Source organism: Malus domestica, chromosome 09 (assembly GCF_042453785.1).
Source record: "Malus domestica chromosome 09, GDT2T_hap1".
Lineage (NCBI taxonomy): Eukaryota > Viridiplantae > Streptophyta > Magnoliopsida > Rosales > Rosaceae > Malus > Malus domestica.
This window is the reverse complement of record NC_091669.1, coordinates 35,049,010-35,119,331: the sequence shown is the minus strand read 5'-3', so window position 1 is coordinate 35,119,331 and position 70,322 is coordinate 35,049,010. Positions and strand designations below refer to the sequence as shown.

General features: G+C 38.0%; 6 protein-coding genes and 1 long non-coding RNA gene across 11 annotated transcripts; 4 read left to right on the top strand and 3 right to left on the bottom strand.

Annotated features, from left to right (window-relative positions):
- Positions 1–18,071: 18,071 nt before the first annotated feature.
- LOC103444293 (glycogen synthase kinase-3 homolog MsK-3) lies at positions 18,072–21,826 on the bottom strand. Its single transcript, XM_008383230.4, has 13 exons — positions 21,452–21,826; positions 20,882–21,073; positions 20,685–20,777; positions 20,523–20,582; positions 20,111–20,383; positions 19,842–19,916; positions 19,701–19,757; positions 19,468–19,608; positions 19,333–19,383; positions 19,143–19,238; positions 18,977–19,060; positions 18,533–18,635; positions 18,072–18,422 (listed from the first exon to the last, which is right to left on the bottom strand). Exons 2-13 carry the CDS (start codon positions 20,993–20,995, stop codon positions 18,340–18,342), a joined length of 1,230 nt encoding a protein of 409 aa, XP_008381452.3. The 5' UTR covers positions 20,996–21,073; positions 21,452–21,826; the 3' UTR covers positions 18,072–18,339.
- Positions 21,827–28,141: 6,315 nt separating this feature from the next.
- LOC139187994 (uncharacterized) lies at positions 28,142–33,533 on the top strand. 3 transcript variants are annotated; one of them, XR_011571055.1, is made up of 5 exons: positions 28,424–28,570; positions 30,188–30,236; positions 30,742–31,253; positions 31,349–31,574; positions 31,669–32,303. It is a non-coding gene; the product is annotated as an uncharacterized lncRNA (long non-coding RNA). The 3 variants fall into 3 exon arrangements; XR_011571053.1 differs by having other exon boundaries at positions 28,142–28,570; positions 30,188–31,253; positions 31,669–32,305; XR_011571054.1 differs by lacking the exons at positions 30,742–31,253; positions 31,349–31,574; positions 31,669–32,303 and adding exons at positions 32,325–32,683; positions 32,781–33,533.
- Positions 33,534–35,940: 2,407 nt separating this feature from the next.
- LOC103421922 (probable protein phosphatase 2C 49) lies at positions 35,941–39,118 on the top strand. Its single transcript, XM_008359966.4, has 4 exons — positions 35,941–36,360; positions 37,373–37,570; positions 37,662–37,897; positions 38,225–39,118. The coding sequence occupies exons 1-4, from the start codon at positions 36,169–36,171 to the stop codon at positions 38,793–38,795; spliced, it is 1,197 nt and encodes a 398-aa protein (XP_008358188.3). The 5' UTR covers positions 35,941–36,168; the 3' UTR covers positions 38,796–39,118.
- Positions 39,119–39,415: 297 nt separating this feature from the next.
- Positions 39,416–42,520, bottom strand: LOC139187993 (uncharacterized). 3 transcript variants are annotated; one of them, XM_070804752.1, is made up of 8 exons: positions 42,426–42,520; positions 42,112–42,313; positions 41,519–41,618; positions 41,098–41,193; positions 40,920–40,972; positions 40,256–40,304; positions 39,873–39,920; positions 39,416–39,700 (listed from the first exon to the last, which is right to left on the bottom strand). In XM_070804752.1, the coding sequence occupies exons 2-8, from the start codon at positions 42,129–42,131 to the stop codon at positions 39,608–39,610; spliced, it is 459 nt and encodes a 152-aa protein (XP_070660853.1). In that variant the 5' UTR covers positions 42,132–42,313; positions 42,426–42,520; the 3' UTR covers positions 39,416–39,607. The 3 variants fall into 3 exon arrangements, with proteins under 3 accessions (XP_070660853.1, XP_070660854.1, XP_070660851.1); XM_070804753.1 differs by having other exon boundaries at positions 42,433–42,489; XM_070804750.1 differs by lacking the exon at positions 42,426–42,520 and having other exon boundaries at positions 42,112–42,419.
- A 3,866-nt stretch (positions 42,521–46,386) lies between these two features.
- LOC139187926 (secreted RxLR effector protein 161-like) lies at positions 46,387–47,220 on the top strand. Its single transcript, XM_070804551.1, has 2 exons — positions 46,387–46,465; positions 46,715–47,220. The coding sequence occupies exons 1-2, from the start codon at positions 46,387–46,389 to the stop codon at positions 47,218–47,220; spliced, it is 585 nt and encodes a 194-aa protein (XP_070660652.1).
- Positions 47,221–49,882: 2,662 nt separating this feature from the next.
- On the top strand, positions 49,883–51,529 carry LOC103411849 (transcription factor MYB108-like). Its single transcript, XM_008350464.4, has 3 exons — positions 49,883–50,185; positions 50,487–50,616; positions 50,714–51,529. Exons 1-3 carry the CDS (start codon positions 49,987–49,989, stop codon positions 51,252–51,254), a joined length of 870 nt encoding a protein of 289 aa, XP_008348686.4. The 5' UTR covers positions 49,883–49,986; the 3' UTR covers positions 51,255–51,529.
- Positions 51,530–61,531: 10,002 nt separating this feature from the next.
- On the bottom strand, positions 61,532–67,865 carry LOC108174088 (gibberellin 2-beta-dioxygenase 2-like). Its single transcript, XM_070804550.1, has 3 exons — positions 67,376–67,865; positions 62,914–63,292; positions 61,532–61,837 (listed from the first exon to the last, which is right to left on the bottom strand). The coding sequence occupies exons 1-3, from the start codon at positions 67,756–67,758 to the stop codon at positions 61,532–61,534; spliced, it is 1,068 nt and encodes a 355-aa protein (XP_070660651.1). The 5' UTR covers positions 67,759–67,865.
- Positions 67,866–70,322: the final 2,457 nt, after the last annotated feature.

Here is a 70,322-nt window from a genome sequence, read left to right as displayed (position 1 = left end):
TTTTTTTACTATTGAAAATTAATTGACCAAAAACCAAGTATGGGAAAAATTCGATTTGATTGACTAACAACAGAATTATTACAGAGATGGATTACTAAAACGAATAAAATGACTGTCTCATCCCTTGTTGTTAGGCTTTTATCTTTCATATTATTCCATCATAATTTTTGAGGTTTTGTCATGCTTTAAAGTTGTTGCTTGATTTCCCGTCCTTATAGTCGCATTGCATCAGAAAAAACCTAGATATTACGAGGTCGATGTTTTACAGATTCTTTACTGGAAATGGTTAAGATAAGTGAAATATTACATTAAGAGTGAGTACCTTTCCCTAATGGTTTGTTTCTTCATTTTTGTGGCAATCTAGGGTTACAAGTTTGGTTCGCAATATATATGCTCCATGGTTGCAGTCCATTTAACTCCGCCTATGTAAGTTTATCTTACATTGCCGGTCCCAAGCCCGGATAAAGGAGGAGGGGGAGGGTGTCAGGTAGTCGACAGCCGGCACTCCATGATCACGTCGAATCCTTATGAAAATGAATCCAGAACAAAATCGCGCTAAAGCTAGGGCGTCACCCGTAAGTGGCGCGCTGTGTGGCCCGAGCACAGTGATAAGTGAGTAAGGGTCGCTGTATCTCCATCGGCACCCGGATGCAGTGTTAAATGAGCAAGGGGGCCATAGAAACTTCTTTTTGAACGACTCCACTCAAAGTTGTTTGGGAGCATATGCTCCTATCAACTTTACACGGGACACACAAAAGAAATACTTTGATCCTATTAGACGGGGGAGGGTGAAGAAGCTAGGACAGAAGGGTAGAGTTCAAGAGAGCAAAATGCGTTTAGGAACGTGGAATATAGGAACCTTAACGGGAAAATCTATGGAAGTAGTGGAAGTTATGGTGAGGAGAAGGATAAATATTATGTGCCTACAAGAAACTAAGTGGGTTGGTAGTAAGGCAAAGGATCTAGAAAACTCAGGGTTTAAACTTTGGTATTTGGGCACAAATAGAACGAGAAACGGTGTTGGCATCATCGTGGATAAGACCTTGACACAAGATGTTGTAGATGTCAAGAGGATAGGAGATAGAATCATGGCAATCAAGATTGTAATAGGACAAGAACTTATCAATGTGATTAGTGCGTACGCACCTCAAGTAGGGTTGGATACGAGTTTTGGTGCAAGGAATTGCTCAGACGGAGAAGTTATTTATAGGAGGAGATTTAAATGGACACGTGGGCAGGGAGACAGGCAACTATGGAGGTTTTCATAGTGGCCATGGTTTTGGGGAGAGAAACGAGGATGGGGAAGCTATCTTGGATTTTGCAATGGCATATGATCCCTTCTTAGCCAACACCTTCTTTAAGAAGAGAGAAGAACATGTGATCACCTACAAGAGTGGGTCGTCAAAAACACAAATAGATTTTCTTCTAATGAGGAAAGGGGATCGTATAACTTGTAAGGATTGCAAAGTTATACCAGGAGAGAGCGTGGCTAATCAACATCGCTTGTTGGTGATGGATGTACATATCAAAAGAGTGAGACAAAAGAACAAGACTTGGAAGTGCCCAAGGACTAGATGGTGGAATCTAAAAGAAGAAAAACAAGTCATTTTCAAAGAGAAAGTAATCACCCAGTGTGTGTGGGATAGAGAGGGGGAAGCTAGCCAAATGTGGGATTCCATGGCTAGTTGTATTTGAAAAGTAGCAAAAGAGGTATTAGGAGAGTCCAAGGGCTTTGCCCCACACCAAAAGGAATCTTGGTGGTGGAATGAGGAGGTACAAACAAAGGTGAAGGCTAAGAAGGAATGTTGTAAAGCCTTATACAAGGATAGGACTGATGAAAATGGTGAAAGGTATAGAAAAGCGAAGCAAGAGGCGAAGAAAGCTGTGAGAGAAGCTAAGTTAGCGGCTTATGACGATATGTATAAACGACTAGATACCAAAGAAGGAGAGTTGGATATCTATAAACTAGCTAGAGCAAGGGAAAAGAAGACAAGGGACCTAAACCAAGTGAGGTGCATCAAGGATGAGGATGGAAAGGTTCTTGCTACAGAGAACGCGATTAAAGACAGATGGAGAGGTTATTTTCATAATCTTTTCAATGAAGGACATGAAAGAAGTGCTTTTTTAGGGGAGTTGAGTAACTCAGAAGAGTGTAGAAACTACTCTTTTTATTGTCGAATACGGAAGGAAGAAGTGGTTGTAGCTTTGAAGAAGATGAAGCATAGAAAAGCAATAGGCCCAGACGATATACCAATCGAAATGTGGAAAGTTTTGAGAGAGACAGGTATAACATGGCTCACTGACCTTTTCAATAGGATTTTGAAAACGAAGAAGATGCCAAATGAGTGGCGAACGAGCACTTTGGTGCCTATCTACAAGAATAAGGGCGACGTACAAAATTGCATGAACTATAGGGGTATTAAGCTAATGAGTCATACAATGAAGCTCTGGGAGAGAGTCATTGAGTATAGATTGAGGCAAGAGACACGGGTTTCGGACAACCAATTCGGGTTCATGCCAGGGCGCTCAACCATGGAGGCAATCTATCTCTTACGAAGATTGATGGAAAGATATAGAGATGGGAAAAAGGATTTACACATGGTCTTTATAGATTTGGAGAAAGCGTATGATAGGGTCCCAAGAGACATTCTTTAGAGGATTTTAGAGAAGAAAGGAGTACGAGTAGCATATATCCAAGCTATAAAGGATATGTATGAAGGAGCAAAGACTGCCGTAAGAACTCATGAAGGACAAACTGAAAGCTTTCCCATAACTGTAGGATTACATCAAGGCTCATCCTTAAGTCCTTACCTTTTTGCGTTGGTAATGGATGAGTTAACAGAACATATTCAAGATGATATTCCTTGGTGTATGCTTTTCGCAGACGATATAGTGTTGATAGATGAAACTCAGGAATGGGTAAATGCAAAGCTTAACCTTTGGAGAGAAGTGTTGGAATCTAAAGGTCTTCGCCTAAGCCGATCAAAAACAGAATATATGGAGTGCAAGTTCAGTGCAAATGGAGGCCAAAACGAGTTAGGGGTGAGGATCGGAGATCAAGAAATACCAAAGAGCGACCATTTTCGTTACCTATGATCTATCTTGCAAAAGAACGGAGAATTAGATGGAGATCTCAACCATAGAATACAAGCTGGATGGATGAAGTGGAAGAGTGCATCCGGCGTGTTGTGTGACCTCCGTATGCCACTGAAGCTCAAGGAAAAATTTTATAGGACGGCAATAAGGCCGGCGATGCTGTATGGCACAGAATGTTGGGCGGTGAAGCATCAACACGTACACAAAATGGGTGTAGCGGAGATGAGGATGCTTCGTTGGATGTGTGGGCACACGAGAAAGGATAAGATTAGGAATGAGGATATCCGGGGTAAAGTAGGAGTAGCCGCAATTGAAGGAAAGATGAGAGAAAATCGGTTACGGTGGTTTGGCCATGTGCAAAGAAGGCCTACTGACGCTCCGATTAGAAGATGCGACTATGGGACAGAGGTTCAGGGCCGAAGGGGTAGAGGAAGACCTAGGAAAACTTTGGAAGAGACTCTAAGAAAAGACTTAGAGTACTTGGATCTAACGAAGGACATGACACAGGACCGAGTACAATGGCGTTCTAAGATTCATATAGCCGATCCCACTCAGTGACTTGGATTTTCCAAGTCTCCAACCGAGAAGTTTTCCTCACTCAGGAAATTAAGGGAACACTACCTCAACCTACATGCTCCACTCACAAAGCTTCAACAAAAGAAAATTCAAAGAACTTAGCGAAGAAGGCTTTGGTGTAATTAACACAATACGTTGAAATGAAGGAAAGCTTATTTATTGATATCCCCGATAAGCTACAAATATGTACATATACATAAATCAAAATAAACAAACAAGAGAGAGCCTTCACAAAGGTTGCTTAGGAGAAGTCTCAGCAGTCGGTAGAGCCCCAGAAAGAGAAGACACCGGAGGGGGATCATTTGGAGCCTCAGTACTGGACAGAACCCTAGAAGGAGGAGGCATCAGAGGTTGATCATTTGGAGCTTCATTACGCGGTACAACCCCAGAAGACGAAGGCAATAAATGCCTTTGGAATAAACCCACAAATCTCTGATGATCAAGTAAAACCTGACCATCAGATTTCTTCATCTGGTCAAGCTTCCTCTTCATGTTTGTAGCATAGTCATGTGCGAGCCGGTGCAACTGTTTATTCTCATGCTTGAGCCCTCTAATCTCCTGTTTGAGATTCATCACTTCAGCCGCCAATGATTCAACTTGGCGGGTTCGAGCAAATAGGCGTTGGGCCATATTAGACACAGAACATGCACACTGAACACTGAGAGCCAGAGAATCCTTAACAGCTAACTCATCAGACCGTTTGGAAAGTAGTATGTTATCTTTGGGAGTAAGAAGGTTCCTGGCCACCACCGCAGCGGTCATATCATTCTTCATCACGGAATCCCCAACGGTAAGAGGACCAGTAGGGGAGACGAAGGATGGGCGCCATATGTTGTCTGGAAAAGGCGGAGCTGCCTCTTCAACAAGGTTCAAGTCAAAACGACGGTCGGAGGGGCCAGACATTTTCAAAGGTGTTGAAGAGAGAAGAGGTCGGACAAATCAAGATCTTAGAAATGTAAGAATGGAGCTTCTACTGGTGGAGATTCAAGTGTGCTTTGGAACTTAATGCCAGCCCCTATAAAAATCTCCACTCGACAGAGCTTCAAAAATCGAAGAGGCGCCTGCTCAGAAATCGAAGAGGCGTTTGCTTTCTCAAAAGCTGGGCTGCTCAGAGACCACGAGGGTCGATCTCAGAAATCGAAGAGGCGTTTGCTTTCTCAAAAGCTGGGTTGCTCAAAGACCACGAAGGCCGATCTCAGAAATCGAAGAGGCACTTGCTTTCTCAAAAGCTGGGCTGCTCAGAGACCACGAGGGCCGATCTCAGAAATCGAAGAGGCACCTACTTTTCCAGCCTTGTCAGCACCTGTCACACGCACACTCAGCTTTGCGGAAATTATGGGCATTCTGTTGAAGACTTCTGGTGAAGTAGAAAGCACATGAGTCTTACTGTTCAATCACCTACTTCCCATACGCAACAGTAGCTCATGGGTACCACAGATAACTTTGCCAAAGTTGAGCACGTGAAGCTTGCAGCTCCCACTACATCGCTCTGACCAAGAAGGGTAAAAGAATAGCAAAGAAACAGCACTAACAAAGTTTAGACACATAAATTTTGAAGGTCTAGCTACCATATTATTACCCACAAGGGTAAAGGAACAGTACCACTGCTGGATAATTGGAAAGTCCCTGTGTGTCAACCTCTGTGCTTCGTGGCAAGGTAGACTAGCAAACATGCCCAACCTTTACTCACATTCGAGAAAACACTCCCAACAAGATTGCTTGCTCCAAAATCGAAGAGGCACCATCCTCCGAATCTCGAGAGCCAGACTCCCAACATGACTACTTTCTCAAAAATCGAAGAGAGGGTAAAGGAACAGTACCATTGCTGGATAATTGGAAAGTCCCTATGTGTCAACCTCTGTGCTTCGTGGCAAGGTAGACTAGCAAACATGCCCAACCTTTACTCATATTCAAGAAAACACTCCCAACAAGTTTGCTTGCTCCAAAATCGAAGAGGCACCGCCCTCCGAATCTCGAGAGCCAGACTCCCAACATGATTACTTTCTCAAAAATCGAAGAGACACAGCTCTCCGAATCTCGAGAGCCAGACCCCCAGCATGATTGCTTTCTCAAAAATCGAAGAGGCATCGTTCTCCGAATCTCGAGAGCTAGATCCCCGATAGGATTGCTTGTTCGAAAACCGAAGAGGCAACACCCCAACTTCAAGAGCCGGATCTCCTTGGATAAAGCTGTCTGTAATCTTCACACGCAACATCACCTTTCCAGATACCACAGACCACTTTTTCAAAATGCTCTGACAGAGTTAAAACATGTGAAGCTGGCAGCTCCCACTACCGTGCTATGACCAAGTAGGGTAAAGGAATAGCATTACTACTTGTTGCTAAGGAGACTCCTATATATGTCGACCTCCATCCCCAACGGACAGGCAGACCTGCAAAAATGCTCAACCCTTCCTCATATCTGAGAGGGCACTCCCAACGAAGCCTTTCGAAATATTCAGCTTTCTTTCCCCCCCCCCCCCCCCCGATAATATCTCTGCAAACAAGCTATACTAGAGCAAGAATATCTCATATCATCAGGGTTAAAAGCAAGAGTATCCCATATCATGCTTTTTCCCTGTCTTTTCCTTTGGCCTTGTTCTTATCTGCAAGACAAGGAGAAAGAGAGCAATTAGTCAGCACTTGGAATCAAGCTTCCAGCCAGGAACTGACTGCCTGGAACCCCTTACCTGATTACTTACCTACCATTGCTCTCGAGTACTCATCTTCAACATCTTATGCTTCCAGGGAAGATACCGCATCTGCCTGAGGAACAGATAGGGCAAGGGAGAAGGATACAAGGAAGCATGTGGAGACAAGCGAAATAGCACACGTGCCGATACATCCATTACTCTGTCAAAGCAAAAGTATCCCATATCAGCAGGGTCGAACGTACTCTAGATTTGATGGACTTGTTTTGACCCTCAAATTCTTCAGTCGGCCTTATACTCTGGAGGAAACCAGAAAACCCTCCAGCTCAGTTCAAGAATAAGCCTGTGGAAAGTTACTTCTTCAAAAGCAAAACTATCCCATATGATCTCTTCTCATTTTCTTCTCTTTATCCTTCATGCTGTCTGCAAGATAGGGAGAATGTGAACAATCAGCCGGAGCTCTGATTGCTTACCTTGTCTGTCACCTCTTTCAGCAGATCCTCTAGCTCGGCGACTTGGGGGACTCCTACTACATGGTTTGTATCGCGCTTGACCAAGCCTGAAACTACAAGTAAGCTTCAAGTGAAATTGATACATTACCTTGTGCATCTCCACCAGTTAAAGATACCACCCCTGGATGGAGGAAGAGTACTTCCAGAGAAGATGCCACATCTAACTATGAGACAGATAAGGCAAGTCAAGACGATACCGCACTCCGATACTTAGAAGTTTCGTGATTACGAGATCATTCTCCCACAATATTTCCTAATGTCATTTGTATTAAATCATTCACTTGTACTCACTAAAGGAGAGCTTGAACCTATGTACTTGTGTAAACCCTTCACAATTAATGAGAACTCCTCTATTTCGTGGACGTAGCCAATCTGGGTGAACCACGTACATCTTGTGTTTGCTTTCATGTCTCTATCCATTTATATACTTATCCACACTAATGACCGGAGCAATCTAGCGAAGATCACAAAAAGCGACCGTTTTCGCTACCTAGGATCTATCGTGCAAGAGAACGGGGAATTAGATGGAGATCTCAACCATAGAATACAAGCTGGATGGATGAAGTGTAAGAGTGCATCCGGCGTGTTGTGTGACCGTCGTAGGCCACTGAAGCTCAAGGGAAAATTTTATAGGACGGCAATAAGGCCAGCAATGTTGTATGGCACAGAATGTTGGGCGGTGAAGCATCAACACGTACACAAAATGGGTGTGGCGGAGATAAGGATGCTTCGTGGGATGTGTGGGCACACGAGAAAGGATAAGATTGGGAATGAGGATATCCGAGGTAAAGTAGGAGTAGACTACGGGACAGAAGTTCAGGGCCGAAGGGGTAGAGGAAGACCTAGGAAAACTTTGGAATAGACTCTAAGAAAAGACTTAGAGTACTTGGATCTAACGGAGGACATGACACAAAACCGAGCGCAATGGCGTTCTAGGATTCATATAGCCGACCCCACTTAGTGGGAAAAGGCTTTTTTGTTGTTGTTGTTGTTGTTGGTTGCAGTCCATTTGTTGGAGAATCGTGAAAATCATTAGGGAATTTTGGCTATTTTTTTTCCAACATAATATAGTTTGGTATTGTAGTATATATATTAAACTAAACAACAAACTACAAATACATATGCATTTGATGCAGTCCGTTTCGGTTTTCCAAGTGCAATTGGAAATGAAGTGTGACTCTGGCCGAAAAGGATTTCAGAGTTATCTTTCTGTTGGGTTGGGCAGTCCACCATTAGATATATATCTCTAATATATATATATACGTGTGTGGTATATCTGATCTGGCCAACTAGACTGATGTCACTCTAGATATATACAGGTCAGGTCAGCCAGGGATCTCAGTTGCTTGCTGCTTCCTCAAACTGGTCCAACCCACCTTCATCTTCTCAATTTCTGCCTGAATCGTGAAATTCGTGGGCTGAACTGCGTGTAGCTTATTTTTTAACTCTATGTGGGGCCGTGGATTTAACACTAGGCTATCCAAAAAAAGAAAAAACATGAACTAGCTAGTGAGACATAAATGGTAGGATTCGCTTTATACCTTATATGACTGTGCAAAGGTTGTAAATGTTGTAATCGGCACTTGTATATATGTACTTTATATCAACCACTATGATCAATAGTAGGTTTAGCTTTAGGCTGTGGCATTTCAAGTGGAATATTTCACCCAAGTGCCCCATTGGGAGAAATATCATGCTGCCGATGATGGTCTCTTGTGGATTGCTTGGAAATTTTATTAGGGTTAGGAATGTTAACTAAACGTCTCGTAAAAGTTCATAGAGCTAGGCATTTGGATTTGGGTTTGAAGTACAGCTTGGTGCGTGAGAAGGTCAAAGAATTGTTTCACTAATAAGAATAACTGCTTGGGTGACGAAGGGGCAAGTGTTGCGCAAAGGCCAAAACCGTCGTCGGAAACATTGGGCGGCGAAGAGAGCGTCACTCAAAGCTCGTGATGTCAAGCATTGTGTGACGGAGGAATGCTCTTCGTCATGCGAAATAAAGGTTGTGCGACGGAGTTAATGGTCGTTGCGCATGACTAAGCGACGAAACTGGGGTCAAACTCCTGCGCGACGGACATAGATGTTCGACCCACAAACTCTTGCACCATGGATATAGAGTTCATCACAGTAAGATTTTAAAATTTGTTTTTTTTAAATAATTTATTATTTATTTAATTTTTTTTTCCTTTTAAATGTTGCTAATATTGGTTTATGTAAAAATTAATTTAATGAAATTAAAAATAGAAAATGTAAAGAAGAATATTGAAATAAAAAGTTATTGAAAATGTACATAAAATGGAAAATTGCATTTTTAAATTTGAAAACAATGTAAAACAAAACTAAAATAAGAAGTCCTCGACATCACAATCGCCGGCTAGTGGTGTTGTTTCTACATCGGGGGGCTGGGAGGTCATAGCTGCTATGGCAGGGGGCTAGGAGGTCGTTTCTGGATGTGGTTCAATGTTGGGGCAATGAATGCTAGAGATTTGAAGTGCGCGACGAATTTGGTTCATCAAATTGTTTTAGGTTGCAATCTGAGATTGCTGGGTTGCAATTTGCTCCTTCAGGTCCGCCATTTCAGATGTCAACGTTTCGACCTCCTTTGTTTTATACCTGGACGGGTCTTGAAGGCAGGTTTTTCCAAGCCCCTAGTGAACATTCCCATGCCTACAACCGAGGGTCTAATCGAGTGTATCTGTCATGATCTGAAAGCCAACATCCGCAGGCGGAAACACCTCCTCGATTGGGGTCTCTACAGGAAGCTGGGAAGCCACCTCATCCAAAACGGTCAGGCCCTTCTCCACCATGGTGGACTAGAAAAATGACATAAACAAATTAATTTGAATATACATGTAATTAATATTAATACTAATTGAATATTAAAAAATTGAAATAACTAACATGAAGCTGCTCCATCAGCTCATCCCCGGGCCAAATATACACCTCCTTGAACATGTCAATTTCAGGAAACTTTGACTCCCCTAAAAAAATTTAAAAAGTGTTAACATAGATTACCAATTATGTAATAAAGAGTAAAAAGATTGAAAACTTAAAATAAATATACGGTTACCTTACGTCGCTCCTCCAACCTATAAGAGAAGCATTGTGAGCCGGATCGGTGAAGAAGTTTCTTCTTCAATCGATTGATTGAGTTTGCCCTCACTTTTTTCTATTGAATTAAAAAAAAAACGCATTGGTTTAGATATTTATAACAAATTAATGAAAAAATGGAAATTTTATTTAAAATTGTAAAATTTCTGATTAATATATTATTGAAATATATATTATACGTACAAGGTATTTCTTGTCTTGAAAATGGTCGTAGAGCCACTCCCATTCATCCCAGCGGTCCACCAACTCTATAGGGCACCAAACTGCTAGAGCGACCTCCGGACCGTCATATAGCTCATAATGCTTGTGGAGGTCACTCTTCCATTGAGTGAACCTACAGAAGCAAAGGTTGTTAATGTACTGCATTTTATTGGCATCGAGGTTGGAGAGCTCATAATGAGACTGCAAAATTCAACAAATAAATAGTAGTTAAAATTTAAAATATTTGTATACTTTAATAAAAATTTAGTATTTGAGGTTGAAAATACTTACCGAAAATTCATGAAGAACGGCTTGACTTCATGTGGGACAGCTTTCCATGACTCCCACATGAAGGGGCAATGGTTCCTGATAACCAAGCCAATGTCGGTGGCCAACGCACTATGCTGCTCCTTTGTGACAGCCGCACGATGTTGAGGATCCCACATAATGGTGATCTTCTCAGTCGTGGTGCGAGTGGTCTGTGACGTCTTAAGTAGTCTGCAAGGGCCCCTGTTTTTTTTTTTTTTTTTTTTTTGAAAAACCAAATAAACAAAGTAAATATTAGACGAATTATATTTTCTACCAAACATTCTGCAAAACCTCCCCAAAAACAACACAATCACCCAACAATTCAAACAGTTTATACCAATTGGGGACGGTAAAACAAAATTTACAACTTGTTGATATGACTTCACGCTACAAGTCTGCAACAAGTTTTGCTTTCCAAGGCTAGGTGTGCCAACTTAAATCGTTTACAATAGTGGATCTACTAATATAGAGAGACGATTTAGATTAAGGAGTAATTATGCAAATAATTAGACAAAACCCGTGAATTAAGTAAGGTAAGACTGCTTATAGCCTTATTGCTAAGATGAATTAGGTTGAATGTTCATTATCTTAGAGAAGGAAAACATAATTAAAGCTGGTCAAGTTTCATTGTGCTTTAGTGCCAACTAAAGTGCATGCATGCATCAGCGAGCTATCTAGTCACCTCACTGAGTTTAGAGAAAGCGACTCTTTATGAATTTTATGCTATTTCACAGTATAATTATAATTTCTATGTTAATATTATAAAATATTGTGCAAAAGACATAGGATGGTAGAGTTCTTAGTAAGCTCATTCTAATTAATGGGAATATGACAGTTTTGAAGGTTCAAGCATGCCTACAAACTAATGTCAATATTGCTTTGACTATCATAAAACCAGAAGCAAGCTTATCAATGGACATCCTTTGTCGTGCAAACTGTTTAGCAACGAACGTGATCGATTGTAATTATGAAGTTTACGTAAACATAGATATCTATGTTTACGTAAACTTCATAATTACAAACAAATTTTCAGTTATAATATTTATTCTAAAAATAATTAAAACCTTAAATAAAATGATATTATTTCCATTCAATTATTTAAAAAACCAAACAGAAATTAAAGCCTAATTAAGTCCAAATACATAACTTATAAAAAATAAAAATAAAACCTTAAATTTAAATATTGTCCTAAAAAACATAAATTTAAAACTACTATTTCGATGGTCCTCCATTCTGCTAGACGTCATAACGCCACCGCTTGTAACCTCCCTTCAATGCCGCCTCCATCAACTTCATCAACTCTTCGTTCATATCATCATCAAAAGTATTCTTACACTGTTACACATATATGCAAATAATTAATTCCAACATATAACAAAAAATTTCACAAAATTAATTATTGATCCATCAACAATATACTTACTAATTATTCATCCATCACCGCCTTCTTCGCATTCTAGGGCACATATTTCCAAGAAGGGTAAATTATAGCAATGGTCCCTCAACTAAAAATTCATTACCATTAGTCCCCCAACTCATCAAAATGTGTAGCTATGGTACTTTTCGTCAACTTCGTCAGAATTTTGTCAAAATGAGTTATGTTGGAATGACCATTGCTACAATTGAGATCCCTCGACTCATCAAAACGTGTAGCTGTAGTCATTTTCGTCGACTTCGTCAAAATGAGTTATGTTGAAAAGGTCATTACTACAATTGAGTTAAAGTTGAGGGATCATTGCTCCAATTGGGTTAAAGTTGAGGGACCAATGGTAATGGATTTTTAGTTAAGGGACCATAGTTCCACGTTTTGATGAGTTGAGGGACCAGTGGTAATGGATTTTTAGTTGAGGGACAATTACTCCAATTAAGTTAAAGTTAAGGGATCATTGCTATAATTTATTTTTCCAAGAATGCCACTCATCAGTAGGACAATTATTCCGCATGGCTACACCAATCGCATGCACGAACTCCACATGTCGCCTCAGATCATACGGGTTGGTGGCAGGCATGCTCTGATCCTTGTTTTTATCCTCCATCCCAGCACAAACCGAATTGTGAAGAATAAGGACAGCATAAGCGCATATTTGTAAGAAGGTTGGGGCCTTTGCGCGACGAAGGATTGGTCGCGCAAAGACGTGCACTAACTACAGTGTAGATTCCTCTAATTCACATGCACCGAACGCTCTGACGTGCACCAACCTTGTGCGACAAAGATATTTTTTCGTTGCGCAAAACGTCCTTGCACGATAGACTTTGCTTTGTCTTGCAAAATTCTGTCACGCAAATAGTTTTTCCTACTAGTGTTTATATTGACACTAACTCTTGATGAAGTACAGCTTGGTGGATGAAAAGATGAAGGCCTAATCAAAGTTGATTATATTGAGTATCCTAACTTATTTTTATAAGATCATCATGCAAGGTCCCTACCCCAATCAATGTGAGGTTTATTCTCGACATGCAAGGACGCTCGTGTAGACGTTTGTCAGGCAATTTGGCTTTAACGCATGCTCTGATACTATGAAGAAAGTTAAGGTTCTACCATAAACCAATTGACAATATAAGGATTAACCCAACTTACTTATAAACCCATGCAAGGTTCTTCCTCCCATCAACGTGAGATTCATTTTCAACAAATCCATGCTGACCGACTCTCTAAATAAGGTTTCGCCAAATGCTCCATTCCCTAAAGCATGTTGCTAATATATATGAGAGTTGTTCTTAGTTGTTCCTAGTTTTGATGCATAGGATTAGTGAGAGCCATAACTATGCAATCTAATTATAATTCCTAAGTTTGCTATTGTTTTCCGGATTTTGTAAGTTACAATTGGATTATAAAGTTTGAAGCATTTTACCTAGAATTATATTTTGTAACGCCAACGGCCATGAAATTTATTAACCTAATGTTGTGATCAGGAGCAAAGCCACATAATGCCCCCAGCCGGGGGGCTGGATGTGCCCCTTTTCAAATTTTCTTGCCCATTTTTAAATGATCTTGCTATATTTGTACAAACTTCTGGTATAAAATTTCTACAACCTTGATGAGGGTGCCCCTGTGAATTAAAATTCTGGTTTCACCCCTCGTTGTGATCATAACGAAAAGCTTCAATTAAGCCTAATGAATGTTCGTATTCTCACCCAGGACAAGACCATAAGTTTAAGGCTTATTAATTGATTTTATCCCTTGAAACTGTTATTTAGTCTCACTTTACGCCCGTCAACTGGTTTTATCTCTCTTTACCCCATAAACTGCTATATTCGTCTCATTTGATCTCATTTCACCCCATTTTCGTCGATTCCGTAAAATATACATTAAATTAAAGGGTAATATGGATATTTTATTTTTGAGGCAGTTCTTTACTTCCAATTTGCCTACTAAACAATCCCAATTCCATTTTCGATAACTCTAATTCAAACTCCCATTTGTCTCTCTTGCGTATTGGTGTAGAGCTGAAGTTGCCGTTATTGGCAAAAGCAAATACTGGGTTATGTTTTAAAAGACAATACTGGGTTGTGTTTTAAAATCTAATTCAAGCCAGTCATTGAATCCACAAGCTGAACTACAGCTAAGCATCAATCTGCAAGAGAGAGAGAGAGAGAGAGAGAGAGAGGGGGGTTTGAATTAGAGTTATAAATATAGAATTATGATTGTTATAGTAGGCAAATTGGAGGCAAAGAATTGTGTAAAAAATAAAATGTCCATAGTACCCTTTAATTTAATATTTATTTGATAGAATTGACGAAAATGAGATGAATTGAGACTAAATGAAACAAAAATGGTAGTTTAATAAGGCAAAGTGAGACAAAACCAATTTCATGAGGTAAAATGAGACTAAATGGCAGTTTCAAGTGACAAATCAATTATTAAGCCTAAGTTTAAACATTTATCTTAATAATTAGGTAGGTTACCATATGATGCAGTTCATGAACGACAAGTTAATACAATCATCTAAATTTATGATGGTCATGTGACTTTTCATTTTAAAAGGAACATGATTATGCTCTCTAAATTAGTGGAGAGACATGAAAAATATATTATTTACTCTATTTGTATTATGGCATGTGGATTATCCCTTGAATACTCGATACTTAAAAAATCTATCTAATTGAGAATATATTAATGTTTTCATTTGTTTTAATTATTTCTCCAGTGAATGTAAGTTATCACCATATTAAAAGAGCTCCATAAGTAAATTTAAGTCGGTCAATTAGTGAATTTTAGATTAATTTAAGAAGAGAATGTTTCCTCCTTCTAAAATAAGCATTTGGCTTGTCAGCAACGTCGAGCAAGATGCGTTACCTCTAGTTGAGCATGTTTGCTGTCTCCCGTCTCATTCAAACCCTGGCTCATCATGCATCAAGTGGTATCATAGTGGGCTTTCCACTGCCGGTATAAAAGATAAAATCATATTACTAATTTTACATTATTAGCTCGCTTCTTTAAATTATTGGTTTCCACTTCCGGTCTGTGAATCATTTTCCAACAAAAAAAAGTGTCCCATTCAAAGTTTTTTAAATTTATGGTTTATTTAATTTAGAATGGTGCTATTTATAAATTCATTTTTACTTCGCATACATCACTTGTTAACTTTTAGTCTTTCATCTTCTACAATTTAAGAGTGGTGTGTGGAAAGTAAAAATGGGTGTGTAGATAGCACATCCTTGGTTTAACTTGGCTTTTGAAATTGATTTTTTTTAATTGCTTTTAAAAAGTTTTAAAATAATAAATACTTTTTAATATTAATATTGTTATGGCAAAAACAACAACAATAAGTGGCGAAATTTGAATTTATAAGAAAGAAGTGAGATTAAGTTAAGTTTCAGGGGCATTGCAAAAGATAAGCCAAAATTTATTAGCAAAATACTGAAGGGTGTACGAGTTGTGCAAATATCTGCAAAGCGCAATTCCTTTTCAAAGGACGGGATGTAGCACCATCTTGCTTCTATGGATAACAATAAGGTAAGTGAGCACCTCTAGTTAGATATTTTTGGAAAGAAGATTTGATTTATTCATAAAAAAATTGATTGGAATTTACCTCCAATATATAAACAGTGTTAAGAGGGTGGTGTTTTCTTGATTGCTACCAAAACAACTGGTAACGTTGAAGTGCACGTCATAGAAGTCAATGATTTGGTAGCTATTGGATTTAGCTGCTTGGAAGGATTCATAATATTTCAGGATGATAAGAATCATTCAATGTGGACTTCAACATTGGAGCACTATGGATTTGCAAAGATATGGCTACGACCAAGTCATCAAGATGCCACTCAAATTTGCTTTGTAATTCCCTTGGGCATAGGGTAAATATCAAGTTTTGAGAAAGCCACAAGCAATGGAATGTCATGGTTCTGGTCGAAAACTTAAATTCAAGCAAAGATTAAAAAGGATTCAAACTCGAGCACGAGTTCTTTATAAGAAGAGGAGTTTGTTGCCGTGCATGAACGATAAGTTAATACAGCTAGCTTAATTCATGATGGTCAAAGAACGTGATTAAGGTTCTCTTAGTTAGATTGCATACTATAATATGTTATCTTTAGTTTTAAATATCCCTCCTATAAATGTAAGTTATTTCACCATTTAAAGGGCGCCATAGGCAAGTTTTATTTGGCCAATTAGGGAATTGTCAGATGAATCTAAGAAGAGTGTTTCCTCCCTTAAAACAAGTGCTTGGCTATGTCGAGGGAGTTCTATTGTTCCTGTTTAGGTGAATCATAAGTCTCTTATCCCCCCGTTGCTTTCAAACATTTGGCTCGTCCTACTTTAGTAAAATACAGTACGAGCATATTATTAAAGAACACGAACATTCCTATTTACTTTGCTAAAAAATACTTCTTCAATTTTTGGACATTTTCACTTTATTTAATATTTATTTACATCAAAAATTGTATAAAATACATGAACTTATATGTATTATTGAAAATGTATGAAAATAACATGTATTAAACATGAAAACTGGGTACGTAGGTGTATAATATTGTTGACCCTAAAAACTAATAAGCTTACGTGGCACGCAGGCCGAGTAATTAGTAAGCTAACTACGTCGTTCGGTTGTGTGCGGGGCGTGCCAACTCGTCTGCTGAGCACTGCCGGGAGTAAAATATGTTGATGTGGTGTTGGGCGCACTGTTGACTTCTTGATCTGCGACTGCGGTCGAGGAAGGAATACGTCTTGGCCTTCGAGTTCTAGAGCCTGAAGACAAGGCTGCTAGTTCTGCGAAGTTCAAAAATCAAAATCGGCTTTCAATGTGCCGAATGTAGTAACACCTCACTTTGCCGAGAAGGCTGATGAGATGACATCTACCAACAAGGACTCGAAAATCCTTGTCGTCCGAGACTTAGATCGGTAATCAATCGGCCGAAAAGCAATGTTATTTATCCAAACTGAAGGTGCTCATTGATCTGCTGATTCTACGAGTCCAGTGTTATTTATCCAAACTGAAGATGTCGTTGATTGGCTTCACAGTGCTGTTTATCCAAACTGAAGATGTGTCGTTGAAAAAAAGAAAATAAAAATCTCAAGGTTGTTGAGAGGTTTCGCGTAGAGCAAGAGTTTGTGCAGGATAATTTGTGTGTTGAATTGGAGGGGGCCTTTACGTTGCCACTACCTCTGTACTTATAGTTCATCAGTAGCCTTGCCGTCGTAAATTCCAAGATTATATGAACATTATCTTTCAAGTACGCATATTCCTACTTGGCACGACTTGATGATTTTGTAGAGTCCAATTGGGATTCTATTACTTCCCGAGTCTGATAAAGATATGATAGAATTATAGTTGCACTAGAAGTTGTCAACTATCCCATTGACTCACACTTTGTACGTTGCCTGCATGGAATCTCATCCTCATTCATCCAAATACCAAGACCTCATCAGCTTGAATCATTAGGCTAAAGATAAAGCCCAGGTAAAAAAAAAATTCCCAAATACCAATATCTGATCTGCCACGCTCTAAAAATGGGATTGCATGGAATTATCCAAATACCAAGACCTCATCAGCTTGAATCATTTCGCTAAAGATAAAGCCCAGGTAAAAAAAAATTCCCAATGTTGCTGGTAGGCGAATTGCTGCTTGCAACCTCCTTTTTTTAGCGTATGAAAGTGGCAAGGTAATTTAGAAGTTGTTAAAGAGATAATTATCATGACTAAAAATCACAATATTATCACTCAATTTAAAATTATCTTAACATCTCGCATACCCAACGGTCTAGAACTCTACTTACTCAACGGCCTCAACTACTCGGACCGATCATGTAAAATTTGGTCCAAACAAATATACATATTGATGTTTTAGAAAACGTATGATTTAATAAAATCATTGAGACGTGTACGAAAAACCTGAAAGTATTTTGAAAAATTAGCAGCAAAAAGAGAAATAACGATCGACTTATTTTCTGTTACAAAACCTGCTTGCCGATGTTTTCACTTGAACATCCCTTCCCCGCCACCCACAAACCTTTTTCGACCGCCATCTATGAAACCTTCCGTAACAAAGATATAAACAAAACCTATCGCAACTGCTACTCTGTCGATACCCACCTCATTTCTACCGCCATCTATGGATGTGGTCGCTGATAGGCCTGTGCGACCTAACAGATACAAACGAGTAATTTAGTACCGCCTCTTTTCAAACAACATCCATCAGAAACCATTCAGGTGTGCCAAGATCTGGTTACAATCTATAAATAGAATGAAGAAAATCAAGGGTGTGCAAACCCATTAAGATTTGAGGAACACAATAAGCAGAATAACCTTCTTAATCTACCGTTGTTTTACATACAAGGCTTAATCGGATAGACAAATAAATGAACAAAAGAACAAGGGACTGAAGCTACGGTTCTACATTATCCCACGTTTTTCTGTGCAGATCAGACAGCAGGAACAAAGACGAGTCACGACACAAGGAAGGCGCACTGTTTTCTTGCATGCTCTGGGATCAGCTTAACAAGCATTTCTGCGGGTACTCCCTTCAGTTCTAATCAATGCGAGATCATTAAAAAGAATTGCTAGTTAGGGTTTAGACTGCTCAAAGACTAAAACCAAACTGAACAATGTACAGTACAAAAAATAAACAACGCTTATTACCATGAGCCTTAAAGTTGAACAAAGGGGGAAGGAAGCGTCCATTTGGCAAGCGGGTGTTAGGGTCACGCAACTCGTCAAAGAAGGGATGAGCTAAGGCCTCCAACTGCATTGAAAACACATCGCTTTACATTAAAACTTGAGACTCCAGCAAGGCATAGGTAGGATGCATGATGATTAAGGACAGACTCCAGCAACATACATTCCACATATGGGACAGAAGAAAGAAGTATCAAATGGACTCCACATGGGCTTGCCACATGCAACAAACAATGAATGAGCATCTCTTAGGATGGGGACAATAACACCTAAACAGCTTGGCATACGTACAACTATAGCGAGTTTTGTTTTTTTTTGGGATAAACTGAGGCCTCTAGTGACTATAGATGAATGCAAAAACAGCCAGAAAGAGGAACACTGATAATGGACCCCATCAGAAATACTCACAGCTGTACTTCGAAGGTTTGGAGAGTACTGAAGCAGCCTTGATACGAGATCCACAGCTTCCGGGGGCATCCGCTTGTGGAATATCTGATCATCAATGATGTACAAAAGGATATTAACATTTAATTTTCTTGGAAAGAAAATAAACCACGAGTAATATCCCAAGTACCTTGTGCCACGGATGAGCTTTAATTTGGGGAAACTTAAACTCTGTGTAGTTAGGGTTCATGCACTTTATTTCCTCCCTCGTTGGGGTACCTAAAACCTGCATGAGAATTAAAAAAGTTATTATGAGAAAAATTACCATTATCCGAACAGCTTAAAGCCTTAAACTTGAAAATATCAAAGCTCACAATCACCTTGATTATTTCAACAAGCTGGTCTACTCCACTTTCTCCAGGAAACAGGGGCTGCCAGAAATAGGTATTACTTAATTAGCACATATATCAAAGCCTAAAGATGGAGGAAATTAAATCACTGAGGAATAATCTTACCTGTCCAAGCAGTAGTTCAGCTAGAACACAGCCAGCGGACCAGATGTCAATGGCTGTTGTATACTCGGTTGCACCAAATATAAGTTCAGGTGCTCGATAGTACCTAGAACAGATGTAAGATATGTTGGGTTCCCCTTTAACCTGTCATATGTACAACCCAGTCAGTTTTGCAAAATCACTCGCCACAGATAAAAGGAAAGTGTCTAGAAAATGTCAGGATGCAGAAAACAAACCAAGACTTTTGCACTCCCAAAGTCACAGATTTTAAGCTGGTGCGTATGTGGATTGACCTGTGAGAATGTGGATAGACAATCAATTAACCTATGCATGCACAGTAAGAACCAAAGTACAGAACAGAGCAAATATCAACATACCAACAAATTTTGCGGCTTTATGTCCCTGTGGCACACTCCAATAGTATTATGAATGTAAGCAAGAGCTCTACAAATCTGTAAAAATGCATACAGTATTAGATGAAAGAGCAAAAAATGACTGGGTCATATATATTAATCTCTGATAAATCATAAGAATTATGAAATATTTAGAGCATGATGCAGAGTTTCCTCAAAACATGTAGTGTGTTTCATGCAAACAGTTTAGGAAAAAAGAATATGTTGTAAAGAATTAAAATGACAAAAAATACCTGGTAAAAATAAAGTTTAACGTATATATGGGGCATCCTCTGGTTCATCTTACTATAGTGCTTGATCACCCTATGGGCAGTCTCGGGGACATACTCAAGTACGAGATTAAGATATAGCTCATCTTTTTCAGTAGTTGAAAAGAAACAATGTCTAAGAGATACAATGTTTGGGTGGTCTAGTAGACGCATAGTTTGCAACTCCCGATTCTTGTACCTCTTGTCTTGAAGAACCTTTTTAATAGCAACAGTTTCACCAGTTTCTAAGCACTTGGCCTGGAGAAATAAAATATCAAAATATCAATTCATTGACATAAAAAGAAACAAAACAATTCGGACAAAATTTGAAGTAACACAGCTGCAAACAGTTTATTGAGAATAAACACATACGAAAAAAAGTAAAATAAGAAATTACCTGGAAAACCAATCCGAAAGATCCATGTCCAACAACACGCTCAGCCATATAGCTGATTGTCTACAGTCATTGAAAGCAAAAGCATATCACCATCTATCTGAAACGCCTGAAACTACAAAATGCAGCTGCAGGAAAGGAAGAGAAAGCATTTCAAAAGCTTACCTGTTTTGGCTGGCCATTCTTTCCACCAATAGTTGTCACAATAATATGACCTGCCTCCGTTCCATTACCATTAACAACAGTTGCCTCCATTTCCTGTAAATAGGAAACGAAAATATATTCCAGATTTCAGAACCAAAAGGAGCTTGCGTAAAATGAAAGTTTGAGTACAAGCCATAAGAAGACGTCACATGGTTCACCTTGTCATCCCTAATTTTCATGTCATTCATCTCATTAGGCAAATTATCAACACCAGCTGCATTTCCAGTGGGCTCTCTTAGACCAGAAGCAGGAACCACGCTTACGGAAGCCATGAGCTCAAACAAAAGGAACTGAGCAAACCGCCTTCTAGATTCCTCTTCTCAGCTCAATCAAACAAATCAATAACTTCCCTGCCGAAAATACAACCGCGTATCATGCATTTACCCAAAATGCAGTTTATGTTAAGTATTACGCGGAATAATACATTTTCATAGGCAAAATGAACATGTTAGGAAATATCATAATTCAATATACAGCCCGGTGTGTAGTTCTGCTCGCCTACATTCCTTACTTGGTGAATCTATCAACTGTAGTTTGAAGGATATTAAATAATTAAACAAGAGTCGGAACTCAGAAGCCAAAGAATCCCATCCCTCCACACTTCAAAATAGTTAATAATTCAACGTTGGATTAAGCAATTCAATGAAATCAAATTATAATTCATAAACATTCAGCACAAGATCGAAAATTCAAAAAAAAAAAAAATTGAAAAAAAAGGAGAGATTTACCGATCGGCTGGGAAGCTGGCGGAGGTGAGGGAATCGCCGCGACGGAGACATGAGCCGGCGATTTGATGGCGAGGTGAAATTCTGAAACTTTGATGTCAATCAATCACTCAATCTAATTATTGATAGTTTTGTACAAGCGGAGAAAATAAATTAAGAGAAAAAGTGAGATTTTGAGATTTGGAATTTGGAGAAAATACAAGATTAATGAAATGGATTTGGTCTGGTTTGGTTTGGTTTGGTGAAGAAGGAGAGGAGATGGGGGAGAGAGATAGTAGGAGAGAGAGCGGGGCAGTCAAAACTCAAGGCACAAGAGAAGAGGAGAGCTCAAACATTTATGTCTGCTTTCTTAATAACTCTAATATTAATCACCAATTAATTATAAGTAATCAACTAATAATCTCTCTCTCTTTCTTTTCAACTTTCAACAGTCTCTCTCTGCCCTTTTTTGACCGTTCAAACCCCTCCGGGCCCCATTGGCCCCTTCCCCTTTGAAAAGTTTCTGTTTATTCACAATTATGATGGCAGTTGGAGAGTCGGAGACTTGGCTGCTCTTCCTCCCCCATCCCCATGTGACTTTCTTTGACTCTTTCTTAGGCCCAATTCTTATTCTGGCTTGTCAGCCCAGTCCTATTGGCCCACATTTGATTCCTCAAACCTGACTCCTCAACACATTAAAACATATTCAAGCAATATATTAACCTAAGTTTAGGGGTGGGCATCAAACCCACCAAAAGAAGTACAAATAACATAATTTCATACCCAATTCAAACCATATTGACTCGTTTGATTGGTTTCGACTAAGAAAAAAAGTCAAACAATTTGAAAACCAAACTGCATCGATTTACTCTTGGTTCAATGTGAATGGCTCTTGGATTAATGCTACTAGAAATATAGGTGCATTAGGAGTTCTTAGAGATAACATCGATGAATGGCTTGGCAAGTTCCCTGTCAACTTGAGCAAAGGGCAGGTGGTTGATGCTGAAATTTGGGGCTATATTTCGGATTGAAATTTGTAATTCACAAGTAAGATTATGTGTGGAGATGGATACTGGTCTAATGGTTATTTTAATAGATAATATGACTGATATCAACTTACATCCTCTTATCAACATCATTGATTAATGTAGACTACTTCTGACACACATAACCGAATGTGAGTTAGTGCATAACTTCTGAGAGAATAATATGGTGGCAGATGGCATTGCCAAGTGAAGTTATAATATGGATCTTGAGTACTATTATTTTAAGAATCCTTCTTATTGAATTGGATTGGAACTCAATTATTTGATGATATGTTGGGAGTCCCTAAACTCGAACTATATGTAATAACTTTGAGCTGGTTTTTGGGATGATCCATCTTCATATGTATAAAAAATTAAAAATTAAAAAACAAAAAAAAAGCCTGATTTAAAGTTGAAATTTTCCGAATGTGAAGTGTCCTTCATTTAAAGGAGCACAACAATAAACCTGGTTTAATATTGTAGGAAATAAGTTGAAAAACTATGAGAAAGCATGCTCACAAGTCACAACAACAGACTTAATCAAAGTAACACGACCAATCATTAAGAGAGAATGACCTTGCCATTGAGACATTCGAGAACATATTTTATTTGCTAAAGCTTGAAAATATTCCCTCTTAGGTTTGACTTTAAATATAGGAACCCTCAAATAAATAAAAGAAAGCTCATCGGCAGATACACGAAGCCAGGATAAAATAAGAGCACGACGCATGGATGCAGATTCCCAATATAAAAACGGAACTTAGCTTTACGAATAAGTTGGCCATAATTTATACCATATTCTTCAGTAAAATGCATAAGAGGTTTGCGCTTGTCACCTCTGCAGAAAAACCATAACGTCATCTACTTCGAGAATATGAGAAAGAGCAGTTACTCCATGAGGGGAAGAAATCAGTTTGAGCTTCCAAAAATTTACAGATCCACAAGGCCACGACTAAGAACCTCTTCAGGAAGGCAAAAAAGAATAGGGGAGAGAGGGTCCCCTTGACAAGCACCCATACTACATTTACAAAAATAACAGGAGAACAATTGAATAAAATAGACAATAGAGCAGGAGTAAGGATTGCACGAATCCATTGAACAAAAGTGACATGAAAACCAAAAGTTGTAAGCACTAGATCAAGAAAGTTCCAGTTGAGAGTATCAAAATCATTAGCAACATCAAACTTAATAATGACATTACCCCCAAACACTTATTGTCTAATAAATTAACACTCTCAAGGGGCAACAAAATACAATCTGAAATATGCCTGCCATTGGGAAAAGTATATCGATTCAGCAAAATGTTGGAAAATAGTTATTTGTTTAGTGTTTGGATTTGGGCTTAGCCTATTTGAATTAGGTTTTTGTTTCCTTACTTATTAGGGATTATGGTTAGTTTATTATAAATGAAGAGCTGTGTTATTCAGATATGATTAAGTCATTTACAATGTAGCATCTTGGAGTTTTATAACCGTTTCGGCATTCATATTTATTTAATAATATTCTATTTTGTAATCTTGTTACGTCGCGCACTATAATATTCAACTTGGTATCAGAGCAGGTTCAATCCTTCCCATTTAATCTGCTTGGTCGGGTTGGTATTCTGTTTGTCAATATGTATTCTTGTTTTTTGTTGTTAGTTTAGTTTGCAGAAGAAAACAAAAATCTGAGTTGAAGTTGTAGTCACCGCGTGCAGCCACACCGGTCAAGTCCATGCACTAGATCATGCCCGCAACCTAGCCTTGAACCTTCCCCTCCTCCAGATCCTGCCTCACTGTCTGCCTATCTTGCGTCGTCCCACCGCCTGTAATCCAACCCAGAATCCGACCTGTTGCTACAAGCTTGCACAGACCCCATCACTCGCTGTTGCACCACTCTGCAAGCCTGGAAATCAGAATCTCCCATTGCGTCCAGTTCTATGTGACATGAACCCAGCACCAGCAGGTCGTCGCAGCCACCTCACATCTTTGTCTAAACCACCGCAACCAGACCCCTACATCCACGAGTCCGATCTGCTTGCCTCGACCTGTAACTAGAAGCCCAGAAATTCCCGCCGGTCCTACCCACTACCATTAACTGAACCACGATTGCTGCATTCCATGGTTTGCATGATCGGGGAGAAGACATCCACCATGAAACAAAAAAAAAAGGAAGAAAGGGGGAAAAGAAAAAAAAGAAAAATGGAGAGAAAAACAGAGAGAAGTAGTTAGGTTTTGAGCCCCACACGGGCCAGGAAGAAAATTTGCTGTTTGTGTGTTTGGGCTTTTTGAGGCCCACACGGATAACATGAGAATAACCTGCTGTTGGAGCTTGTTGTTGTTCACCGCAACAATCGCTCGAGTGCTTGGATTGGTGGTCATTCGAGTGACGTTGTGAATGTGGTAAACTGATTTTTTTGCTTGTTTGTTCCAAAGTTGGTTCGGAAGTTCGCACTGGCTTTGGAATCTTGCACTTGCATCGATTGTCTTGTCGTGTCTGTCTAACGGAGCTTGCCTTGTCGTGTCCGCTAAACGGAGCTTGCATCCACATCTTGTTTGCAAACTCTTATCATGTGCCGCCATGAGTTTGACCGTGTTGGGAAATAGTTATTTATTTAGTGTTTGGATTTGGGCTTAGCCCATTTGAATTATGTTTTCGTTTCCTTGTTTATTAGGGACTAAGGTTAGTTTGTTATAAATAGAGAGCTTTGTTATTCAGAGATGATTAAGTCATTCACAATATAGCCTATTGGAGTTTTATAGCCGTTTCAGCATTCTCATTTATTTAATAATATTATATTTTGTAGTCTTATTCCGTCATGCATTCTGATATTCAACTCAAAATAGTTCAAGCTGTCACATGAGCAAGTCTAAAAATAAAATTAGCCATAGCTATTGGGCAAAATTGCAAAATTGCAAAATAGAATCTGCCTTTTGAACCTTGGAAATTAGAGCAACAAAACTTGAATTCATTTTAGAGAGAATATAACATGCCCAAAGAAACGTTGGACAGCCAAAGAAACGTTGGATAGAATCTTGTTTTCGGTTGTGCTTAAATGACTTTCTCTTTGTCCGAGTACAATGCATATTAACATTCTGCCTTATCGAAATACTAGGAAGTTCAACGTGATGTCTCTAAATATGTTTATCTATTGGGCCTCTTTTTTTTTTTTTTTTTTTTGACCATTTAAAACTATGGTCTGCTGGTATTATTCTATATTTGTAAGTGAAATGTCTTAGGTTCGATTCTTGCCAAAAGAGAATTTGAACCACATTATTTTTAACACATTGTGAGGCTTAGCTAACTCTTTCACACCTGCAAGGTCCATTTCTCTCATCAATATGAGTTTCATACTTAACAAGTGTGTATAATATCATTTGTTAAAAAAAAAAAATAGTTATTCTTTAGTGGCGTTTAGAGTAACTTTGCATTAATTTTTTTGCGTACCATTCTATTGTTCATGGACAATGCTTGGTTAGTGGTATATTTACTTCAAGATTAAATTGTAGCAATGATCTCTTAACTAAAAATTCATTACCGTTGGTCCCTCAACTCATCAAAATGTGTAGCTATGATATTTTTTCGTTAATTTTGTCAAAATGATTTATGTTGGAAGAACTATTGCTACCATTGAGGTCCCTTAACTCATCAAAACGTGTAGCTATGATTTTTTTCGTCAATTTCGTCAGAATTTTGTCAAAATGAGTTATGTTGGAAGGACCATTGCTACAACTGGGTTAAAGTCAAGGAACCATTTTTCCAGTTGGATTAAAGTTGAGGGATCAATGGTAATAGATTTTTAGTTGAGAGACCATAGTTGCACGTTTTGATGAGTTGAGGGACCAATGATAATGTATTTTTAGTTGAGGAATCATTACTCCAATTGAGTTAAAGTTAAGAAATCATTACTATAATTTACTCTTACTTCAATTAATGGTTAAATTAACAGGGTTGGTGTAGTCGTAAGGACCTAAACAAGTGGGCTTTTTTTATCTCTCCCCACATTCTCGTTCATTTCTTCCTACTCTCCGCTCTTTATCCACGATCCACCTTCATCTTTCCCATTCCTTCATATTCCTCCCTTCTCTCTATGAAGAAAAAAAAAAAAACTAGAACTAAAAAGTAAATTCATAGTTACCAAATGATCCCATAAAATTTCAATAATATACATAAAATATGTTTGGAAAAACGTAATGAGTTTAAGACGTTTTTCTTTAACTGCACATTGAACTAATGAATGGTCAATAGCCGGTTTGATTTTTTCGTAATTAATTTTTGGTTTTTACTTATTGTGCGGATGATAGAAGAGAAATACATGGAAGAGAACAAATGTTTCGTTAGATAACCATTTCGTTTTTAGTTTTTATTTTTTTGAAAATTGAAATCTTGTTTGGTAACTAGTTTCAGTTTTCTTTGATTTTTCACTTTTTAGTTTTTCAGTTTTTAAAAGAGTGAAAGCTAAAAGCTAAAAACTAAAAACGAAATGGTTATCAAATAGCTCATAATTTAAGTTGTTTTTCACTTTTAAGATATTATTTTCATTAATTCATGCTTATTTATTCTCCTCTCTCCAATTCTCCTAATTCATCCCTCATTTCTCTTGTATACTTCTCTCAAAGCCAAAAATAAATAAAATTATCAACTAAAATTGAAATAGTTATGAAACGTATCTTAAATTGTGTTCAACACAAATTAGGGAAACTAACAAACTATGAAAGTGTTGCTTAATGCTTACACTAATCAAGTGATTGTTTGTAATCGAGGCAAACCAGCCCTAAACCATATAAATAAAGACATATAATTGTAGGTTTTTGGTGGTCCACGCACCATGAAGTTACCGGTTGTATCTAGAACCGATAACCCTAACATAGGAGGAGCATTAATTTGCGGTTGAGACATCAATAAGTCAATTCCATATGTGATTAGTGTGGCTTGACCGGTCGGATTACCGAACCCACTTCCACTTTAGCATTTTAGCCAAGATTTAATAATTAATTTTAGAGAACTTTAACGAAAAGTTTATAGTACTGTTCATTTTAACGAAAAATCATATTTTTACACTAAATAATCAATAATGGTACTATTTATTTTACTCTTATTTTTTCCTTATCGTTAGAACTTAAAATTTTCAAACATTTTTCATTAATTTTCCTTTAATTTTATGGCATAAGTGAAGATAAATGGTGTGTCACCTAATCACACACATCTAGTGCTAACAAAGGAAGATAATTGGCATTTGGGCGGAGCCACTTGTAAAACGTCAGCTGATGTTCTCCGCAAACCCAAATAATTGGGCACCTAGTACTAGGCCTGATAGGCTCATCCTAACCAGGATAAGAATAACGAGGTACAATAATTACAGCTACTGAATGCCAGAATCCAGAAACAATAATTCTGGTGATTGCTATGCCACCTGGCAATCATGCATGCAAAGAAAGGAATTTTTTTTAATTGTGACGGAAATATAAGTAGTACATCACGTATTTTAATAAGAATGATGATGAAGTTATTAACTTTTTAGTACACATATTCTATCTTTTGCTTAGTGATATATAATATATCATCCCGTATATTAGTTACACTGAAAAATCTCTATGTATAAAGGATTTTACTTTGCCGGTCAATAATTGTGTAGAAGGATCGACTGAAACAACAACAAAAAACACGTTGGTGTTGGAGGTTGTAAGGAAGAAGAGAATACTAAGGGCGTGTTTGTTTGACCTTCTTAGGGGGGACTGGACTGGACTACACTAATTGGTATTGTAGTCTGATGTTTGGTAGGGGCAAGGATTAGGTTTAATGGGATTAGATCCGACTCGCACGGATTAAACCCCTCGATAGGAGTTCTTAGCGAACCACCCCAAAAACGTCCGGATTCGTAAGACCTCATCCCTCACGTCGTCCTCCTCATCCGATTGCGCTCTTGCGAGAAAGAACCTCGGTCATCCTAGGAGAGAGTGTCGTCGACGTCCTCCTCCCTCACGTCGTCCTCCTCATCCTCATCTCTGCGTCCTGCTCACCGTCAGCTGCATCCTGGTCGCCCTCATCTGCATCCTGCTCCTCATCTGTTCCTCTCGTCGTCCGCTCCCTCGTCTTCACGTAACAGATCTGCTCGCCCTCATCTGCCTCCAGTTGTCTGGTAAGCTTCGATTGTTAGATTTTTTTCGTCGATTTGGGTGGATTTTTTTCGTCGATTTGGGCAGATTTGTTTTGGGTTTGAGCTTTATTTGATTCTGCAGTTGAACAAATTTTAGGGTTTTGATATTTAGGTTGAGATTAGAAATTGGGGTTTTCATAAAGCTTGGAATTTGGGGTTTGAAATTGAGATTAGAAATTTGGAATTTGGGGTTTGAAATTTGGAATTTGGGGTTTGAAATTTGGAATTTGTGTGTGTATGTAAGTATGCAGTAGAAATTTGGAACTTGGGGTTTGGAATTTGGGGTTTTCATAAAGCTTGGAATTTGGGGTTTGAAATTGAGATTAGAAATTTGGAATTTGGGGTTTCAAATTTAGAATTTGGGGTTTCAAATTTGGAATTTGGGGTTTTCATAAAGCAGTGTGTGTGTGTGTGTGTATGCAGTGTGTGTGCGTGTGTATGTATGTATGCAGTGTGTGTGTGTGTGTGTGTGTGTGTGTGTGTGTGTGTATGCAGGGTGTGTGTGTGTGTGTGTGTGTGTGTGTATGTATGCAGGGTGTGTGTGTATGTATGCAGGGTGTGTGTGAGTGTATGTCAGTGTGTGAGAGTGTGTATGTCCGTGTGAGTGCAGTGTGTGCATCTGACCAGTGTGTGTGTGTGTGTGTGTATGTATGTCGTGTGTGTGTGTATGTATGCAGTGTGTGTGTGTGTGTGTGTGTGTGTGTGTGTGTGTGTGTGTATGCAGTGTGTGTGTGTGTGTATGTATGCAGTGTGTGTGTGTGTATGTATGTATGTATGCAGGGTGTGTGTGAGTGTATGTCCGTGTGTGAGAGTGTGTATGTCCGTGTGAGTATGTGTGTGAGTGTGTATGCAGTGTGTGAGTGTGTATGCAGTGTGTGTGTGTGTATGCAGTGTGTGCATCTGACCAGTATGTGTGCAGTGTGTGCATCTGACCAGTGTGTGTGTGTGTGTATGTATGCCGTGTGTGTGTGTGTGTATGTATGCAGTGTGTGTGTGTGTGTGTGTGTGTGTACGTATGCAGTGTATGTGTGTGTGTGTGTGTGTGTATGTATGTATGCAGTGTGTGTGTGTGTGTATGTATGTATGCAGTGTGTGTGTGTGTATGTATGTATGCATGGTGTGTGTGAGTGTATGTCCGTGTGTGAGAGTGTGTATGTCCGTGTGAGTATGTATGTGAGTGTGTATGCAGTGTGTAAGTGTGTATGCAGTGTGTGTGTGTATGCAGTGTGTGTGTGTGTATGTATGCAGTGTGTGTGTGTGTGTGTGTGTATGTATGTATGCAGGGTGTGTGTGAGTGTATGTCCGTGTGTGAGAGTGTGTATGTCTGTGTGAGTATGTGTGTGAGTGTGTATGCAGTGTGTGTGTGTGTGTGTATGCAGTGTGTGTGTGTGAGTGTATGTCCGTGTGTGAGTGTGAGTATGTCCGTGTGTGTGTGTTAGTGTGAGTGTGAGTGTGAGTATGTATGTGTATTTTGCACATTTGTCCATGAGTGTGTGTGTGTGTGTGTACTTGGTTTATAACCATGATATTACAATGTGAATGTTTTGTATTGTGTGGGGTTGATGCTGAATTGCAATTTTTTGTGGTTGTTGGTTGCAGAGAAGAGGAGCATAAACGGAAGGCTAAGGCTAAGGCTACTGCATTACAGGTGTCCTTTAATTTCCCTCTTCACATGCAATGCCTAGCAATGATAGCAATCCTCATACTAGTGTTCTTAGACACATGTTTATAGATGTATAAGAGTAGAACATTTTGAATATGATGCATCGGGTTAATGATAACTTTTTTTTTTTCAACGCCACCTGTATATTTGTTGCCTCGGGTTAATGATAACTTTTTTTTTTTCAACGCCACCTGTATATTTGTTGCCTCGGGTTAATGATAACTTTTTTTTTCAACGCCACCTGTATATTTGTTGCCTCGGGTTAATGATAACTTCTTTTTTTTTCAACGCCACCTGTATATTTGTTGCCTCGGGTTAATGATACCTTTTTTTTTTCCAACACCACCCGTATATTTGATGCCTCGGATTGTGACTTCGCTAGTTACTTTGATCTAGTTCATTTCGTATCATAATCACTTCATTTCCATCACCCTTAATAACAGTAAATATTACATATATAATGTCCTTAATTTGTTTTTTGTTTGGATAGATATGGATCGAAGGAAGCTTTTATTGATCTTATTGTTAGAGATGTCTTATTTGGAGACAATTTGCATTTGTACGATTCTTGTATTGATGATGCTACGTGGCAAACAGAGACATGTTGAACGACCCACATTGACTAACCGTTCACTTATTAGACGAGAGATTAGTTTGTGTTATCTGAATGGTATAATAGGGAATACTGATACTGAATGTGTCAACGAATTGAGAATGGATAGAAGGACTTTTGGCATATTATGTGACTTACTTCGTCAAGATGGGAGGGTAAAAACTGATGGTTTGGTGTCTGTATAGGAGCAGGTGTGTATGACTTTACAAATATTAGCACATCATACTAAGAATCGTAGTGTTGGCGGTAGATTTTATAGGTCGGGAGAGACTATAAGTAGGTATTTCAATATCGTATTGCAAGGAATTTTGCGATTACAAGGTATCTTACTAAAAGTCCCTCAACCTATGCCTATTGATTCTACAGATCCTAGGTGGCGATGTTTTAAGGTATGATGAGAATTTTTTTTCATTTTCCCTAAGCTTTAACTCTTCATTCCCTTTGTATAAATTAACAAAAACTTTGTTTTTTTTTTTTTTTTAAGAATTGCTTGGGAGCATTGGATGGAACACACATTGATGTGCATGTACCTGAAATTGACAAACCAAGATACCGAACAAGAAAGGGTCAAGTCGCAACTAATGTGTTAGGTGTGTGTTCAGGAGATATGCAGTTCATATATGTGTTTCCGGGGTGGGAGGGTTCCGCATCAGACTCTAGAGTGCTACATGATGCAATTACTAGGCCTAATGGTTTTAAGGTACCAGCGGGTAAGACTATTACTTAGTCTCAACTTTGTAAGTTAGGTCTAGTTCTATTTGTCAACTACAAAACACTAATAAGGTCTGTTTTTTTTTTCATTAGGTTATTATTACCTTGTAGATGATGGTTATACAAATGGTGAAGGATTCCTTGCACCTTATAGAGGAATACCTTATCATTTATCTGAATGAGAGGGACGAACACCTTCTAATAAGGAAGAATATTTTAACATGAAGCATTCTAAGGCAAGGAATGTAATTGAATGCTGTTTTGGCTTGCTAAAAGGAAGGTGGTCGATACTAAGGAGTCCATCTTTCTATCCGATAAGGACACAAGGTCGAATAATTACCGCTTGTTGCCTACTACACAATCTTATTAGGCAAGAGATGTCTGTAGATCCAATGGAGAATTTGCCAATAATAGAAGATGGACAAAATACAGAAGAAGGTGAATATGTTGGTAGTGTTCAAACATCTGACCAGTGGACTGCAAAGAGAAATGACATGGCTCATGAAATGTATAACGAGTGGAGAGCAATTAGGAACCAGCAACCGAACTAGCTATATGTGTTAATGATAACATTTTATTTTAGTATTCCTTTTTATCATGCATTTGTTAGATATTAGCACAATGATTGGATGATATGCAAATTAATTGGATATTATGCAAGTTGATTGGATATTATGCAAGTTGATTGGATATTATGCAAATTGATTATTTGTATGGTATTTTCCTTCATTAAAATATTTTTTGTTTAGGTATGGATAACGAAAATATTTTGAATGCTACTCAAGAGCCAAAAGGAAGAAGGCGTAAATGGGAAGCATTTGAGGAAGAAGTATTACTATGAGTTCTTGAAGATTTTGTTGCTCGGAAGCAACGATGTGACACCGGTGCTTTCAAACAAGGTACTTTGGTTGAAATAGCAAAAGCTGTTAATGTTTTATGTCCTCGTTCAAATATAACGGCAAATCCACATATTGAGTCCAAGTTGAAGAAATGGAAAAAAACATATAGTATGGTCGTTGACATGATAAACACAAGTGGATTTGCATGGAATGATGTCAAAAAGTGCGTTGAAGTTGACAGTGATGACTCATGACAAACTTATGTGCAGGTTCATATCCTATTTTATTTATACATTAGTTATATTATTGCTGCTATATTTGTTACGCATGCTAAATTTTAGTTTTGCTATGTTGATATAATCTTAGAGAAATAAAGAAGCCGATGGATGGAGAATCAAACCTTTTCCACTGTTTGATAGATTTGCATATATATTTGGAAAAGATCGGGCTACGGGTAATGTAGCCGAAACCCCTGCTCAAATGGTGGAGGAACAAAGTCATGATCATGTTGGTGAAAATGATATTGGAGGTGAAAATTTTGTTTCTTCAATGAACCAACAAAGCCAACAAAGCACCCCATCTGAAAATAGCCAAAGAAAGAGGAAAAGAGCTGTGGGAAGTTCAAGTGATGGAACCGAGGCAATTATCAGTGGACTGAAAGATTTTTATGTTGAAAGTGGGAAGAGGATGCAAATGGTAACTGAAGCTTTAGTTCAAGGTACTGCAGATCATACTGACATAGCTAATGAACTTGAAGCAATGGGTCTCTCTCCTATGGATCAAATTGATGCATTGTCTCTTATTTTGGATAAACAAAAAAATGTGGGAGTGTTCAGGGCAATCAAACCGGAACTCAAGAAAGTGTTCGTCCAAAGGCTTTTAAGCGACAACGCAAGCGGATGAGGATTTTGGCTAATGTTAACATGGATGTATTTTATTAATGTTAACATGGATGTATTTTATTAATCATACAATCTTATGTTATGGCTTATAACTTAGCTTTGCACTAGTATTTTGGCTTATGTTAACTAGCCATTTTGTAAATTATGGAGATCTATTTTGGCTAATGTTAACTAATGTTAACTAGGATTTTCTAAATTATGGAGATCTTCTTATGTACTTGTATTTGTTGAAGTTGCATGTATTGGGCACTATTATTTTTCTTCTGTTGGGTGATAGAGTTTAAACCAAGCTACATTTGCAAATTAAACCCAATTCTATTAGCAGGTAATAGAAACAAAACAATTGTCAATTTTTTTTAAGATTCATAATATACATGGCAAAAATATGCTCCAATTAACCCATATCATGAGATTTGTAGCATTACTCTATTACACAATGGCAAAAATTTGTAGTCCTAGTCTAAGCAAACACAAATCTGGTGAACAGTACTGTTTTTCTTATCCTGCTTCTTAGTCCGACATTACACCAAACACTTCACTAAGTTAGTCCAGCTTAGTCCAGTCTAAGCCAGTCCAGCTTAGTCCCGGCAGCTAGTCCAGTTCGAGACAGTCCGAAGCAACAAACGCACCCTAAAGAGATTCTTATAAAAACTAATATTTTATAATATTAATACGAAAATTAATATTAAATAGTGAAAATAACAAATAATTTATTAAAAAAAATCACATTTTAAAAGAATCGTTTTAGTATTTTTTAGGATAAATTATACATAATTACCTCAACTATTGAGTTATTAACAGTTTCATACCTCGTATTTAAAAAGTTTCAATGTCATACTTCATCTACGAATTTGTTACAATTTCATACTTTCCGTTAGTTGTCTGTTAATTCCTTCGTTAAATGTTGACGTGGCTTGAGGCATGACCAATTTTTTATCATAAAATTAATTGAATATTAAAAAATAATAATTAGAATAATAAAAAAAGCCTCAGCCTTCTTCTTCCCCGCTCCCACCCCAACCCAAAAACCCAGCTCACCCAAAACCAGACCCCCCCCACACCAAAACAAAAAACAAATCCCAAATTCCCCCAATTTTCAAAATTCAGAAACCCACAAATTCCTCCAATTTTCAAATTCAAATACCTCTTATCCTGGAAGAAGAAATCCAGTCCCTCCTCCGCCTCCACCGCCGCCGCCGCACCCCACCCAGCCTTCACCCCACGCATTCGCGATCCCCCTCCTTCCACTCGCACGCCCAGATCGCCGAGCTCGACCAGGCCATTATGAGCAACCTGCGGCATCCATCCTCAGCCTTCGGATCCGGTTCCTCTGGACCGTGCCGTCGGGGTTCGACCCTCGCCGTCTTTGGCTCGCTTTCACGGCGCTCTCCCTTTGTCCCTTTGCCGCACGATTTGGGATTTGTTTTTGGGGAAGAAAATGTGTGAGAAAATGTGTGAGGCGAGGGAAAGAGGGGGGGGGGTTGCGGGGGAGGTGGGGGTGGGATTATGGGTTTGGAATTTGGGGGGCCCTGGGGGGGGGGACGGGTCGAAGGGGAAGATGGGAAGGGGATGGGGATTTTCCCCCGGGGGGGTGAGGGCGGCGTGGGGAAGGGGATCTGGTGTGGGTTTGGATTTGTTTGGTTTTTTAAAAATATTTAACTAATTTTTTAAAATAAAAAATGGTCCTGCCTCATGACATGTTAGCATTTAACATAGGAGTTGACAGACAATTGACGGAATGTATGAAATTGTAACAAATTTTTAAATGAGATATGACATTAAAACTTTTAAAAAATGATGTATAAAACTGTTAATAATTCAATAATTGAGATAATTTTGTGTAAGTGGAAAAAGTTTTGTTGAGAAGAGACAGTGGGCGTGTTTTGCATCACACCGTCCCGGTATCTCGACGTGGAACCTACCTCTCGTTCGAGCGCGTTTGACGAGTTAGATGAAAACATTCAACGACAGCCTGCTGAATGTATGCCGTTTACTCTAAAAGAACAGGGGTTAGAGGGGCATTTCCGTCCCATCAAGCACCCTGCAACGTCAGCACACAATTTTGTAATGCGTGAACGCTGACATTTCTTGTTCAAAGTTCCTACACGGCAATAGCGACTTATTTCCTAAAATACCCTTTGCTCAAGTATAAATTGCTTGGAAATTATCGTCACTCACTATTTTAATTTAAAGATGTATTGTCTCCCCATGTAACAAGTATTAGTGGATCAAAACGTTACACTAAAAAATTGAGTGTAATTTTACGGCTGATGAGTTAGTCAAATTAATTTTAAATAGTGAAATGGATCTTCAAAAGCTTGCAATAATTGTATTTTTTTCTTAATTTAAACTCTTTTCAATGACTAATTTGAGTCGTTAGAGCTAAATTAGTTTTTCAGTGTTTTATTTTTCTCTTTTTTCATGTTAAAAAAAAAAAACTTATTATCTGGATGGCATTAGGAAAACTGAAAAGTCAACTCGGCAAGCAACAGCTTATTCGTGCTGGAGTCTAGAGAGGGAATGAAGGGCATTTGAGTAATATCGACGAAACATCCCAAAGGTCACGCGGTAACCGGTCTCGCCAAATCACCCGACCCTATATATACCGGTTCCACCACGACTATCCCGATTTTTGCTGATTCAGCGAAAGAAAAGGAAAAACGAACCGAAAGTGCGAGAAAATTTTCCAGAAACCGCGAGAAAAAAAACAAAAAAAAAATCATCGGATTCTCTTCCTCCTCGTCTCCCTCGTCGACGTCGTTGGTTGTCGAAGTTTTGTTCGAGTTTAACAACGTTGTGGGATCGTGATATTGTCTGGGGGTGTTTGTTTGCGTGGCATGATTTGATAGAAAATGGTGGCAGAAGCTAAGGTTGTGTGTCAGCAGAGCGTGCCGGTGCTGGATGTTCAGTACTTTACCAAAAATGTTCAGGAAGTTGAAGATGTAGTTGCAGTTACCCAATCGATTTCGTCGCCCAAGAGTTTTGACCGGAGTCGTTCTTCGGAACCGGACTCCGCCGCCGCTCTCTTGAGCTCGCAAGCCGTCGTGAGTTTTCTGAACCTCAAGTTCCCTGCTTTTGGACTATTTAATCTTTTGGTTGTTAAACTCCATGTGGGTTTGTTTGTTTTTACTTTTTAGGTGATCATGCATCTGGGTTTTGAAATTTGATGATTTGGGTTCTGACTTTTCGAAATTGGGTTTTTGCTTACCGAGAAATTCTGCTATCACATATGAGAAATTAGGATTGTATTGTGTTCAACTGTTCTAAAAATCCCGACGCTAGACGGATGACTCCCACCCCGATATATGCGGGTTTGAAAATTAAGAAATGACTTTTTGGCCTACCCCTAGACCGCTGGGCACTAGTCCAGACACGCTAGGCACTTGTGATTGATTAGAAAAAAAATAGATAATTTTTATTTTTTATTTTATTTTTCTTAATAAATTGTAGGAAACTTGTTGAATACTTAAATGAACACACATTATATGTTTATTTCTTATGTTTTTATTGTGTTCCAATACATCAAAGTATATATATCATTTTATGTGGTAGTTTATGATGAAATTATATATATTGTAAGTATAAACATATAGTTATTTACAAATCTACCTAACCGCCTAGGCGCTAGACTCTAGCCCACCACCTGAGTAGCGCCTAACCTGTTTTAAAATCTTTCATCAAAACATTAGTTGAGTTTTGATGTAGATGAAATTGTAGTAAATTTCTAGTCTAATAAGGCGGGACTTTTGGTAACCTTGATGTGATGATATTATCACTGCTTAAGTATATTTGTGAGCATAGAACTATCCGATCATTGTCAAACTTATCCGTTATGAATTGCCTAGTAAATTGAAAATATGACCTGTATAAAATTAAGTTTGCAAAAGCTCGGACTGTTGCGGTTTCGTACATTCTCTTCATATATGTCGTGTGCCTTGGAACTTCAGCAGGGTAAATTGTTGCTCATTAACAACTATTCTTGCAAGCAGGATTAGTAGTTTTTGTGTTTCAATTGAAATCTTGGCGTTTAATTTCTCTGTCATTACTCCTTTTCAGGATGCTAAACCTGCAGACAAAATTCCAGATTTGGTTCCTGCCTCGGCTGACCAGCAATTCTTCCCCAGGCTGCGTTCTGGTAGCTTTGCTGACATTGGACCCCGTAGATACATGGAAGATGAACATATTCTAATAGATGATCTATCTTCACACTTGGGACCACTCTTTAGTTTTCCCAAGCCAAATGCATTTTATGGGGTAATATATCGCTTTGGACTTGTAATTGCGATGGCCTTGAATTTGGTTGATTCTTTGTTTGGAGCTAACTGTGGTTGAAAATGTCATATAGGTATTTGATGGACATGGAGGACCTGAAGCAGCTGCTTATGTCCGGAAAAATGTGCTCAGACTCTTTTTTGAAGATGCCAATTTTCCCCGAACTTCTGATGTTGATGAAATTTTCTCAGAGAAGCTTGAGAACTCCCTCCGCAAGGCATTTCATGTGGTTGACCTTGCTTTGGCTGATGACTGCAGTGTAAGCAGTTCTTCGGGGACAACAGCATTAACTGCTATGATATTTGGAAGGTATACTTCTGCTTAAAATCTTTTTCCGCTCTTTCCACTGAAAAAGAGGATCTGTTTCCTTGTTGTAACTAGACTTCACTTCCAAAATTTACTATTGACTAGTATTTTCTTCTATCCACAAAATTATGTGGCTATGTTTTACCCTTTCGAACTGGTAGGTCTTGTATGATTGGTCAACCTGTTGCATTGATTTAAGCTATCCCGAGTGAGAGGTTTATCTTAGTTGTTACAGACCTTGTTAGTGTTGCCATTTGTGTCTCTCTGTCTCTGTCCATGCTATATTTTTTATTCTCTCATTGTAATTGACCTTGTCATCGTCTTCTCCAGGCTTTTAATGGTGGCCAATGCTGGGGACTGCCGAGCAGTACTCTGTCGGAAAGGAGAAGCAATTGATATGTCTCAAGACCACAGGCCAATATATCCCACAGAAAGGAGGCGGATAGAAGAATTAGGTGGATATGTTGATGATGGGTATCTGAACGGTGTCTTATCAGTTACCCGAGCATTAGGCGACTGGGACATGAAGTTTCCTCGTGGATCTTCGTCGCCCCTTATCGCCGAGCCAGAGTTCAGGCAGGTGGTTTTAACAGAGGATGACGAGTTTCTAATTATAGGGTGTGATGGGATTTGGGATGTGATGTCTAGTCAGCATGCTGTTAGCCTTGTTCGCTGCGGGCTGAGGCGTCATGACGACCCCGAGCAGTGTGCCAGGGACCTTGTCATGGAGGCTCTTCGCCTCAACACGTTTGATAACCTCACGGTGATCGTTGTATGCTTCTCCCCCCTTGATCACCGGGATCTATCACCACAGCGAGAACGGAGATTAAGGTGCTGCAGCCTTTCTGCTGAGGCCCTTTGTAGCTTGAGGGCCTTGTTGGACAGTAGTGCCGGTAGCTGATTGTACATGCAATTTTTCAGTAAGGGTCTTCCTCGTAAGCGACCGTGCATTGTTTCGGCTGCTTCAGTCGCGAGATAAAAGAGCAGCTAGCAGTTTTGTAGGTGTTTGGATTACTCGTGTATACCTCGGTGAATTCAGGATTGATGTACATACATAAGAAAGGGGGTGTGGATCGGATGGCGTGGTGTTGTAAAAAGATGCATGTTGTTGATACATTCTTTCTTTTAGTTAGTCCAGTGTGATTGTATAGTCCATCCGATGTAGCCCTTTTCTAATCCGGTCATGTGTATTTATGTATATTAGTGGGATCTTCATTTTCTTTTGGCTTTCTTTCTTTCTCGAGTATGCTTTTTCCTTTTGGCACTTGGCTATCAACAAATAACGCATAAGTTATTCGCAGCATTTGACAAACGCTTGTCTGGACCAGTCAGTAGAATTGGAAATTGACAGTCATGATTGAATTGCGAAAATGCGACGAATCCCTGATTGAATTTAGAAAAACTTCCTGATTGAATTGAGAAAATGCAACAAATTCCTGACGACGCTGTGTAATTTGATTGACATCACAAAATATTCTTAATATTAGGAGTGGCGCAAGAACAGTGAGAGAGAGAGAGAGAGAGAGAGAGAGAGAGTATTTCATTGACTTATATGAATAATTTCTTCATTCCTTGCCTTTGGGAAGAAGTAACTTACAAGAGGGAAAAGCCAGCCTCAGAGAAGCTGGTCATTGGACCCAAATGGTATAATATCAAACAACGCTTCAGTGGGAAAATCACTCGGTAAGATGAAGTGGTTACTCATTTAAAATATCAAACTGGTGAGTCTGTTTTGTAGGTTCTTGCAAATGTCGCAAACCTTTCCAAGCCACGTCCAAGTAAATTTTCAAGAAATGGTTGAAGCGCCTGGAGGATTCACATCAGAAATCAAAGTAATGATGGATTACTACATCCCCACCGTAAAGTAAACAACATTGCAATTGAAAAACATCTCTACATTTTTTAACTGACTTGAATCTGGATTAGGGTCTCCGGACTGGAGAATGCATAATAACTTAAGCAGAGTTAGAATACTTACTGATGCCACTGGAGACAGAATTGGCGGAACTTCATATGACACCGTTAGCTGCAATTGAAAATTGATAAGAGCAATATGAGCAATGCAATGTGAAAAATGAGAAGCAAAAATGGCCTTTTCCTAGATATGGGAAGCCTGGAACAGGAAACCCTGTCAACGGGAATTATTTTGCATTTTACCAATCCAATTAAGATGCGTTAATGCCGTTCAATTGATGGCCAAGGAATGAGGACAAGTTGTAAAACAATCAAATTGACGACGACTAATCACCCCTCGCGAGGCACCAATTGGATGGCTTGATCAGACCAAGTGAATAAAGATGTATAACACTAAAAAATAAGAATTGCAAAAAATTGAAGTTCAATATATGACAGGAACCTCACTTCTACTAAGCATGATGAAGGACCTTTCGGATAGAACCTAACAGCACCTCTGCGGATACAATAAGTAAAACAGTTTATCAAGATTACAGTATCAATATAAAGCAAAGGAAAGCGTCTGCTTCATTTGCATACAACATACAATCACTAGTTAAACATTATATTTGTGCATGTTGTCGGTTTGTAACCTCAATGACATGAGCATCATTTTGTTTGTCATACACTACAGAGTGGCTTCCAGACAATTCAAAACAAGATATATCGAACATTTTTCACTGTTTTCTCAATTACTCATTTGCATCCTATGAAATGCAGCTTCCACTTAAGATGATGAAAGACTAAGATCCTGTCCTTTAGTTGTGCTAGGGATTGAACCGCTAAGCTTCTAGTTTTCTATGTACCAACACAGAAACCTCATATATGACTAAAATTTTATGGGTACTTGTTTTTACTTGTCGAGTTATCATATTTTCCATGATAAATCTTAAACAATGACTAACATATAAGCTCTAGGATGACAGTGTACAAGTACTGCTGTTAGATAAATCCCGGTAACTGTAGGTACAAATGCTTCATTTAAAGTAAAGACGACAAGAACCACACTTATAGTTTGAGCAAAAACGCTACTAAAGTACACAGCTTCTGCTAAAATATCTCATCTTCTGACCTGTTAGGAAGCCCTTCTAGAGATCTCCAGTGGATTTTCTGATTTGGTGTAGGCTGCATGAAGTTTTTGCAGAGAGTGAGAAAGGGGTTATTGTAATGACACATCGAACTCAGCTCTTACAGTAGATGAAGGAATTATGCAAGGAAAAACAGATTTTTAAGTAAAATGTAAATCTTACCTGCATATTCCGAGCAAGCCATGAGAATTCAATATTACGACCAAAAGCTTTATACTTCAGTGACCATCGTGATAGGTCAGGCTGGTCTTCCAATATCTGTTTTTATATACCATATCAAATATCAATCTTTCAAAATGTGACGAAAACAAATCAAGTATCAATCTTTGAAAAATGAAAAAACTGAATCTGTAATCGGCCAACTTGAAATCATATCCGCTGCAACATTTTACTCTCAACTCTTGAGGAATCAGATCAGAGCAAATAAATTATTCCCTCACAATTAGACAACTTTAACAACAAAATATAGGCTGGGAAAGTATTGATACAAGTGATTATATCTCAATTCTCAAGTAGGCACTGACAAGAAAATCAAATTTGCTTTGAATATCATCTAAAGAGTAGTAGGAGAGTAGTTTAGCACCTTCACGGTTGAAATAAAAGGCATCCAACGGGGAATCGCCTCACGATCAGAGTAACAATCATATGCAACGGAAATAGGCACATCAATTTCCATCTTTACTCTGCATTTGATCACATTGTCTAGTAATCAGTAGCAGTAAGTAAGGCTTTGATCACAAACATGCTACACCTCACTCCAAGAACTAGTTCACATTCTTTATGGTTTTGCATTGTACTATAAAACTATTCCGAAAAAAAGATTAAGCATCGTAGGAATTCCCAAACATAAGAAACAGTTTCACTGTTTCATTACATATTGAATCAATAACAACTTGCTAATGGAGCAACGGGCTTGTAACTCAGTTGGTTAAGAGCACTTAACCCGAGTCCCGACGTCCACGATCCTAGGTTCGATTCCCCCCTCCCCACTGTTGCTTGTACAAATAAAAAAACAAATAACAATTTGCTAATGTATAATCTGCCCAAGTAACCAAAACATAATTCCACATATTAATCCATGTTACCAAATACCAATCGAACTACTTTCTGATAGCCATAATACTCAAATTGGCCAGCAAGAAAATAAATAAATAAATGAAAAATCTGGGAAGTTACTTGCAGTCCTGCCATTGCATAACGACGGGGGAAGTACTTCTGAATCCAGTGAGGACGGAGCTCCGCCTGAAAGACCCACATGGGATCTTGAAGGAGAAGTCGCCGAGAGAAGACGGCGGCGGTGGTCTGAGAGAAGAGCTTCTCCAAATGGGTACGTGGGTGAGACTGCCGGGACAGTTCGGGCCGGAAATGTAGACTGATGCTACAGCAGTTGCAGAAGCACAAGACATGGTCAAACAAACAAAAGAGTTAACGTTTTTTCGGTCGAAAAATTATAAAAGCAGAAAACACGGCGAAACCGAAAGGCAACTAACGAGTTACTCGAGTCAACTCAGAAGACTGAACACCACAAAATCACGATGACAGAGCCACCTCACCTGTCCGAGTTACCCACCTCTCTTCTCTGGGTTTGTTGTTGCCACGGGACTCCAATTAGATGTGGGCCTGATTCAATCCAGCGAAAGGCCCTGTACCCAACAGCATCTAAGGCCCCTTAGCCAGTGGTATTTTTTGCGTTGACAAGTTGAAGTTACAAATTAAACAAATGATTCACTTATGAGCAGTTCGTAACTATTTCGTTTTCAATTTTAATTTTCTTACTATAAACTGAAATTTTGATGGTTAACTACTTTATTATTTATTAAAATTGTTATCAAACGAACCCTTATATATTTATTACTTACTAATAAGTGAATGTTTTTTTATTTTATATTCAAGCGTTGATCTTGGTTGTGTCAAGCAAATCTATGACTAACGATGTTGATCGAGCTCAATTGCCTTTGATTCAGCGAATTCTCGGTTTCTTTATCCTTGTACTTTCAACATCCTTATGATCTCTTCTACAACATTTTTTGGACTAAATACTTTGGTTTTTTTACTTTTACATCAACCTCGCGTATTCCATGTTCATCCCTAAAAAATAAGAAGTAGAGGAAGACAAGTCGCTCAAAAGAAGCCAAGGAGAGTCAAATAAAAAAACTTTCTCCCATTCTCTATTCAATTTTCAAATCAATAGCCTACATAATTCCTCATTTTTCCATATAAAGACAACCTCTTTCACAGTCGCATATATCATTTCCCAAAGGATATGCCATTTATTTAAGACCCCCAAGGATGTATTGTGTTTGACAATAAAACTGATCAAGGCCTTCTCGACGATAAACGGCAATGACAGTGTGGCCAATCATACAATCGTTAGTTGTTGTCGGAATATCTACGAAACGAAAATTTGCTCCATCTTCTATTCAATCTTTATGTGGGGTTTTAGAAAATAAGTTAAAAATCTTATGGAGACTATAGTCATTTCATATTTATGTACATAAAATTGTTATTAGCACTAAAAAATTCTTATTTTGTACTTCAAACTATTTTTATTTATAAAAAAACATACTTTTGTGAGAAGCGCAAAATGAAATTTTTAAAGTCAAGTTTATAAGGAGTGAATGACAATAGTGTATTCTTGTAAATCTTGTTTTGAATTATTTAATTTAAAATGAGCTTAAAATTTTGAACTTTAAGCTTAAGGTAAACTTTATGATGATAGATGAATAAATGTTTGTATCATGTATATGATCAACCTCAAAGTTACCGAGTATCGACCACCTGTAAAGCACCATGAACCTGTTGAATTTTCGCTGGGGCACCCTTACCAAAATCACACAAAACTAACCCCAAACAGGTGGGAGGCCACGACATGTGGTAGTCACTTACTAGTTATCCCTTAACCAATAGAAGATTTCCCTCCAACTTGAAAATCAATCACGATATGACAAGTGACAACACAATATTAACCCTATTCAATCCCACATTGACTAGCTCATCAAAGTTTCACCAACTTCACTTCTAAAAAGAGGAAACTTCTACTCCCTTCTAAAAGTAACCATTGATTACTAATCTTCATGATAGTATCAATAAACACGCCCATGTGGCGTCCAAAATATACATTACTAACTTAAGCATCAAAGGCTCTTAGCCAGTACCACACATGTGTCCTTTGTACCTGCTCTCCTTAGCTTGCAAATCACTTAGTCATTCTACCCTTGAGCGAAGCACTCCTGTGAAGGTCAACTTCACTACACCGTATGCTAATTCGATTTTTGGGCACATCAACCAATAATAAATTTTTATGCATATTTAAATATGAATCGTATCATTTAGTGTGATAGGTCTTAAGTTTAAATATTAGCGAATTTAATTATTTTACCTCTTTCCAAAGTCCACTAGAAGAATAAAATGCAGCTGTAAGGTTCAACTACCATAACGCTTTTAAGTGATTTGAAGCATATAATCCCTTCAAGAGAATTAACTAAGGTGACTATTTTTTCTTTATCTGCACTAAGATGGAGATTACCTTGTATATATGTCATGGATGGTTTCCCCCCTCTCCCAAAAAAAGGGGATTAGTTGGTGGCATTGCCACTGCAGTTCACCTTTTATGGGGTTGGGAAGAGTTACAAAGGCATTTCAGCCTCCTCCTGGTCACCATTGTGCAATTAACTAGCACTAGGAATCGAACCATGGACGTGCCGTGTGGAATACGGACTTGAAATTTATCTCCAAACATTGGGTCACCCAGTGGTGATTATGTCATGGATGGCTTTGAGTTGAAACATTTTTATAAAATTATTATTTTACCCCTTTCCACTAGAAGAATAAAATGCAGCTGTACGGTTGACTACGTTAGTGCTTCAAGTGATTTGAAGCATCTAATCCCTTCAAGAGAATTATCTGAGATGACTATTTTTTTTTTTCTGCACTAAGATGGAGATTACCTTGTATGTCATGGATGGCTTTGAGTTGTAGCATTTGTTTTCTATAAACTATTATATTTTGGGTAATGTATCAATTACAAAGTAGGGTTGTAGCATTGTTGGAGGGAACCTTGGACATTTATGCGTGCAAATCATATTTCATGGAACTTTCCATGAACCTCTGAGACACAGACACTGCTCTTAGTTTTGACCAAAAGTTCCTACAAAGTAATGTATCTTTTGTGGATTTACTCCACGTTCTCTTGATTCTTAATTATATACTTGCATGATTTTCTTTGGTAAAATTCCACTTAATCCATTACACAGTCTTTTTCTAGTCAAACTTTTGACTGCGTTTGTTATTTCTGTTTTTGATTATTCCATTATGTAGAATAATTCCGTCATCTTTGTTTGTCTCAGCCTCTCAGGTAGTGGTTTTTGAGGTATAATTAAGAATCTGTGCTGGTTCTTGTTGGCCTTTCTTCCTTCTAGTCTGTATTAGGGATCCGTTGGCAACAGAGAATAATAGTACTATTTTTTAAATTATATTTTCACAACCTAATAGCTAGCTCTTTTGTCCATTATAGGGAATAATAATCCTCCGTTGTGCCCTCTTGTCATAAGAAGAAACATGGGAATGCACTCTTCTCACAGTAAAGTGCCCGGACTGGTTATACTGCTGGATTAAAACTAATCAGGCTATGTCACTTGTAACATATATACGAGAAGGAAGTTGTTATTGGCACTCAAAATGTGTCATTATGCACTATTCTTATTAATACAAAGTTTCTAGTTTAATTTATAAAGTTTAGAGTGCATAATAAATTTTTTGGATCTAAGTGAAATGCCAAATAAATATATACTATATGTACATGAAAATCGATAAATCTCACTGTAGATGAGTATATAATTTAAAATGCCTGTAATGATGCCCCACATGAGGTGATAAAACTTGGCCTGCATTAAGAGTCAGTTTGCAAGGATTCAAAATTGTTTCTAGCATAGTTGGAAGAAATGTTTCTGGGGTATGGAAACACTTTTTAGTACTTTATGTGAAAACACTTTATTTGATTCTTTAAGAAACACTTTCAAATGCATTTTCAAACAAAAACACTTCTCACATAATAGAAAATGCTTTCTATAAAGTGCGGTCCCCAACTAAAAAAAATTAAAGAACACCAAAAAATTGTCAGATGGCTACATTGCCTGAAAATACTACTATCTTGTCGAACTTAATTCTACTGAGTCACAAGAAGTGTATTTATAAATAAATAATTCTGAAACAAACAAGAAAGTGTTGTAAACTTTTCTAGTTTAAGTGTGATTGTGTAAATTCTAGATTAGATTGGATTCTAGTTATCCTTTCCTATTACATCTTGTATTGAAACAATCCAGAAGAATGTAGTATAATCGTTTGAGTGAGTATTTGACTAGTCAGGGATATGTGAACAACGAACCATGCCCTTATGTGTTCATTAAGAAGTCACATTCTGGATTTGCGATTGTTGCATTATATGTCAATGACATGAACCTTATCGGAACTCCTGAAGAGCTCGTGAGAACTGCTGCATACCTGAAGTTGGAATTTGAGATGAAAGATCTAGGTAAGACTCGATATTGTCTCGGTCTTGAGATAAAGCATTGTTCTGATGGAATTCTAGTACATTAATCGAACTACACCTAGAAGGTGTTGCGCCGCTTTAATGAGAATAAAGTGAAGCCTTCGAGTACTCCTACGGTCGTTCAATCGCTAGATGCAAAACGAGATCCCTTCGGTCCGAAGGAGGATGATAAAGAGATTTTGGAGCCTGAAGTTCCTTATTTAAGTGCGATAGGTGCTTTATTGTATTTAGCTCAATGCACTAGACCCGACATCTCCTTCGCTATTAATCTTTTGGCAAGATACAGTAATGCACAAAGACGCAGACACTGGACTGGCGTTAAAGATATCTTCAGTTACCTTAAGGGTACTACGGATTTGGGATTGTTCTATCCCTATGGATCCTTGAGTGATGCCGCACCCCTTATTTCTCAAGTCAATTCTCGCCTTGTTGGTTATGCCGACGCAGGATACTTATCTGATCCGCACAAGGTGCCTTCTCAAACAGGTTATGTCTTTACTGTTGGAGGCACTGTAATCTCTTGGAGGTCAACTAAACAAACCTTAGTTGCCATTTCGTCTAACCATGTTGAAATTCTCGCCTTACATGAAGGAACTCGGGAATGCTTTTGGTTGAGAGAAATAGTGGGCCATATTCGAAACTTCTGTGATCTCTATCCTGCCGTTGATGTCCTGACGATGATCTTTGAAGACAATGCAACATGTATCGAACAACTCAAGAAGGGTTACATCAAATGAGACAACACCAAACACATTGTGCCGAAATTCTTCTTTTCACATCAACAACAAGAGCATAAGAAGATTGAAGTCAAGCAAATCCGTTCATAAGACAATTTGGCAGACCTCTTCACCAAATCACTGCCAAAGACGATGTTTCAAAAGCTTCTTCATGGAATTGGTATGCATAAACTTTCTGAGTTGTAACATTGCTATTTCTCTTTGGAATTGTGTCAAACTCAGGGGGAGTATCTTGAAGATACTTGCTTGATCTTAATGCACTCTTTTCCCTACGATTAGGAGCATTTTTCCCACTGGGTTTTTGCTACCTAACTAGGTTTTAATGAGGCACCCACCTTGGGCTGGTCATATCCCTAATGACGTCCCGTAGACGTTTCTTTTGACTTTGCATTTCTTGCGCATTTTTCCTTAAACTATGAATTTTGTCCCTTCTCGGGTTTTTGCCATAGCCTTAGAGTTTTTTTAGTGAGACTCATTTACTTATGCAAGTTCCTATCTTATTGAGAATAAGTGTTGTTCCTTAGAATCAGTGCCGACGAGTCGACTTCCTTAACTTCTGCATGATGCTAAATCTACCTTGAGTATTTACACACTCAAGGGGGAGTGTTGTAAACTTTCCTAGTTTAAGTGTGATTGTGTAAATCCTAGATTATATTGGATTCTACTATAAATAAAGGTACTATGTAGGAGGGGAAAACAATTCTACAAACACATCTCTCTCACTCTCTCTTCTCCTTGCTGTCGGCCCTCTTAACCCTGTCAGACAAAATAAGCTACAACAGAAAGCATATTTTTTTTTTCTTTTTGATAAAAATTTAATTAAAAGCATAGACTAGCCATGGTTAGTTTAATAGATGCGACCCAATTCTAGAAGGGGTAATGCTATACCAAGGTTACGGGTGAGTAAAAATAGACTCGAAAAACACTCTAACACTAGTAGAAAATATAGTACAATCTAACTTGAATAGACAACATACGAACACCCCTAACATAAGAGTCAACCAAGGTTAGGGGTGAGTAGAAATAGACTTGAAAAACAATCTAAACCTAATATAGTACAATCTAACCTGAATAGACAACATACCAACACCCTAACATAAGAGTAAACCAATTGCTAACTAGTTAAGTTTTCCAACATATTTATCAATAACCGTAAGCATAATGAACTTTAGTACTATCTATAGGGCTTATGGAGTCATGATGAAGGTATACAACACATAGAGTTCATAGTGAAAGCTAAATTAAACACCCAACCATTTTTTCAACCCTATGCATTAAGTTTGTTTAACATCTCCAATGGGTATGTCGATTTTTTTTTGTCAAATTCAGTATATTCTAATCAATATGTTAGTTATTATTTTATATCATATAGGACCCATATTAAAATAAATGAACAGTAAAACCAATTTTAAAAATTTAATATTCAAGTGGATGATGAGAACTATGAGTTAAAATTAAATAAAATTGCAATTGAAGGTAGAAGCAACAACTTCAAACATTACTCCGAATTCAGATCACCTAAAAGACTATTAGGGTGGGGCAATATTTATGGTCAAAAGTGACTAGTCAGCATTCCACATAAGATTTAAAGATGCTTTAAATCCACATACATATACCATATCGTATTTTCTGGTCAAACGAAATCCATATACATTAAAAAATTTGGCGAACTATGGAGTACGGACGAATGACATGGGATTTATGGTGCATACTACAAACAGTATACATGCATGATAGTTTCTAGAGGAAGAAGTTAATTGGTAGGTCATCCCAATGCTTTCTTTTTTTTATTTAACATTTAGTTCTCCTGAAAATTTGTCTATCACGTTCTCTTCACATGTACAAATCATATATAATAAGGCCTTCAAATAGCATAAATAAAATAATGTATAGAAATGGATAATAGAAAACTACCACTAGTTAGACCATCTCCAACCCTGGGCTAAAAGCCAAATTACCCCCCCCAAACACTCTCAAACCCATGCTAAAATTTTAGGCTAAATGCCAAATGCTATTTCTGGGCCAAATACCCCCCCAGCTTTCCCCCCGGGCTAAATGCGAAATGTTTATCGGAATTTAATTTTTTTTAGATTAAAATGTTCATAAAATTAATTTACAATAATCTACATATTTATTTAAAAAAAATTGATTTAAGAAAAAAATTTAGGCTAATTTCATTCTTTAATAATTCCGGGCTAAAATTTTAGGGTAGAAGGGTTGGAGCAGAAAAGATGTTTCTGGGCTAAAAGCTAAATTTTCCGGACTAAAAAATTTAGCTTTTAGCCCAGGAGATGGTCTTAGAACCATAAAGGAACAAGAAAAAAACCCAAGCTAGTTTCAGAAATTTAGAAGTTCATACGCGTGAGAATTAGATGGGTGCAAAGGTCAAAGGGTCAACTTCAGATTAAATGTATATAAACAAGAATGAAGGATTTGTATGTTTGTGCCATGGAAGATGTCTCTCTCTCTCTCTCTCTCTCTCTCACTAGAATTATTAATACTAATTTATTGTAACTTTCAGTCTTGAGTCTTGAGCGCGTTCTATCACAGGCACAGTAGATATGCTCACTTTTTTCTTATTTGGTAATTTATTCGGTCCAATCCTATTTTTCAGTCTTCTCTCTCATCTATATATAAACCCTTCTCATGAATTGTAATCCCCAAGGAAATCCTAACAAGGTCAACTAATTAGTTTCTGTACCCTGCACACTAAATCCCAAACTAATCCGTATTCTTTGTCTTCCAACTCAAACCAGACAAAAGGAAATGGATACTAGTAACGTACATGATCAGATGAAATCAGCAGGTTATGGCTCATTAGCAGCAGCAGCAGCTCCTGATCAACCAATTGAAGAAGGACTGGGCTTAAGAACAGGTCCATGGACAGCCGAGGAGGACTCCATTCTCATCGATTACGTCAACCTTCACGGTGAAGGCCGCTGGAATTCCTTGGCTCGTCATGCAGGTACGTAATTCTCTTCCAGACTCTTTCAAGACTGTGAAGAAAAATACCAATATACCAATAACTAGTTTACTTAGTCATGTAGTTGTCGTATGTATTGTCTACCATGTCTTCCTTCTAATCCTTTGAATAAATAGAATTCAATGTTAATTATTTTGGAATGTAAGTTACATGCATCATATAGCTTAAACTAATATATAGTTTCCAATACTTAATTTTTGAAGTTCTTGGGAAGACTTATGCCTTGGCCAACTCCGATCACTATGATTTTGGACAAAGTACTAATATGATAATACTTAGTCAGGTCTGAAACGAACTGGAAAAAGCTGCAGATTAAGGTGGTTAAACTACTTGCGACCAAGCGTTCGACGTGGAAACATAACTCTCCAAGAACAGCTTATAATTCTTGAACTTCATTCATGCTGGGGTAACAGGTACATATACATATACATATGCAGATACATATACATGTATGTCGTTGTTCCTAATCTTCTGTGTGTGTTGTCTTTAATGGCACAATCATATAATTAGGTGGTCCAAGATAGCCGAATACTTGCCCGGTAGAACAGACAATGAGATAAAGAACTATTGGAGAACAAGAGTGCAAAAGCAAGCAAAACAGCTCAAGTGTGATGTTAACAGCAAACAATTTCAAGACGCCATGCGTTACGTATGGATTCCCCGTTTAATTGAACGGATCGGGGGCTTGCCTGAATCTCTACCAGATCAACCCAGGACCTGTACCACTACGACATCCGAGTCTGAGTACTGGGTTGACACTAATTTCGTGCCCAAAACCTCTGGCGGTACTTCATCAGACTCATATGATCAGGTTCAAGCTTGTTCAATTCCCACCGACCGCACTAGCAGTGGTGATGAATTCATGACTTATCCATGCAGCGGTCAATATGGTTCAGAAAACGGGTCGGGTTATAGTCAAAATGGTATAAATTCAGATATTCATGACTTTGAGCAAATTGATTATTGTTCAACCGGTGGGGACACATCAGTGGAGAATTTGTGGAATGAAGAGAATATATGGTTCTTGCAACAGCAGCTTAGTGATGGCTAATATTGAATTGATGGAAGGATCGAGCAGCCACGACGACTAGTTGCTTACGTAACGCATGGGTGAGGCCATGACGTTATAAAGCAGTGAAATAGACTCTTCCAAAATTGGACAAACTTTTGTTGCACGGACACAAAAAGATACCTATTCTTAAAGCATAGGAAGACCATGAAATTTTTTTTCCTTTTCCTTTTTGTTTTGAGTTAAGGTAAATTTTATGTAGATGTGGCTGCCCAGTTTTAGTAACTATATATAAAGGAATTAATCTTGTGTAGTCAGATTATGGCCAAGTTTATGTTCATTTTTCTCGAAAAAAATAGATTTTATTAATTAAATACGAATTAATACATTAGCATCCACTGCCAAAATGTTGGATAGCCACTCTGAAATCTCTTACGACCATGACCTTCCCCTCTAATAAGAAATGAGATCAGAGATGATGGAATATTTCTCTCTCGTGTCATATACTCCCTCACCCGCTGTCCGTCCGTCGCAACTCTCTTTCCATCACGGTTGAGATCACATTTTTGATATTGTGATTGCTTCTGCATCGACGGTCGCCTCTCTCCTTGCTCCATATCATCCAAAATCTCTCACCGTCACTGACCGAACCCAAACAGATATTTTGATGGACCATTTTGTCTCAGTAGCGATACTAGGTGGTTTGTGTTGGTGTTGCGATTTGGACAACTAACTCGCTCGTGAATTCATTGAGCTGAGATTATACAAACCGTCCTAGTCTTTTTGTTTCCTGATTAGGAGGTTTTTCATGGCAGGGTAAAAACGATGCCGCTTTGTAGCTTGTACACCTGTATGTTTGTAACCATCATTTTATATGTTAAACGGAAGCATTATTGGTCTGTTTTAAAGTTTGTAGAGGTTCACATGGCTGCACTATATGTTTCATAGCTAATTTTTTCTTATATTTAATTTTACCGATATTTTCATTGATATCGATATATCTCTTCATTTGGGCTACTTTATCTACCAAAATCAAAATTTTATTCCATGTTTATTACTTAAGATAGATACTACATCGCAACTTAGTACTATATTTTAGTGATTTACTCTTTATTTGTTACTGATAGTCTTAAGTTTGTATATCATAGATGATGAATTCTATACTTATTTATTATGAATGCATCGTTTGGCTTAACCCAATCACCTATCCATTAATATAATGTATTGTTGTATAAAAAATTATGGATACTACATTATTTAGTATCTCTCTAATTTTTTTTTTTTTTTGGAAACTGGATATATAATCAGAGCAAAGATGCCAAAATACAACGAGGTAAGCTACCATAAAACAAACCTGGAAGTGCAAGGGAAAATGACTCGACACTAAAAGGAAACAACTAGCATCACCCCTTGCACAACCGAAGAACATCAATGTGGGCAAGGTAGACCATCAAAATGTAAAACAGGAACAAGTAAAGATGGGTCTTTCAACTTAAGTAAAGTCACATATCCCCACACAACGTCATGATGCCAACCGGTCCGTTGCCATATTGGCTGATCTTGGAGTCCAAGACCAGCGACAGTCATGGAAGGAATTCCCGATTTTCCTGCACTTTGCTAAAGTTGGGAATGCCTCCCATCTGCCCTTTGTGATATCACCTATTAAACATGAGATAGAATCCGCAGAATCCGATTCAACAACCACCAGGGAGAGGCCCAAAAGACTGACCCAACTCGCATCCCTGCAAAATAGCTAACGCCTCAGCAACAGCTGCACACGGTGCCTGAATATGGTACCTGCAAGCAGTGGAGAATCAACCAACAGAATCCCTCACTACAATCCCAATAAAACCGTCCTTCGTGTGAAATAAAAGGTATGGAAATTATAAGGTATGGATGCTATGAAACAAAGTATAAAATATCGATGGTATCAGAAATATCGGTAGTCTAAAAATACGGAAATTTCGATGGAAATATCGGGATATTATCGATATCGATAAAAATTGAATAAAAACCACGGAAATTGTAAGAGAAACTTGGAAATTTTTATTGAAACTTTGCAGAATGTTTATTTAGTCAGTTATCTATTAGTTTATCACAAAAAATTGGAAGGAAATGCATTGCTTGATAGATATAACTGATTTAAGTTGATTATATAGCGAGCTGGTAAACATTGTGAGTGTAGAAAATATGTAGTAATTAATGAAAGAAGTTTAAACACACCATAATCATTTATATATAATGAATTAGTACAATATTTTACACTTTATACATTGTATGGTAAGATACATGAGTGACTTAGCAAGGTCTAAAATATCGATGATATTGGAAATATCAGTAGTCCAAAAAAATATCGGTAGTCCAAAAACACGGAAATTTCGATGGAAATATCAGGATATTATGGATATTTTAGACCCTGCTACGAAAGAAGTGTACTTAAGAAGAAAAGGGACCTATGATTTTGATATTTAACATTATTTTTGTGTATAATTTGTAACTTGCAGTGCTCTAACAAGAAGGTGGGGACCGCTGTGCTTGTGGGAAAAGGATCATTTTTTTCTGGGGATCTTAGGGATTCCGTGATCGTGATAGTTCATCGTACATCGTGCGGTTAGAAATCATTTTAAAATTTAAAATTTAAAATTAAATATGAATAGTACCTAAAGAAAATTAACCAAACGATGTATGATGAACGATCACGATTACGATATTCCTAAGATCCCCAGAAAAGGATCCTTTTCCGTGCTTGTGCAATTGATAAGTGCAAAGTAAACGTGACAAAGCTTTGACGCTAGAATGGATTTAAAATATATATATATATATAAACGGCAGCCACATTAGCTACATTTGGAATGAAGCACTAACGGCCGCAACCCTTGAAGTTGAAGCACGTTTTAACCTTATTTTAGTCCTATGTATCAAACATAAATAAGGTGGGTCAACTAATTAGTTAGTCGTAATTCATTGGATATTTTGCAAATTTCTTCTTAAATGTAATATTTATTTATATTTTTATATTTAAAAACTTTGATGGTAAGATGAAATGAATTAAAAAAAATAAGAAGTTACATTTAGTTACTAGGAGACATAAACCTTATCGTTATAATACAAAAATAAATAATAAAGAGAAAAATACAAGAAGAGAAGGGAAGAGGGGGGACATAAAACTGAGTCCTTTAATAAAAAAAAAGGGGTGGGGGGAGGGGGGGGGAGGAAGGGATGGGCGGAGAGGGGGACGTAAAGCCTGAACCCCTCTAAAGAATAACTTAGATGGTCTAAACTTGCAAAGAACAAAAAATAATAGGTTTGGAAAAAAGAAAGAACACACACACACACACATCATGAAAGAGGACAAATGAGGACCGTTGAGAGCGAAGAGGCCAAAGGAGGAACAAAATCCTTTGAATGAAGACAAACAAGAGCGCTAATAGAATCACTTTCCAACTAAAGACTGTGCCAACCTGTTCATAAGCCAATTCTATGCCAATAATAACAACTAATAATACTGCAAAAAAATTAATTGTGATGACCAATGCCTTGACAGAAACCCCCAAGATATCGACCATGACAATCTCTGAAAACTCCTTTACAAGCAACAAGACCATGTTTTCCTTTAGCCAAACCATCAGTGTACGAACGATGGAAACTAGCTTAACAAAGCTGGAAAGAGTAGGAATAAGTGTCGTTTCCATAGACAACGCCAAATGTTGATGCACAAAATTAGTGAAGACTTTGGAACAACGTAAAATGTCAAGTTTATGACTTTTTCTCGGTTACTCCGGTCACTAGTGAGGATAAATATGTAAAAAGATAGAGATAGGGAAGCAAACACAAGATATACGTTGTTCACCCTAAGTTTGGCTACATCCACGGAGTAGAGGAGTTCTCGTTAATAGTAAAGGGTTTACACTAATACATAGATTCATGCATAATCATCATTATTGTGTTCTAATGATTAGTTTAAGTACAATAATAACATTAGGGATTCATTGTCGGAAAATGATCTTCTTTTATAGTTGAGGAGGGTCTCCAGCTTTTGTCCGCGATCGATGTGGGACTCTATGAGCTTTATTCTGAAATTGACATGTGTCATGCTGTGATTGGTCTACTGGTTGGAGGAAAACTTTTATGCTTCGACATGGGTGCCTCAGCACGAACCCCTCAGTGGATCCTTAAATGTATGAAGTTGGCCGGTGCTTGGTAGTTTCGGGATTGGTCAAGTATGGTACAAACATGTTTTAAAGTTTTTAGCTTTGTAATCAAGTGTCAAGTGTATAATTTAGACTAAATCACTTAAAACCTCAATGCAAGGGTGGGTTTTAATTGGAAAACACTTAGGTGAAGAACATAGTACTAGTTTGTCATCTAGCTCAATTATAGATAAGATTGTGAGTTGGCAATGTACCAAAATCCTAAAATCCATCTCCATTACCAGAAAATAGAGCTTGCCCTACATATATTTGTGCAACAACACAAATTTCATCAAGTAAATGGACTTTACCCAATAGATATTTCAGTTGGTACAATAAAGATGGTCAACATTTAGGGTTTACTTAAAACCTTTATGCGACGGAGTGGTTCGTCGAGCAAACCTTTATTCATCAATTTATAAGTCAGTGCCTTCGTCTTCCTTGTTCTTCTCTATACCTCCATTTTTCTCTTTCTTCTCTATACTTCCATTTTTGTCTTTCTTCTCTATACCTTCATATTCATTTTTCTTCCTTCTCCCTTTCGTCTTTGTTTTAATACCCTCTGTTCCCATTACCCAAACCGTACCATTTCACCACTTTGCACAAGGTCCCCAAGTGTCATGAAAAACACCAACAGCAAAGGCATGGCTATATGGCAGGAGATCTAGGGAGTACATAAAGAGGATACCACCATAATGTGGAAGAACATGGTAAAGATACAACAGTAATGTCGAAGAAGTAGGTGAACAAAAGTTACTTGGATGTCTTGCATGTGGAAGAACATGGAGAGGAAACCATCGTAATGGGTTCCAAAACTCAAGCTGAGCCTTTTTAACAAAAGACAGCCTTTTTTTTTTCTAAAGCTCAACCCGAACTGGATCTAAAAGTGTGTTTTTGTGAGTTCACGGCTGAGCCTTTTTGTAAATCTCTAAATTCTATACGTGAGCCTTTTTTCATTGTACTTAATAAATGGGTCTTCACCAAGATCCATGACGACGTTGTAATTCGAATGACTAATCATTCACTGATGGGTTGGTTGGCGAATTGCAACGTTGCAAGGATCTTGGTGAAAACTGATTTTTCTTTCCACATCAACCTACATTTAATCATGTACATGATTTTAGCTTAATTTTGCCATGCAATATAGCTTTATTACTAATATTCTTCAATACTTTTGTTATTCTTCCGCATGCAACACATTTGAGTAACCTTTGGCCATCACTTTCCTCAACACAAAAAAATTACTCAAGTAGTCCACACGGCGATCCTTATATCCTTTCAAGCTGGACTACACGACAATCATTATATCTTTTCAAGCTACTAGTTGTAATATTATTATTAGATATCTTATTGTTGATGCGAACCCCCACAATTGGCTTCCACTCCCTTCTCTAATCGTACTTACTATTATCCTTTCAAGCTACTAGCTAGGCACCGTCACGTTCGGAGATTAAGTAACACTATAAATAGAAGCTAGTTTCCCCGATCCAACAAGTAAAACACGTTCTAATGGACGAAATCATTCAACAGTTAGAAACTACAATTCACAATTTAACGACCGTTTTAGATCCAAATTTGTTCTTTTTTTTTTGTGCAAATACAATCCTTAACCCTACAAGAATAAGAGGAACGAACCCGATCATAAATACCAATGTTTAAAACAGTGTTTTGGAATCGATTCTTTACAAGGGGACAAGTATTCTACGAAACTAGTTTCCCGGATCCAACCATCAAATATGTTCGCATATACTTTGAGATCTACTACGCAAAAAATTACCCTAGAAAAAATGTCATGAGCTTAGGTAATGGGATAAAATCATTTGACGGTTAGAAACTAAAATTCACAATTTAACAGTTGTTTTAGGTCCAATTTTGTTCATTTTTTACAATGCCCCAAATTGAGAGTAAAAACACACACTAAATTACATGATCATCAAATTCGATGATTTTTTTTTAATTGTTTGAACTTAATGTTCAACAGCAGATAAATATTAGGGTAAAGTACATTTTACCCCCTCATGCTTGGGTGCAATTGCAACCTTATACAATATTTTAAAAACATTTCAATCTCATACATTTACTATCATTTTATTTCAATATCATATACCCGTTACAAAAATATGTTAATCTCAATCGTTAAGTGATGATGTGGCACTGTGGTGCTAACTTTGCACAATGTGGATAAAAAACAAATAAAAAATGATTAATAATAACAAGACACAGTGGGCACCACCAAACCATCCATCATCACCCTCATTCCTAGCTATTTGTCCCTTCTCTGCCCGTCTTTCCTCCCTTCACTACCCAACCACAACCCACTCCCCCATCGTCATCACGATAGGGCGGAGACGCGCCCATTTAGCGATCTCGCTCGGTCCTCTCTTCGAGTTCCAACCACTGGAGGGTAAAATCAGGAGCATAACCGAGCTGAGTCAACTCAGAATTAGATTGAACAAGGTCGTCATAGTCCACTAAATGCATCATTGCTTGTACGATGTCACTAACAGCAATTTGGCGGCCATGAGGTTGCTTGGCTCGCTGAAACCGAAGCTGATCACGATCACGATCGCCAAGCACTCAAATTTATTTATTTGTTAATTTAAATCCAAAAACAAATTACAAAATTTAAGTTTTGCACATAAAACCTATCCCAAAACATCAGGAAAACACGAACGACATTCAAATTAGGGAAAATTTGAGATTTTAACGATTTGGGTTTTAAGATGAAGGAAATATAAAGAGAAGGGAGGGAAACACCTGGAGCTGCAGAGGGTTTGCGATTGTAGGCTTCTGGCTTTGCTTGTTTGCCATAATGCCATTTTTGGTGGGCACGAGGGAGATGGTGGTGGTGGCGGTGGCCACGGAGAAGTTGTGGATGTGGTTGTGGTTGTGGTGGTCGTGGTGGGGTGGGTGGTTTAGGAAATTTTGGGATATTTTAGGAAGTTTTGAAATGTTAGGGTGTTTTAGGAAATTTTAGAATTTGTGGGCAATTTTAGAAATTATTTGAATTTTTAGAAACATGTGAAACTTTTGAAATACATTAGAAATTATATGGAATTTTAGAAAGTTTAGGAAATATTTGAAATGTTAGCCAATTTTAGAAATTGTTTGAAATTTTAGCAAATTTTAGAAATTATGTGCTTTTTCCCATATGTTATCTTGTATGACCACGAGTGGCCTCTGTTTTGCTTCCACCTTTGCTCAGAGTGAGTGCTCCACCTCCGATTCCACTCTGGCGGCCAGCCGGACCCAAGCAGCCAATACCGAGTTGGTCGCCAGTGCGATTACGTCTGCACCGTTGATCAAGGTCGTCTAATCTGTGAGGCGAATCTATAGCCACAATCACCATCAGCCTGTGTCAGCAATGGCCTCCGCTTTATCTCATCTATCTCAGGGCAGCATAAAAGCCGAATAGGTGACCGTGACGGAGGTAGAGGAAGGAAACCTCCCAACCGACTCAAGGACTAAAAAAAATGAGGAATCGATCGGGGCTTGAAGACCAACCGAATCACTCAGATGACGTAGCAGAGGATCCTGATTGTACACCTCGCCAGCCACCGCCGAGTGAGTGCCAGAATCAACAGTTTGTTGACCTACGATTGTGGTGCCCTTATCCACACCAAATGGCCCATGAACGCCGATTCATAGATTACACACAGGGACCTGGTTCGTGCCGAGATGGACTACCACTTTTTGGTATGCATACAAATACTTGCTTACTTTAATAATATTTTTTCTCAATTTATTTTATGTTGTTTTAAACTAACTATTTGATTCTCTCTTTTTTTAAATTTCAATCCAACTTCGGGTGGAACCAACTAGACAAAGCTATCGTCGATTACATAGACCAGGTGTGGAGCAGCCAGTATAAGGAGTGAAAGTACAAGCTGCACAAGTACTACGATAATTTTCCGACTCATGAGGCAACTCTTGCAAAACCACCACAAGAGTTTGTAAAAAAGGAGGCCGAGTGGGAGTGGTTGTGCACTCATTTTCTCTATGAAAAGTATCATGTAATCAAATTTTATTATATTTTAATTTTTGTTCAATCATTATATATTTTAGTCAAGTTAAATTAATATTTTTTTAATGGACAAAAAAAATTGATGGCAAATAAAGATAACCAAGAGAATAAGTTGTACCTTTACCAATCCGATTCTCGACCCCTATCTTACTGGATCAAGGAACGGTGGGCAGGCCTTTTCCAAAGGTGGTGGTTTTTTTTTTTGGGGGGGGGGGGGGAGGAGGCACACTAATTATGGCACGAGGTCGTGAACGAAATTTATGTGTAATCATTCATTTATATTTTTTAATTACAAATTTCATTACAATAAATAAGGTTTAAATTATAATTGATAATCCTACTTTGTTTCCTTTGTTTTTTTTTGGTAGGCTTTTATGATATAGAAGAAGGGTGAGTACCTTGCCAACATCTCTCTACAGCAACTGGACGTGCCTATGGAGCAGTTGACACCTCCAGTGCCAACTTCTCCAGTTGCTGATGAACAAGGTTGGCCGAAAGAAGGGCAAGGAAGTTCACGATCTATGAGCATGTCGGGTCCGGGAAGTCGAGTCTTCTTCTTCTTCACCTAGCTCTACTCCATCGACCGAGATTGATTCTAAACTTGACCAGGTAGAGATGGAGCTTGCGCGCCAAATGGAATTAGTGCACATGCACATCAATGCCTTAGCTAGTCCTTGTTAGCTTATGGCATTAGAATTCCCGAGCCCCTGGCTGAGCTTTTGCAGCCATTCCCCCAGCCATTCTAGGATCCCCTAAGAGCCATCCCATGAGCTGCCCGAGCAGTCACACCACCCCCAACACAGTAGTTTATATTTTTTTATTGAGTTTTTGGTTATATAATTGTACGAACAATTTTTTTTTTGGGTTGTAAATAATATTTTTCCAATTTTGTAATAATAATTGATTTTCAAATTTTAGAATTAAATAAATTATTTAATATAACAAGTGTTTATAATTTTTTTTAATTAAAAAAAAAGGTAGCATGAGGGACCCCTCGTTGCACAAAATGTTGGACTTGGATTCTCTGCCCTCCCAATTCGGTGCTCTCCCCGTGCCCTCCTGTTTGTGTGGTTACGGTTAAGCCACGTCAATATTTTATATTACTATTTTTTTTGTCTTATTATATTTATAAAAAATAATATAAAATGTTAGCATGGATTAACCCTGACCACACAAAACAGGAGGGCACGGGGAGGGCACCGAAATGAGAGGGCAGAGAATCCAAGTCCCAAAATGTTTGCCCATATAGTCTACCCGACGACTGTGCCGTCAGGTCAAGCATGTGAATGCCTCAAAAGCAACAGCTTAGGCCATTTGGATGAGATTCATACTCTAGTCTTTAGAGAATTGCAAGTGGATGCCACACCTCTTTTGTGTGACAACACATCAGCAATTTCCATGACCAAGAACCCAGTATTTCATTAGAAGGCTAAGCATATCAAGAAAATATATCATTTTATCAGGAAATATTTACAAGAGAATATCATCAAACTATACTACTTCAAACCCTACAATCCATCTCATATATAAACGAATTATATGGTTGCCGCATTTTTGCACAGCCTTGTATCCGTCGCACTCTGAATATACCTTCATTCTTTTTGTTCATTCCTCACACACACCAAAATCAAATCAAACACTGAAAGCCCAATGGAAAAAAACAGACATTACGGTATTTGGCTACACTTGTTATACATATATTCAAACAAATCCACATGCAAGGAGACGCAAATTAATGGGAAAATGCTTAAATCCCAGAGCAAAAATTCCCGATCCATACGCTCGACCTCCAATATTTTCAACTATAATTTTGACCTAACATGCTAGCGGCTAGCCAAACATATATACACGTACCTTAATTATGAATAGACAGCCCTTTAAAAAGGAATCTTCATTTTATTCGAATGAGGATTAGTTTTGGAACTCACTCCTTATTGAACTTCAACGATCCAAATTGTCTATTTTGTAAGTCTCGGTTCATAGATCATCCTTATAAAAATTTAATTCAATCTAAAACTATTTGCCTATTTAATTATCATTGTAAAATTTCAAGGTTTTCTTTAGAACAACATGTTCGTCAATTTCTTTAAACTCAATCAAATGTTCTATTGTACAAGATTGTCGAAGCATGGACATGGAATTTGATCGTTACACTTGCACCTGTGGTTATTAATCTTGAAAAGGTCTAGACGTGAATCTCCCAATCGTGTAGTGTATGCAGCTTTCTTGTACTCACCCCATGTGAAGGGCTTGTAGAGGCTGGGCTTCTCCGGCGACACCATCTCCGGCAGAGGAGACATCCATGCATTGAGTGGTGGTGCCCCAAAGTACACCATTGACATCCTTGGCTTCACCACTGAGTTTGCTAGTGCCCTATGTCTCACGCTCACTAACCTCCCATTCGTTAAAGCCTGCAAATAAATAAAAAATGAAATTATATTTAATGCGTCCCAAAAAAATATATGTCATCTAAACTACATATTAACAAAACTTTTTTTGCCAACCAAAAGAGAGTGAAAAAATAATTTAGTTTTCTATCACAAAATAAAATCAAGGATAGTAAAGTAATTTTGCACAACCTAAATTTTACACTTTTTTTAAGCCTCACCCACAAATGATGCTAGCATATCTTTCTTTCTTCTTCCTTATTTTTGTATTTTTTTATATTATCTACACTAAGGGGAAAGAGTGGGTTTAATCTTATAATGGACTAGCAATAATGTAGTTCAAATTCACCTTTGGCAATAATCGAACATAAGACCTCTCATTTACCAGTAAAGAGGAATGCCACTAGACTATAATATTAAGTGGCATATCTGATTTAAAAAATAAAAAATAATAGTCTCTCTCCCTACCCTACTTTTGAAGGCTCTCTTTCCTTCCCCCTTTAAAACCAAAAAAAAAAAATGTTCACACACAAAGTGTGTAGGCATAAATTAGAAGAAAACATGGTGGGAGTTTAACTACCTACTTTGTAGGCTTGTTCAACTTTTGTTTTTTTTTTAATGTTTGTTTTTATTTGCGAAATTAGCATTTTACTATTTGGATCATTTTAATTCAATTAGTCTGTTCTAAGAAATGAATTTACTGTTGGCAACACCAAAATAAAGAACTTGGATCATAGAAGAGATTATGTTGTAACCGAAAGATACTATTGTCACTCAGCTTGCGACATGCAGGGAGATCACTTCCACATATTTTTCTCAAAATGTAACTCTGAAATTACTTGCCGGACAAGGAAACAGGCCGTTGAGATTTACAATTGATTGGTTTTTTCCTCTTGTTGATCTGTAGAGTACCCCAACTTGATTGATTCTAGAGTGAGAAAAGAGGGAGAGAGACAGAGGGGTTTTACTTTTATTTTAATTTTGATAAAAAAATATAACTTTTCAAATCATATAATTAGTTCAAACTTTTCTAGTGATAAAAAATTTATAATACTTGGTAAATTTACGGTTGATCCAAAATGAATGATGATGTTACTGACCTGTAAGGCATCACCAACCATTACAAAGAATTGATTGGCGTCGGGAGCGACGGGAACCCACAAGCCATCACGTAGAAAAATCTGAAGGCCCCCCACGTTGTTGGATCTAAAGATTGTCAAGATTTGAGGGTCAGAATGCTCTCCAAATCCAATCCGATTATCATTATTGTTGTTATTAGTGAAAGGATGCTGTTTAGTTGCTGTGTCCCAGTCCTTGACCGGAGGATAGTGATTAAGCCTAAGAATTGAGTCGCTCTGGACGTCTCTGATGAACCTGCTGAACACAGACTTGTCTGAAACCCATAGTCCCTCGGCCACCAGATCAAGAATCTCACATGCCAATTCTTTAACTGCTTCTATGTAATCATTCACTGCACAGCTGGATTAATTGAAAGAATATTGATCATGTTAGTAGATAGTCAATGAATAACTACCACTAAATAGTAAATAGTTATCGTGCGAGTGAGTGACTGTTAGATCATTATAGTATAAAAGCAATATTCACCAATTGATCACTTCAGGAAATATGACAATTATTTGGTGACTATTACTCTTTTATCTACGAGTGACTGTCCATGCATTGTAGAATTTATTTATTCACTGTAAGAAAAATCATCTCAATGCATTTCCAAATTTAGTATAGGAAAAAAGGATGCTTATATATGCAACTCAACTTTTCTTTGAATCTCTCCATTTACTAGTTATTGTTTGGTACTATATATCCATTTGTACCAACATAATTCATCCTCATAAAACTTGTTAACTAATCCTGGTGGTATTAAGTGTTAACAATTCTCTTTTATCTATTTTTAATTTGTTGACCTACACTTCTAGCTATATATATATATATATATATATATATATTCATGATTAGGGTTGTTAATTGGCTCACTATTTCAAACAAATAACGATCTGGCCCTAGCTGCCGCCAAAAGTGGGAGTCCCACAATTGAAAATGTGGACCAATGCAAGCCTGCCTCTGTGTGTGTGTGTGTGTACATATATATATAATGTCTTTCTCTTTGTACTCAATGTAACTCGATGCCTGGTTTAACGTGGTTTCATTTTACTCATATGATCAATACCAATAAATTAAAATCAGTTCATGCAAGAATGTATATATATAAGGTCGATCCAAGCAGTCATGTCAAACTTTCATTGGTACATCACATGCCCGATTCATAGATCAGCAAGCATTCGGTACTATTTGGTGACCCCAGTCCCAAAACTGTATGAATGGAGAAGTACTACGGATAGAAAATGTTGCAGAAATGACAATAAAATGATGATATATTTAAGATCATGTAATTGAGGTTAAACTTTCCAACACTCAAGTCGGCTTCGAAAGGATTAAACTCAAATATTGACAAAAGAGCATAATTCCAATGCCATACATATTGCAAACAGTGGCTGACAGTTATAAAGCTAAGCTGCTTATCTGCCTCTTTGCTACTTTTAGATGGGTTTTATTTGAAACAAGAAAACTTGGAGACCACCGACCCAATTGCTTTCCATCCTAAAATCTCATCATGTACTATTAGCCTCAATCAATTTTCTTATAGTTATTAACCCTGGATATTCATTGTTAAATCTTAAAGCTATTAGGAGAAGGTACTCAATCATTGTATACTTTATGTAGGAACCTCGGCAGTTAGAATCAATGATTGTATAGTTAGTCAAAACTTAATCTATCGTATTTTCAATAATCTAAATGTGAATTATTGATGTCATCGATTCACAATTAATGTAGCAATATAAACATTATATTTTGGGGCTTGTTTATCATAAAAGAGTTCCCTCCAACCAATTTGAAAGTCTATTAATTTTTATGACTTAGGGATGTTCGTGATGAAACAAAAACTCTCGCACTAATTCACGAAGATTTTGATATAATAACAACAAATTATTATTCTAACAACTAACAAGGTAAGCATTGTATTAAAAATGTATTAGTTAGTTACTTATAAAATACATCGTTTGCTAATTTAATCCTTTCTTTTTCCAACAAGGAAATATGTCGTTTTCTAGGATACTAAGGATTAATACTAAACAATCTTTTCCACCTTACATCCGTAAAGCAATCCTCTTTCTATGGCAAGTTTCATGAATTCAGAGTTATATACATCTGACAACATCTTATTAGGACAGATGATACATCATCCATTTCTGTTAATGATAAATAGTTTGGAAAAACTAAATGTAGTTAGTTTTGTTATTAGTTGTGGTTAGTTAGGATTGTACAAGTTTAGTTAAGGAAGCTAAGGGTATAAATGTAAAGAGCCAAAGGCTATATAAATGTACATCCATGTAATTGTTTATTCAGTCAATGAAATACAATCTTACAGAAGAAGATTTGTTTCTCTTTATGGTATCTCGCCTTTTTGCTTCACAGCATCGTATCCATCTTCCGCATCGATCGAACTTCTCTTGATCGATTCTTGGTGTTTCAACTCTGATTCTTCACTCTTTCTTCTCTGATTTCTCTTCTGTTCGTCGATTGATTCTTGTTCGAGATCATGGCTTCTCTGTCAGATTCGTCCCCAATTGGATCTTCTCCGACTCCAAACCCTAATTCCTCTTCTAATCCTCCTTTTCTGAATTCGTACACTTCTCTGACGATTCACAACATTGGTAGTATGGTGCCGATTAAACTGAAGAGCTCCAACTATCTTCCATGGCGAGCGTTGTTTGCTCCTATTTTCCGGCGTTACAAACTTCTCGGTGTGATTGAAGGCACTGAGATCTGTCCACCGCCTCTCTTGGCTGATCGCTCACTGAATCCAGCTTTTGAAGAATGGTATGAAAAAGATCAAAATCTGCTGATCTGGTTGAATTCCACACTTTCTGAAGAGATTATTCCGTTCACGGTTGGCGTCTCGTCCTCTCGCGAGCTTTGGGTGAAGCTTGAACAGCGTTTTGGTGGTGTTTCGGAGGCTAATATTCATCAAGTGCGCTCACGCCTTCAGTCGGTACAGAAAGGCTCCAATTCTATCTCGGGATATCTCCAGCAAATCAAGGAAATTGCAGATTCATTACATGCTGCAGGTGTTTCCGTCTCCGATCGTGATCTAATTGCTGCTACTTTACATGGTTTGCCTGATGAGTTTGAGTCCTTCATTGATTCTATAATGCTCCGTTTGTCTTCGACGTCTCTGGATGAACTTCACGGTCTCCTACTTACCAAGGAGCTTTCTATGGCTCGACGGAAGACAGTCTCTTCAGCTTCTGTGGTTGAACCATTTCAGGCTTTATCTGTGCAGTCTCAGCCTCCTCTGCTTCCTACTCCCTCGGCATTTGCTGCTCAGTCTTTACCACTTCACTCTGCCTCTCGGTACAACTCCAATCGTGGCAAGCCTCCTAGGGGTCAATTCATTTCCAATCGAGGAAATCGCAATCCTCGTGGTAATTTCAATCCTAATCGTGGTAATCGGATTTATCAAGGCTCGCGCAATCATCCCGGTTCTTCTACCTTCAAAGTCCAATGTCAAATTTGTGGATCTACCAGTCATGAGGCCCTTGACTGCTTTGATCGCATGAACCCCGAGATCTGTGGTCGTATTCCTCCAGCTAAACTTGCTATCTACAGGGACTTGGTCTCTAGTTCCTTCTCATTCCACTCAAAATGTCGTCGGCTGCAAGTGGGTGTTTCGTGTCAAGACAAAAGCTGATGGTACTGTTGATCGATACAAAGCCCGACTAGTGGCCAAGGGCTTTCATCAGCAAGAGGGAATTGATTTCCAAGAAACCTTTAGTCCGGTTGCTAAACCGGTTACCATTCGAATTCTACTTACTCTTGCTGTTCAACACAATTGGTTCTTAAATCAATTAGATATTAGCAATGCCTTTCTTCATGGTGACTTAAAAGAGGTTGTTTACATGCAACAACCCCCTGGTTTCATTGATCCTCTCTTTCCAGATCATGTATGCAAGCTCAGAAAATCGTTGTATGGACTCAAACAAGCGCCTCGCGCTTGGTTTGATAAACTGTTTCAAGCATTACATCTGACAACATCTTATTAGGACAGATGATACATCATCCATTTCTGTTAATGATAAATAGTTTGGAAAAACTAAATGTAGTTAGTTTTGTTATTAGTTGTGGTTAGTTAGGATTGTACAAGTTTAGTTAAGGAAGCTAAGGGTATAAATGTAAAGAGCCAAAGGCTATATAAATGTACATCCATGTAATTGTGTATTCAGTCAATGAAATACAATCTTACAGAAGAAGATTTGTTTCTCTTTACATCTTACTACAATGACATAAAACAATTCAAATCAAAGAAATAAATTCAAACACGCCATAAACTTATTACCATGAACAACGAAGCTTCTATGAAGAAACAGAAACCATATCCCTTCTTATTCCCTTAATTATATGATTACTTCTCGGACATATATAATGTCTACGAAATATGTTGCATGCAAACTATATAATTAGAAAATCATGAACGCAATATATTACCTGAATTTCGTAGGGTCGTTGGAAATATCATTGGATCTCTCAGAAATGGACTGACGATTGGTTTGAATAAGAAGGTACTCAAGCTCTCCAGTGTCGCCTTTGCAGCCAATGTTTTTGCAGCCATAGCCAAAAGGACAAGCCGGGCCAGCTCGTTGCTTCTCCATTGTTGGCTTGGCAAAAAAATCAGACCCTTGTGTTTCCATTTTCTCAACGACCTCTTTTGGGATACCATGGTTGACCACCTTAAAGAAACCATATTCTTCACAGGCTTCAACAATTTGTTCTGATAGCTTTGACCTATTGTAATTTGATAGATCGATTGTGGGAATTCCTATTGCCATGATTTTCTTGCTTCTTATTGGTGAAGGAGATGATACCACCATTCTTGTTTCTCTTTGTGGGATTGAAGGAATATTAATAATCTGAGAAAAAAGGAGTAAGATCCAGGATAAGAAGGGGAATTCGACTTTGAACGTTGTACTTTGGAGGTGCGATCAAGGTTGAGCTGGTGCTCATATATATATATATATATAGAGAGAGAGAGAGAGAGAGAGAGAGAGAGAGAGAGAGAGAGAGAGAGAGAATTATTAGTGTTTTATGCTAGGAGAGGAGTGTTGGGGCATAAAAAGTCTTCACTACTTTGGAGACATTTATCTCACAAAGAAGAATATAATGCAGTGGAATTGTTAGGCAAGAGAAAGAGAGAAAACTCAATGTATTACACAAGATTTTTATTCACTCACAAACTTAGTACAAGAGGAAACACTCAAACACTCTTAGAAGCTTTGTTGCTTCTTCTCACTTCTCACTACTTGCTCTCTTGGTTGTTTCAAATGGTGTGGATGCCTTCTCCTTTTATAGGCATGGATGGAACCTTGGAGAAGTATGGAAGTATCATGCTAGAGATATCTAAATAATTCCACTACCTTCCTGAGCTAGAATTATCTATTAATCTTGTATGTTGGTGGAATCCTTACCATTCTTCTAGACTCTTCCACCAACTTGAAATTTGCTAGAATTCTCTAGCATGTGCATGGATCTTTCTTTGTGTATGGGCCGGATCAATTGTCTTGGGCCAAGACAAGATTACATTTCAACATCACCCCTTAATCTTGTCTTGTGACGCCGATTGATTTCCTCAATCTGATAAAGTCTTCTTGTTAGAGTGGCTTGGTGAATATGTCCGCGATTTGGTCTTAAGACTTCACGTATTCCACTTGCACATCCTTTCTTGCAATACACTCTCTTATGTAATGATAGCAGGTATCTATGTGTTTGCTCCTGTCATGGAATAATGGATTCTTTGCTAGAGCTATTGCAGACTTGTTGTCGACATAGATCTCTGTTGGCTCTTCTTGTTGCATGCTTAATTCTTTCAGCAAGTTTCTCAACCAGATTGCATGACAGACACATGAGGTAGCAGCTACATATTTAGCTTCGCAGTTAGAAAGAATGACAATCGGTTGCTTCTTCGACATCCATGTGAATTTAGTGTCTCCCATGAAGAACACAAATCCAGTAGTGTTTTTTCTATCGTCGGAAACTCCTGCCCAATCACTATCGCTATACCCAACAAGTTTGTAGTTATCAGAACTTGAATAGAACAAGCCAAAGTTAACAGTACCTTTAAGGTATCGAAGAATTCTTTTGGCGATCTTCAAGTGTGTAGTTGTGGGATTCTCCATGTAGCGACTGACTAATCCGACGTCATAGAGAATGTCTAGTCTTGTGCATGTCAAATAGCGCAAGCTTCCAACTAAACTCTTGAAAAATGTTGGATCTACATTTTCTCTTTCGTCATGCTTGGTTAGTTTGACTCCGCACTCTATTGGCGTGCTTATGGGCTTGCTGTCTTCCATTTTGAACTTTTTCAGTATCTCATTTGTGTAGCTTTCTTGGGAGATGAAAATGCCTTTTTTGTTCTGCTTGACTTCAATGCCTAGGTAGTATGCCATTAACCCGATGTTGGTCATCTCGAATTCTTTGGTCATTACTCTCTTGAACTCTTCATACATGCTTGGATTGCTTCCGGTGAAGATTAGATCATCCACATATAAGCACACAATTAGAATATCTCCATCTTTGACTTTGACATAGAGAGCATGTTCATGAGGACACTTGATGAAGTTGTTCTCTTGAAAGTACATGTCGATGCGACTATTCCATGCTCGTGGGGCTTGTTTTAACCTATAAAGGGCTTTCTTCAGCTTCAGAACTTTATCTTCATGCCTTTTGATTTCATAGCCTAACGGTTGCTGAATGTAGACTTCTTCTTCAAGGACTCCATTTAGGAAAGCGGACTTCACATCCATTTGTTGAATCTTCCATTTGTTTTGAGCTGCCAAAGAAATTAGTAATCGTATAGTTTCCAACTGAGCAATGGGTGCAAATACCTCATCATAGTCGATTCCGGCTCTTTGACTATAACCATTCGCCACTAGTCTCGCCTTGTATCTTTCAACCTCTCCGTTGGCATTCTTCTTTGTCTTATACACCCATTTGACTCTGATGGCTTTGTGTCATTTCGGAAGAATAACGAGTTCCCATGTTTCGTTCTTATGGATTGCTTCAATTTCTTCATCCATTACTTTCTTCCACTTAGTATCTTGCACTGCTTCTTGGAAGTCAACTGGTTCACAATCAGCAAAGAGATAAAAAAGTGTAGGATTATCAAGTCTTTCAGCTACCTCATAGAGATCTCGTAAACTTCTTATGTGTGGTACTTCTCTTTCATTTAGGTTCCCACTTGACGATGCTGATACTGGTGAATTGCCATGATTGGTTGATGTTGGTGAAGCAGGTGGAGTAATGGATTCTTGTTGAACCTCTCTTGCTTGCTCTATCATCCCTTGTTCATTCTCTTCTTCAAACTGAGGAAAGAAGTGAAGATCACCTGCAAGAGAGCAAAAATCCCATTCTCCTTCTTCATCGAACGTCACGTCTCGAC

Bases quoted from the DNA above. Each gene is read 5' to 3' on its own strand.
- LOC139187926 (XM_070804551.1), top strand. From the start codon at position 46,387: ATGAACCTTATCGGAACTCCTGAAGAGCTCGTGAGAACTGCTGCATAC. The intron at 46,466-46,714 runs GTAAGACTCGAT...TATTGTATTTAG, and splicing joins ATTTGAGATGAAAGATCTAG to CTCAATGCACTAGACCCGAC.
- LOC103421922 (XM_008359966.4), top strand. From the start codon at position 36,169: ATGGTGGCAGAAGCTAAGGTTGTGTGTCAGCAGAGCGTGCCGGTGCTG. The intron at 37,571-37,661 runs GTAATATATCGC...AATGTCATATAG, and splicing joins AGCCAAATGCATTTTATGGG to GTATTTGATGGACATGGAGG. The intron at 37,898-38,224 runs GTATACTTCTGC...CGTCTTCTCCAG, and splicing joins ACTGCTATGATATTTGGAAG to GCTTTTAATGGTGGCCAATG.
- LOC103411849 (XM_008350464.4), top strand. From the start codon at position 49,987: ATGGATACTAGTAACGTACATGATCAGATGAAATCAGCAGGTTATGGC. The intron at 50,186-50,486 runs GTACGTAATTCT...ATACTTAGTCAG, and splicing joins TTCCTTGGCTCGTCATGCAG to GTCTGAAACGAACTGGAAAA. The intron at 50,617-50,713 runs GTACATATACAT...TCATATAATTAG, and splicing joins CATTCATGCTGGGGTAACAG to GTGGTCCAAGATAGCCGAAT.
- LOC103444293 (XM_008383230.4), bottom strand. From the start codon at position 20,995: ATGGCTTCCGTAAGCGTGGTTCCTGCTTCTGGTCTAAGAGAGCCCACT. The intron at 19,758-19,841 runs GTATGTTGATAT...ACATTCTCACAG, and splicing joins TAAAGCCGCAAAATTTGTTG to GTCAATCCACATACGCACCA. The intron at 18,423-18,532 runs GTAATAAGCGTT...CGCATTGATTAG, and splicing joins GTTCAACTTTAAGGCTCATG to AACTGAAGGGAGTACCCGCA.
- LOC139187993 (XM_070804750.1), bottom strand. From the start codon at position 42,341: ATGTCTTGTGCTTCTGCAACTGCTGTAGCATCAGTCTACATTTCCGGC. The intron at 41,619-42,111 runs GTAACTTCCCAG...GATCAAATGCAG, and splicing joins ATGCAATGGCAGGACTGCAA to AGTAAAGATGGAAATTGATG. The intron at 39,701-39,872 runs GTAAGTATTCTA...TGAATCCTCCAG, and splicing joins TTCTGTCTCCAGTGGCATCA to GCGCTTCAACCATTTCTTGA.
- LOC108174088 (XM_070804550.1), bottom strand. From the start codon at position 67,758: ATGGTGGTATCATCTCCTTCACCAATAAGAAGCAAGAAAATCATGGCA. The intron at 63,293-67,375 runs GTAATATATTGC...CAATTAATCCAG, and splicing joins AACGACCCTACGAAATTCAG to CTGTGCAGTGAATGATTACA. The intron at 61,838-62,913 runs GTCAGTAACATC...ATTTATTTGCAG, and splicing joins TGGTTGGTGATGCCTTACAG to GCTTTAACGAATGGGAGGTT.